This window comes from Melitaea cinxia, chromosome 4 (genome assembly GCF_905220565.1).
Source record: "Melitaea cinxia chromosome 4, ilMelCinx1.1, whole genome shotgun sequence".
Classification (NCBI taxonomy): domain Eukaryota; kingdom Metazoa; phylum Arthropoda; class Insecta; order Lepidoptera; family Nymphalidae; genus Melitaea; species Melitaea cinxia.
In genome coordinates, this window is record NC_059397.1 from 134,835 (window position 1) to 198,607 (window position 63,773).

The 63,773-nt window shown below is 40.0% G+C and overlaps 1 protein-coding gene and 2 long non-coding RNA genes across 3 annotated transcripts; 2 read left to right on the forward strand and 1 right to left on the reverse strand.

The window, feature by feature from the left end:
* Positions 1-21,342: 21,342 nt before the first annotated feature.
* On the forward strand, positions 21,343-41,707 carry LOC123669982. The gene is made up of 5 exons (XR_006745840.1): positions 21,343-22,408; positions 35,482-35,486; positions 40,865-40,876; positions 41,451-41,457; positions 41,696-41,707. It is a non-coding gene; the product is annotated as an uncharacterized LOC123669982 (long non-coding RNA).
* A 50-nt stretch (positions 41,708-41,757) lies between these two features.
* LOC123669981 lies at positions 41,758-42,922 on the forward strand. Its single transcript, XR_006745839.1, has 2 exons — positions 41,758-42,113; positions 42,723-42,922. It is a non-coding gene; the product is annotated as an uncharacterized LOC123669981 (long non-coding RNA).
* Positions 42,923-45,144: 2,222 nt separating this feature from the next.
* LOC123669980 (eukaryotic translation initiation factor 4 gamma 2) lies at positions 45,145-54,563 on the reverse strand. The gene is made up of 9 exons (XM_045603486.1): positions 54,470-54,563; positions 53,718-53,993; positions 52,803-53,622; positions 51,856-51,959; positions 51,237-51,434; positions 50,858-51,061; positions 49,045-49,600; positions 46,852-46,973; positions 45,145-46,223 (listed from the first exon to the last, which is right to left on the reverse strand). Exons 2-9 carry the CDS (start codon positions 53,841-53,843, stop codon positions 46,161-46,163), a joined length of 2,193 nt encoding a protein of 730 aa, XP_045459442.1. The 5' UTR covers positions 53,844-53,993; positions 54,470-54,563; the 3' UTR covers positions 45,145-46,160.
* Positions 54,564-63,773: the final 9,210 nt, after the last annotated feature.

Genomic DNA, 63,773 nt, shown 5'->3' on the forward strand with positions numbered 1-63,773 from the left:
TTTGTATCTCGTAATATTTGTATGTGTTTATAGTGAAACAGCTTCGTGTGCGAATCTAAAACATAAGGAGACTTCTGAAAATATTGATCGTAGAAAGATGATTGTCGATATAGATGGGGAAACACGACGTTATTTACATTGGCCAGCTGCCACACTGTGCCCTGTTTGCTACGTTAGTGACGTACCTGTGCTCACTCACACATACTCACGAGCAATGTACAGTTTGGCTGTGGGAAATGTTTCTGTTGATAAGAAAAATGGAGTACACGCGGAGTAGTTGCGGCTGTGGGGTTAATGATAGCTGATAACAGCCGGCTGCGGAGTACGGCCGCTACTCGACACTGCTCGCTTTCGCTACCAAACGTATTGGACGATAACTTATTACATTAAATGGAAAATTCATTTTAATAATACCAATGCTACGCGCTGATATAGTGAATAAAAAATAAATAAATACTGTCACACAAAGAATTTTGTCTGTTAGGAAAATTCATAAGAAATACATTAATTATAATTCTTACACGGTCATGTCTGACGGCTGTCACAAGTGTATTAAAACACTGACCCATGTATAAGTTTTTAAATTTTCGCCGCTTTCTTTTCATTTTGAGCTTAGAAAAATTAAATATGTTGCCATTTAAAGACATTTCCGAGACTATCCATGACATCAACGATAGCCAGTTAAGACTTACTGTAATAAATGTCACACTCGCGGCTTTCATTGACCGAATATATTACCTACCAGTGTTAAACATTAGTTAGCTAAAAAGCAAAAAACAAACAAAAAACCAGAAGTATTTGAGAAAGATTTCAGAAACTAGTGCCGTCAAGTACATGGTTTGATTAAAGTAGTCTTGTGATATAATTTTTATAAAAGTGTGTGAGTGTGTTTTTTTGTGACTTTTAGAACCGAGAGAGAAGTGGAAAGCTCGGGACAGGACGTCATCAGGTTCTCTTGATCATCAATATCAAGCTAGTAACTATAACATAACAATACACTTTATTGTACACCAAAACTGAAATAATATATATTATGGACTTAAACAGAGTATCATCAGGTACAAAGGGCGGCCTTATCGCTGAAAAGTGATCTCTTCCAGGCATATACGTACATACATACATACATACATATATGGATAAATACACATACATACACAAATACATACAAACATACATAGATACATACATATATATAATTTTATTCACTATTATTATTCTAAAAACTGTATTCATTTTCAACTTCTTACCATAAAAGCCATATATAACCATTAATAAAGATATTTCACTTTACGCACAAAACCATAAATACTCGTACATTCGATATAGGACGGCTCTCGTCCTGCGACGCTCGTGTAGTACGTTCTAGAATACATCCGTAAACGAACATTCTAAATTGTAAGAACAGGTCAATTACACGTTATTAAAAGTGTTCAAAGGTAATGTTTGCCGAGACGCGTGGCGACTGCGATGATAATAGTCAACTGACAAGTGTTGGGTAATGTCGCGGGAATCGAGGCCATTGTGGATCGAACACAGGGTACAACGTTGATATCTGAACCCGCGCGCCACGAGAAGGGTGCGTCCGTGGGGGTGTGCGAGGGTGGGGGCGACCTTGGCACTGCCGACGTTTTCTTACAATAAATCATGAATTTCAGGTCGCAGAAAGTGCGACGTCTTTTCGCTTCTGTCTAGTTGACCTGTAGTTCGTAGTCTCGTCGCCAGTGGTGTCACCATCAGTAGGTCAGTCGCCGGCTCCGCGACTGTCTGCACGCAGCATGCGGGGCGATGGTGTAGTTATCGCCAAGAAGTGGTCTATGCACGGTTTGCATGTTGTAAACAGTTTCTATAATCGGCCTACATTCGAACGGCATTGCGATAGATTGACGAAACTTGTTACAAGTAGACGCACGCGGCGCAGTTGGGCGCATGTCAACGCATGCTCTTGATCATAACTCTCATCAGAGACGTTAGTTTCATTTGGTCCACTCAGCAGAAGGCAGTAGACAGAAGCCGCAGTAAATACACTAACTGGGATGTTTTGAAGTCATCGCGGGTAGTCGGGCAACGCAAGCGGCACGGTGCGCTCTCACCGCTCGTCTTCGTTATGCGCGATGCGCTTTATGAATTTATCTGACTCGCAGATCTTAATAGCGAATATAACAATCACACCGAAAAAGCTTTCTCATACTAACGTTGTAACTTTCTTTCGGTTCAATTTGACGTTATAAACACAAAATATAGGGTTCGACAGGAGCCAGGTCGAGTAGCAGCAGGACGCGACGTGACACGGTGTGGCGTGCGGCGGGGGCGGGGGCGGGGCGAGAGGCGCGGGCGCGTATCGGGGCCGCGCGGTCCCGTTACAACTGTACCGAAGCGCGCGAACCTAGCTCGCGGTTCCACACCGGAATTATTCTCTTGTCTTAATCCAGTAAATCTCATATTTTCCAACTTGTATTTTATTTGAGGAGCGCCAATTAATTATGTTATAACTTATCAGCGACATTGAAGTAAATAATCAGGGCTTCGTTATTGTATTACAAAATGCAGTAGGTACAAGTATCACTATTATTATTATCTGGAATGATATTTAACGTGGCTGTTTCTCATCTCATTGCTTCCACCGATAAGCTTGTGTACCAACTCACATGTAAGCTATCAGTACGTCCAGACACATAGACGCGGCGCATCGTCGCCGGCAGTGAGAGCGGCTCCAGGCGTCTCGTGGCGAGGCGCGCAGTGCACTCCGCGTCCAGCGGCTAATTGCCTCAGAGGCTTGCTCAAGGCTAGGAGCGAGATGATAATTAAGATCGTAATGAGCTCCTCCCGCCTCTTTACGTAACGTAATGAAACTAATCAACTAAACAAGTGAGCGTGAAAAAAAATATTTGCTCACCGAATCTAATCAAAGTAACCTCGGCTTGCATAGACATTTTTATTGGATCTCAGAGTAAAATATCGTAAAAAACGATCACGAAACGAAAGCTCGAGCGTTTTGACTCGAGCGCAAAATAATATACCTACCTGCTGTTTGTTTAGACATGTGCTCAAGGAATCAAACTACGTCAACGTATTTCGAATACTTAAGAAACATTAGCACATATGTACGTACGTGTGTATATATATGATCTTTGTGCTAGCTTTATAACTTGACAAAACTGTAAGCGTCGCTAACAGCTCGTAGCTAAGTGACGGCGTGGTCGCAGCACGTCCTTATCTACCTACAAAACGTCAAGCAACGTCGTTTCCTCGCGACGGAGTGGCCAACCTCGTCGACGAAGGTTCCAAGAAGCGTCGCTACTAGGCCGCGCTCCCAACTACCTACTGTGCAGCGGCCGGTGTGCTGACTGCTGCCCGAGCGGCGCCGCTGCCGCATAACGACCGGCTCGCGTGCACTCTGCGACCTACTTGCTACTCATGCCTGTGGCTCACAACAGCGTCGCGCTGCACACTCCGACACGAGTGCGATGCACCGAAACACTTCTCGTACTCAAACTAAAATAAATTTTACTCAAACAGGCTACATACGCACTTTTGAACCGTCCCTGTAAGTCTGTCACGCCAGTTCTGCAGAAACTGTTCTAATTCAGTTAAATTGTGTTTTTACTAGAAAAGTTTTAAAGTATTTTCTGATTTCTTTCATTCTATACGTATTTAGGGGTGCTGAATTCTAATCTGAAGTTTTCGGATGAAATTTCGTGACGCAAAATTGAAAAAAATCACAAAAAAGAAAAATCTGCTTTTTTCGGTTTTTTACCTAAAACTCGAAAACTATTAAATTTTAGTAAGGTTTGTTTTACAGAAATTAAAGTACAATAATAATAATTCTCTACAAATTTCACTATTTAGTTTTTTTTTTTTAGAACAACCGTTCATTTTCAAATTCGAGTTGAAAATTGACAATTTTCAGCGGTCTCCGCAAAACCCAGTTTTCACATTACAAAACTTTATTTTTTATTAGAATGCTGTTATTTGACAAATTTCTCCTAGTTTACTGCACAAGTAATTAAAAATAAAAATAAAGGATCGAAATTATTAAAATTCATTATCTATCTATCAGTATTATAGTTACTCGGAGGTACGACACCAACAGTAGCTAGTGTTCTCGTAGTACAGCGAGTCGTTTTGATATCGGTATGCAATCGCGTGATTAACTTACATTTCACCGTAAATCAATCTTTGGTATTGTTATTTTTAACGTGGTATGTTGGTACGCTTTCGTACCACGTTTGTGGTGTTTGTTTAAAAATGTTAAAATAATAAATTAGCTTCATTTTGACAGAAAACTTTGTATAAAAGCAGGATTCTTACAAGCGGAGAGCACCGAGAATTTTCTGACATCAATTTGTAACCAATGACTAAGGCAAAGTGAAACTAGTTTTTTTTATTTCACACATGTGATGTAAGAAAACAAGTCGAATACCTAGTCTTTGTTAATCTCGAGATTACTCAGGCCTCAACAGTAAGATTAAAATAAGTATTTCAAGAAAAACTTTTTTCTTTGCTTAAAACGAGACTAGTTCGAAATTATTAAAAATTCGTAATTGAAACGTGAATGGAAGCCGCGAGTGTCGAAACACATTACGTTACGAGAGCCGCTTGCATGCGGAGATTGCAGCGACTCAGCCGTGAGCTCGTTTGAGCAACCGATGAGAAAGACGCCAGCGAAGAACGTGCTTCTCAGCAATTTGTTTACGATTTACGAACACAGAACAAGTCGCATGCCCTCAAAATGAGTCGGTTACGTATCAATGTATAACGTAGTCGCTTAGTCGTGAAATTATTTATTTATTTATTTATTTATATACTTTATTGCACTCAAAAAATTGATATAAAACATACAATAATAGAAAGGTTTATGGCAAAGGTGGACTTATCTCTGAAAGAGATTTCTTCCAGTCAACCCATGGTCATGAGTAAGTGTTTCATATAGCGAGGCAAACAGTGCAAGAAGTATTCATTCAGAAGAAAATAAAAAATAAATAATAAATATTAAAAAAAAAACACCAAAGAAAAAATAAATAAAATAAAAGAATAAAATTTATATATATATACAAAAATGTAACATACTACATATTAACAAATACATATAAAGATACATACCAACATACAAATATACTTATACATATACATACTCACTATAATATATAAGTAAATACATACATATTCTATAATATAAAGATGATTACACATTAGCTAGTGAAAGCAAGTGTTTCTTTAATTTATATTTAAAGGAAACAAGGGAAGGACTAGTTTGAATGACTCTTGGGAGTTTGTTCCATAGTATGGAGGCGCGTACTGAATAAGAATTTAACTTAAATTTTGTATTACATTTCGGTATGTCTAGCTTAGCTGTAATGCCAGGGCGCCTGGAACGAGTAGGAGAGGGCAGTAGGTGAAATCGGGATCGAAGATACGATGGAGCATTTGGATCGTGAAGGATGTTAAAGAGAGTGGAAAGGATGTGCATATCACGCCGAAGACGAATGGGGAGCCATTTTAACTGAGCACGAAATTGAGAGATGCGATCAAATTTTCGCAGGCCAAAAATGAATCTTATGGCAAGATTTTGGAGACGCTCTAACTTTGTAAGTAGCTCCTCAGTCACATCCAGATAGCATACATCAGCATAATCAAGGATAGGCAGTAGAAGGGTTTGCGCAAGCATAATTTTGGTTTGGAAAGGAAGAAAATATTGGAGACGCTTGAGAGAGTGAAATGTGTAGTGTATTCTTCTGCTGACCTCGCTGACATGAGCTGACCATGACAAATTGCAATCCATAATAAGCCCTAAATTCCTAACTTTATCACAGTAAGGAATTGGGACCCCAGAGTACGAGATTTTAGGAACCAATTCCCAGTCAAGTCTGCTTCTCAATCGACTACTTCCAATAATGATAGCTTGTGATTTAGCAGGATTGACCACCAGACCAAAAGACCTAGCCCAGTCCTGAACTGCGACAAGGTCACTATTTAAATTTTCAACAGCCTCATGCAACTCAGTCCACTGGAAGTGTCTGTATATTTGTAAGTCATCTGCATACAAATGGAAGGGAGAAGTGATAACACGAGAAACATTGTTAATGAACACAGAAAATAGCAATGGAGATAAGACGCCACCTTGTGGAACACCAGCAGTAAGCTCCATCCAATCTGACGTATTGCCGTTGAAAGTAACGCACTGCTGACGTCCAGAAAGATAGGAGTGAAACCAGTCAATAACTGCAGGTGAGATGTTAACTGCACGCAGAGTACTAAGAAGAATGTCGTAATCAACTGAGTTAAAAGCACTGCTAAAGTCTAGCAGGATCATGGCAGTGAGCTTGGTTTGATCCATTGCACACCGCACATCCTCTGCCACATTCAGCAGTGCTCCAACAGTGCTGTGGGAGGGACGGAAACCGGATTGATAAGGAGATATAAAATTGTAAGAGGAGAGATGAGTATAAATTTGACTATGAACAACGGATTCTAGGACTTTGGAGAGTATGGGAAGAATGGATATAGGTCGAAATTGAGAAGGGATAGTAGGATTAGAGGTTTTAGGTAAGGGTATGACAAGAGCTTTCTTCCATAGCGATGGAAAGACATTGCATGTAAGTGAAAAATTTATTATGTGAGTAATTACAGGTGCAATGTCCTCCAACACAGGAAGAATCATGTCGAGGCTGAGGCTATCGTTACCAATTGCTTTAGTTGATATAGAACGTACATGCTTCTTAATATCCTCCTGCGAGACTGCTTCAAATGAAAAACTAGGTAGGTCAGGTGAGACAAAAGTAGATAAAAAAGAAAGCGTTGCAGCCCTAGTATTAGAATCCACAGTTACAGGTGGAGTAATAAAATGTGTGTTCAGAGAATTTAGATTCACGGAACTTTGGCAGGTTATCGTGGATTTGCCCACCCCTAGCGACCTAAGGAATCTCCAAACTTGGGATTGGCAGAGACCCTGAATTGAAGAGTGGATGTAACGGCGCTTAGCGTCCCTACACATTCTATTGCAGATGTTACGTAGTTTTTTGTATATGTTTAAGTTTTCTTGGGTTGGATTTTGTTTGTTTTTTGTTTTAGCTTTGTCGCGCTTTGCCATTGTTCTTTTGATTACAGGTGTTAGCCAGGGAGCGGGAGCGTGTTTGATTCGCACAGGTTTTACAGGTGCGTGTGTATCATAAATTTTAATCACTTCAGCAGTAAATGAGACGACCATTTCATCGATGTTGTCCGCCGCGAGTACAGTTGACCAGTCTGTGTTTCTAATATCCTCTCTCAAGCGTTCTACGTCCATATGCTTAAAGTCACGCTGAAAAAGAACTTTACCCCTAACCCTAGGTGGACGTACTTTGTAAGCAAGAAAAATGAGGTCATGATGTGAAAATGGAGCTGTCATTTGCCCATGAGAGATCGCAAGGTTAGGGTTAGAGACAAAGATAAGGTCAATAAGTGAAGGTCTACAGTTGGGATCGATATTACTAACAAATATTTTTACGATTGAAATTTGTTAACTATTTCATGTCTACAGAACGATAATATCTGTATCGTTGCACATCATGTCGAAATGTTTGAGCGTGTTCAACAGTTGAAAGATAGGTTTCATTCGTCGAAATTCCTACACGATATGGTGCGGTACGGTGCGGTGCGGTGCGGTGCAGCAAGGCGCGGCGCGTGCGAGCAGGGAACAGTAAACGGGAGCGCTCGCGCGCAGAGGAAAGTGATCGGAACACGTCAACAATATGTGTGTCAATGAGATCGAGTTCGCGGCGTCACCGGCGTCGGCCGAGACCGGTCGGCCCGCCTCCGCGGTGACTGCCACTGACTGCGGCCGAGCGATTACATCCGACGACAACTGGTTCTGGCTCGTGTCAGGTGCCGTCATCTGATTTTGATTGTCCCATTCATCTTGACGATTAGAATTTGCGAGAAGACGAAACGTTGGAGCGACGCTTATTTTTAAACACAAGTTTGAGTTATTTTTGTTTTTCAAAAATACATGTAGAACATTGTCAAATATACTAAAATTTTGTGTGTTTAGACTTTATATAATTACGTAGTTCAATTATAAATGAGAATTACAGGAAATATATAAACACTAAGCGATGCTGTGCAATGCGGAAAACTTTAATAGTAAACAAGCTACACGAGATTATTTATTATAATGAAATATGCTCGTATTTTTTTTTTTCAAATCTTATAAATACATATTATCACCCATTGCAATAATATTTCATGATGTTATTCAATATGTCGTCGTCAGGTTAACTTCTAATACCTACCGGTGTAGTCTTGTAGCTAACCGACAGGAAAGTCACAGTTGCAAAGCGCTATCGATGCATCTAGAAGCATGATATTTCCGAGATACACGAGCTTACGAACCGTACGGTGAGAACTAAAAAGCAGATTAGATGTTCAGTTTAAATATAATGTTTGAAAACCTTGTCGTAACTTATTAATTACCACTGGGGAAATCCAACCCTACACACGGCTAGTGGTCGCTATTGCTCGTTACATAAATAACTTCAGTGCCTTACGTGACTTCACACGGACGTTTTTTCCATTAGACTATTGAAACAACGCATTGCGTTAAGCGACTAATGAAACACTGACGACACTTTTACCTTTACCCTCCGTTTGCTATGAAGTGATTGTGAAAATTTCAAGTCTTGTTTATTAAACGATACAACAATATAATTGTGTTTGCAGACAAACGAAAAAAAAACCGACTTCAATTACATCGACAAGTAATACAACGTAGATCGACGAAAAAATAGTCAAGTAAAACTACGCGTTATCAAAGATTACTCAAAAAGTAGTTATCAAATCTCGATAAAATTTAAATGTGATCACATGATAAACATCAGCTTTTGATTAAATTAAAAATTATCAAAATCGGTACACCCAGTAAAAAGTTATTGCGGATTTTCAAGAGTTTCCCTCGATTTCTCTGGGATCCCATCATCAGATCCTGGTTTCCTTATCATAGAACTAAACTAGGGATATCTCCTTTCCAACAAAAAAAGAATTATCAAAATCGGTACATCCAATAGAAAGTTATGTTGTATAATATAACGTAGGTCGACGAAAAAAGCGTCAAGTAAAAACGCATTATTAGATATAACTCGAAAAGTTGTTAGATCTCAAATAAATTTAAATGGGACCAATTGACACACACCACCTTTCGATTAAAAAAAAATTGTCGAAATCGGTCCACACGGTCAAAAGTTCTGATGTAACATACATAAAAAAAAAATACAGTCGAATTGAGAACCTCCTCCTTTTTTTTAAAATCGGTTAAAAAGTACAGTCGAATTGAGAACCTCCTCCTTTTTTGGAAGTCGGTTAACAAAGGAACGTGAGAACTTATTGCTGCGTCACGAAGAGCCGAGATTGAAAGTAGGTGCACGAGCGTACACTTGTTTTAGTTTTATAAATTAAAATATGGTACACGACTTAATTATTTAACATTTAGCTTGCGTTGATGACATCTATTTTCCTTGGTGATTGTAATATAAGCATTTTTTGGCGGTAGTCAGCGGTGGTAAGCAGCAGTGCCAGTTTCGAGGTAGTTCATATTCAACATTACTGAGCTTTGTGGCCGCAGTTAGGTTGTATACCGTTAGAGAGATTACTCCGTGCACTTCGCCACGCAAATCACACGTTCACTATTACTCGTTAAAACTGCTCGACGTCGTATGGTTTTTATTAGATTTCGTCTGCATCGCACCACTAAAACCATTCCTACGTAGTTCGAACCGATCGAGATCTTTAACTGCTCGAACCTATTGTTTCGAAAAGGCCAAATAAGAGAACTCACGCTACGAGCCCGCCAAGAAAGGCGACCGGGCCACCGCTGATGAGTCTGATCTTTCGGTGGCAGGAGTCGAAGAGCGAGAGGCGCGCGTGCGGCGGCGGCGGCAGGCCCACCATCCCGCCGTTGACAGCTGAGCGCAACATTCCGTCACATGCCACACGAGCCACAGAGCTTCAGCACTTTCCACACAACACTATCCTGGCGCGAGAGCGCGGTGTACGACGGATGCTGGCGCGTCCGGCTCAACGAGCATCGCAGCGCGTGTCACTCGGGCCGCGGTCTGCGCGGGACTGTCCCCGCCCGCGGAGCGCGCGCCCCCGCTTACCCCCCCACCCAACTCCACCTCGACCGCGCACCCCCACCCGGGACCCCACTCCCGAGTCCGACACTCGACGACGTGACTTTGAAAAAACAGTCATATTGATTAACTTTACATAAATTAATTACTTAACGTTAAACTATTGTAACTGTTATGATAAGTTGTTATCGATTTCATTTAGAAACTTCTATGAAAAAGAAATCTAGTCCTGATTATGTTATTCAGAAACGCCAAGTTCATTTTCTTCAAGAAGTATTGAGTTCTTTCTGTCTTAAAGGCGAAACAACCTTATCGCCACGCCGTCGCCATGTTACATTGTAAGTAGAGAACAGTTAGTGTGCACAATTTTTAAATAAAAAATAATTCCGCAAATCAGCAAAAGACCCACAGTAATCGATGGACATACACATATGGACTGCACCCACCGTATCTCAATTAGAAGAAGACGAGATGATCATCTCTATCGTATATCTTTTAAAAAATTGATATCTTAAAATTATTATTTATCGAAATTAATCAAAAGAAAAATATTATCCATTACAAAAAAAAAAACAGAATCAGTGAACAAGATAGAGAAAAATAATAAAAAAACATTTCCGTGTGAACTGAACCGACCGTGTCCAGCGATCCAGTTGACGGAGAAGCAGAGGTTGTATCACAACTGGCGTAAACACTCAGCGCTTGTAATATTTCCACGAAAGATTTTTTCATTAGCGGTTGCAAAATTAATTTCATAAGAAATTTTAAAGTAAGTAATTTCTCGCAAATCATTTAGCCGCGGTGTGCTCTAGACGTGGTGTCTACACTCCGCATCAGACGTGCCTATTGCACACGCTAAATAGTGGGTATACCTAATCAAACAACAATAATATTCATCACAAATCGACCTTCTCTTCAGATGATTAGCAACAGGTCCCTCGATAAGAAACCAGGTTGTTTGTTAATGTTAAATCCGGAATGAATCAACCCCAAGTGGACTAACAACCCTCACGTGGACAAATGTCCAGATACTCGCAGTAAACAAGCCCTAGTTTGTTAGATATACACGACAACCGATATACCATTACACACAAAAAATCAAACAATTTTTTATAATGACAGTCGTGACCGGATCCAAAACATTTAGACATTAGCGCTCAATCTGCTCGATTTCTTATACAACCAATCAACTGATTACAGTTCTTATTCTGAACTGATTGTTATTAGAAGTAGGGTCATAACCATCTTAAAATATTATTTTTTAATAGTTGCAAGAACACTAAGTGATAAGCAAGAAGGCTTTCTTAGTTTTCCTCACAACTTGTATTACTTACTCTGTTTAATTATCAAATTTTCTGACACAGAAGCTTAAACTGAGAAACTATTTTGCTTATTATAATTATTATAAATTTAAAATACCATAATACTTATGCCATTACTCTAAAACCCTAGTTTTATTATTATTACTATCCGTTTCCTGCTGTTTGCTACACTAGGTGACATTAATTATGCTTGATGCAGCAAATAATTTTATTTAATATTTTATTAATCGTGAGAACGTGATGTTTATAAAAGTGCTACAAATCATCAAACACCTTCGAAGCTAACCACCGGCTTCTTGGAAAATGTTACATGTATATAATGGAATTGAAACTAAATGATGCTGTACCAAACATTTAATTCATCTCAATATAAGAGACGTCATGTTTCTGGCTTCCTGTCACCTCTTGCGCTTTTCTCGTTCGTTACTGAGGACGACATGAACGATTGTACAAGACGTAGATAGAAAAGCAATACAAACTGAGTCCTAAAGAGCTGGTTGTTAACAGTATTTTAATATATTGCAGTTCCGCGTACCTTACGCTCCACTTATCAGTCTTCGGAGCGAGGCGCGCCGAGTGATCGTCATTTCAAACAGAATGATTTAGAACGACATTAAAGAATTAAGACAAATTATATGTCTCCAGGTTGTTCTGAGACAATAGTATTTCGCATGGCTAACTTTTAGAGCTGACTATGACATTGTAATTAGCTACAGACTCATATTAACCTAAAATGATAAGCCAGTCACACGACTCTTAAACACACAGTTACTAATCTTGTAATATGTGTATTTACCAGTGGGTACCAGTTCTGTGTAATTTTATACTTTACTACTCTATACTTACTTTTTATTAGCTTTGACACGGAAACGTTGTCTCAGCCATAATGTGTCAAATAAAACTACCGTGACAAGCCTACAAATAGCCTATTTTTTTAACGGATCAACTTTTTAATGATTATTAAACTCTGCAATCTGCAATGTAGTCAACACTCGTTAAGCTACAATGTATGTTTAAGTCCTAATATTTAGCTTTATTACTATTAATATAATCAATATCGTAATAACAAAAGAGTGGATACTAAGAACACTTTACCATCAAGCAATTAATTGTCTAATATTTCTACTGCTTATTTACATTTACCAAAATATTGAGGAATCATCATTACAGCCTATACAGTCCACTGCTGGACATAGGCCTCCACAATTTCGCGCCAAAAATGGTGTGAACTCGTGTGTGTTGCCCATAGTCAACACGCTGGGCAGGCGGGTAAGTGACCGCAGGGCTGACTTCGCACCGAAAACGCTGCTGGACGGTTATCCCGCCACCGGTCGGCTTTTTAAGTTCCAAGGTGGTAGTGGAACTGTGTTATCCCTTAGTCGCCTCTTACGACATCCACGAGAAGAGAGGGGGTAGCTATATTCTTTAGTACCGTAGCCACACAGTAATTATTGAGGAAATGATGACGTATTTCTAGCAAGAACATTTCCACAGAACGAGAAAGAATCAACGCGAAGTGTCCGGAGATTGGATTTAAAAACGGTTTGTGTATCATACTCATGCCTAGAGAGAAGATGAAGCACTTAGCTTTATCCAAACATCCACGAAGCGTATAAGAACAAAAATGTTATAACATATTAATTTTTTAGTTACTTTCAATGACCTAAATACTTAAACAATTCTCATACTAGAAGTGGCTATAACATAGTTCTCTACATCCCCTACAGAATTTTTTTAAATACAAATACGTCGGCAACGAAACGTAGGGCTCACATGATGGTAGAAAAACAATACTGCTTGAAAGCAGTATTTTTAACGGTACGGTTGTAGAGATTTCGGATTAGTCATTGAATGACAGTCGCCGTTCGCTTTTCCATACGAGTATAGGTATTCGACGTTGTTCTTGTTACATCGCTTATTTCTACGTAAAAGTTGACTAAACGATTTTTTGACCCGTAGTGTTTTTCCTACGCATCACATACCTAAGACAGCACTTCCTACATTGTTCATGACTTTTCCTTTTACCGATTCAATTTTATTTAATTTGTGATTTTTAATTAGTAGTTAAAAAAATAGGGTCGGCCTTCAGATCGCGTAAAAATTCTGATGTCGCAATAACATAAAGTTCTCCAATAAGTACCATGTTTTTTTTTTTTAATCAGAGTAAAGTACCTAACTTTAATAAAAACCTACCCGCAGATATAGTAAATGTTTATGCCGCTGAGGGGTGAGTGCAGCACCATAGGGTAGCAAGCCCTTTGAAAACATATTATTATTTAATCTTTAGTTACTAACTTCCACATTTCAAATTTATATACCATATAAGTCGTTCATCCCTAAAATTTTAGGTTCAAAATTCCCTCAAAGCCGCAAGAGGTGGGCATCAAGGGACGGGTACTTCGGACGACCCGGTGAGCTCGCCGGCCGTGCCGAGGCTTCTCGGAATGATTCAATGCATTTATCAATCACGGCCCACGGCATTGTGCCCTATATTGTGCACTTATGCAGGCAAACCCACATCTTTATATTCATTCACTGTCATTGATGAGTAGGAGTAATAAGCGTGTCGAGTGTTGCGGCGGACACTTTCAAGTCAGGTGAGGGACAAATGACGCAATTTTAAAATGCCTGTAAGCTTGTATTATTTTAATTGTTAACGTTTAGTTTAAAAAAAAAAACACTTTTTTATTCTACTTTAGAGTCGTACCTTTAATTGTAAGTTTTCAATCACTTCCAATCACATTAGACGGATAAAATTACTCTTTTTGGGACGTCGGTTACACAAAAACATCAATTTAAAGTTTAACTGTTTCATACATACGAGGCAACCCTAAGTTGATATTTCATAAGCTTGAAATTTGGATTGAAGCAAAAACAATTATTTTAGATATTTTGTCTGTTAATATGTTTGTTTCAGCATCCCAAAAACTAAATGCTCCTACTGCTTCTACTAAATTCTCGGACTTTATTTATAATTAGCGACCCGCCCCGGCTTCGCACGGGTGCAATGATGATACTAAATATACTACAGAATGTCTTTATTTATGGTGTGAAGCTAGCTTATAGCATGGTTATTAACATAATAACAACAACATTCAAATATGCGTCGTTAGATTACAGACACGACTCGTTGTTACAGAATGCGTTGAAGAAATAAAGGTTCACTGCTCGTTCCCCGTAAGTGATAGCGTGATAATATGTAGCCTATATGTTGACCCGACTTCTTAATAATATTCGTGCCAAATTAGAAGTAAATCCATGCAGTACTTTTTAAGTTTATCCCGGACATACATACAGGCAAACCGACAAAAATTCTAAAAACTATATTTTTGGCTTCGGTATCGATTGTAGATCACACCCCAAGTATTCTTTTAAAAATATATTCAATGTACAGTTTTGACTTTCCTACCATTTTATTATATGTATAGATCTCGTGGAAAATACACAGGATGGAAGTAGAGCTATCGCTTTATAAAAATGGTAGCCAAATCGCAAAATGTAGATGATCATGGCGCGTGTATCAGCTGGTTAATAATAAGATTAATATTTGTTTCCATTCAGTTTTGTCATCGTTTAATAGTTATTTATAAGTTTATAATATTGGTTCAGTACTATTTAGAATAAATATTCTTGTTCCTCAATTATATGTAAGACCGTGTGAATAAATCTACATTATTAAGATATTTAATATAAGTAGCCGTCCTCCGCTCTTGCTGAGCAAACAAACTGAATCGTCAATGAGTTTTGACTATTTTTCAAGTTAAGCGAATATCACGGTATCTTTAAACGCATAAGTACAGGTACTACTCTCGTACTCGTGGGTATTCATGTCCGACATCTCACGTCAAACCCATGATACTGTTGCTACGATTGTTGTCACTTTCCATACACATCGATAGTACTATCGAAACTACGAGAAAAAAACGCACGTATGATTTTTTTTCCTAATAATAACAATCCCCAATAATAATAACCAGCCGGGATGTCTGGCGCGAACTTGGGGAACTATGTCCAGCTGTGGACTGCAACAGGCTGAACTGACTGAATAACAATCCGAGAAATATAACGTTTCTCTTAGTCTTACGCCGAGTTGTACGAAAATAAATTAAAATTTAAGTAGTCATTAAACTAATTTAATCGCGAGATTTGTTTGAAATTCATGTGATTTAATTAGTTTAATCTCTACTTAAATTTTAATTTTGTTTCGTGCAACTCGGCGTTAGTCTCATAGAATAAAGACAAACCAGAGAAATAAGAAATAATTTAGAATGGCTAGTGACGGTGCAAGTTGACAAATGGAAGGGACGCTCTCATTGAGGTGGCAGCTCCAGCGAGCCCGCAGCAGTAGCCAGCAACCAACAGTTGCACAAGGGCATGACGTAAGATGTGTAACGCGCTCAAGCCCGTTGTTTACACCCAGTGTGCTCGCTGAGCTTACGCTAAAGACAGGAGTTGCGTGTGGAACGTGTTTGATACGTGATCATTAGTAAATAGGTTTAGCTACTCTAGTCGCATTCGAGCTGTGTACATGATTACCTAACGTATAAGCAATAATTATGTTATAAATTTTATTGACACTTGATGTTTTGTTCTTTTTTGTTAATTAAAAAGAGTTCATTTTCATTTTCATGTCAATTTTTGTAAATGCCTTTACAGGTAGAGCACCAAGGCTTAGTTTGTATATGTGCAAAGCAAATGCAATTATTAAATGCGGATGATGAGCCTTGGTTTGAATAATATGTATAAAGATATATTTTTCTCATTGAAACAATAACAAAAACATTTTGAAGAATCCCTTTCCTAAAGATAAATAGAATATACCTAAGTTAAACATTTTCCAATCAAATTATTAATCGTCGAGCTATATCAATCGCGAGATGTGCGCGTTGTCCGCCGGAGTCACCGACTGCGAGGCCGCCGGCGGCCTCATACGATCACCGAGTGATTTAGGAACACACGATTGCATCAATAGCCATAAACGCTAAGTAAACGTTCACTATCTGTTACGATGATGACATCAGATATCGCACTGAAGCGGCGTGAATATAATTATGATTTAAACGTCCACCCACTGCTTTGACAAACATCGTACCAAATGTTTCGGAACTGACGTAAATATCTCAAGGAAAAAAGAAAACAAAACTAAGTATGTAAATGGCGAGTGCTCTATGCGAGGTGTTCGGACTTACCAGAGGCAGTCCAGCATGTTCGGACATGCACGTGGCGCCCGCGGGCCGCACTCACCTGCAACAACCAACAACATGTTTTGAGCCACCGTCATGCAGGGCGCCAGCTCCTAACTTGCGGTCTGCGAGACAGTCAGACAGCTAGCTCTGCACACCGGCGACTTTACATACACGATATATACCGTTTCATCTTTCGTAGATCGTGAAATAAACTAACGTGAGACACGAGTGCCACGTCCGGTCGGAACGAGCCAAAGGCAACACAACAAAAATACCTATATTAAAAATAATAAACAAAAATCAAGTACAATAATTAATCACAGATGGTTAAATGCGAGAGATTATTAAACGAACTCATATTTCTCTACCTCTGTAAGCTTCCACCGTTAAATTTAGTCTGTTAGAGTATATAATCGCCGACTAAATTTTATACACCGTGTAAGCACAGTTAATAGTTTTTCAACACTACAGACACCTTCACCGGTTAGCCACTACCTCTATGACGAAAGAATTATGTCCTTCCAAGAAAAAAGAAGGTCCAGGCCGTGAGAACGATTTAGACGGAGCGTGGCGGTGCGCGGATAACGCGTCACGGACGCCGAGAGCGGCAGGAGGCGGAACTGGGGCAGCACACTCCGCTACCTTCCGCCTATTGCTCAATTCGGAAGAAAAACATTAAGCTTACACATTACAGAGACTGGTCACAATTGAAACATATTTCAAGTTGTTAACGGAGATTATCGTTAAAATAATAAATACTAATACGAGATCACAAGGAGAAAATACCGCCGTAATTATCAAAACTAATGTCTGGTCTACAAATAAATATTATCGGTCAGACCAAATAAATAACACAACGGAACGCTCATAATTCATTTTGAAGCCAAAAAACCCGGGATACGAGAAAACTTGTTAATTTCCCTAAAAGCTATAATTATTAAACAACATTGAGTATTCTTTTAATTTCAAAACTATCAAACAATATATTTTATAGTAAAGTTGGAAGAAGAAGCTCGCGGTTTACTATTTTTTTTCGGTTCAAAATAAATGCCTTAACCTTGGTAGCATTGAATGACGTGGAAAAGGAAATTTTTCGGTAGGCCTGGGATAATAAAAGGAAGGGTCGAGCGACACACTCATCGTTGTCGTTGTCGGACGGTAGAACCCAGGCGTCGCAATATATTATTTTATAACAATATTACGTATATTTCACAAGACTATTGATTGTTTTGATATAAATAGTAATAATCGCAGTGTATGCGCAAAAAACGTCTCCTCTCTGGGTTGTATTCGCATTTATAATAAAGTCCCACAGACGATTTTACAACTGTCTCAACATAAATTTAAAGAGTTTTAAAAATAATTTAATTGACAAAGCGTATTTTATTCAGTGCAGGATTACATAGATGATAAAGATGTGTGAACTATCTCATTGGCCTTACTCCGTTTATTGCATACGATTTAGACAGTGTCAGACAGACACTGTGTCGCCTAGGTCACTCTTCAGGAAAACGCAGAGTTTCCTAAGCACTGCGCCACCCTCTCGACCTCACTGGCTAGGCCCACGGGAACGACGAGTCGATACGTGTGGAGCCGGTTCGGCTGGAGGAGTCTTTCGCATTTTAGAGCTATGCCACGAACGCTTGACGGAGACCCCATACCGGGTTTCAAATGAAGTTGTCCTTCTTCAGGACCCTGATGATTTTGGGCCAGGTTTATCCCTCAGTCGCCTTTTACGACCCCCACGGAAAGAAAGGGGGTGGTGCTATTCTACTCAGCCGACACCACACGGCATGCATTTGTGAACTAAGTGACGCTGTATTTCATGCAAGATATTACTAATTTTGTACTAAAACACAATTTATATATTATTTTTAAAACAGTAACTGCGGAGTGTCTTGCCGATTCTTCTCCGCAGAATCTACATTACGAATCAGTGGTAGCTAAACTTAATCACTTTTAAAATGTAATTTGTAAAATGACGATACGAAAGTGCTTTTTAAACTTATTTAAAAAAAGTTATTTTGTTTTAATTTGCGTCTGACTGTCCTTGTGGCTAACTGAAACTGTTTGCTACCCGTTGCTTTATCAGGTACACAAATTTCATATTTAATATACATATAATTAGCGCTGTGTTTTGATATACGAGTACACTGGCATGGATGATGTTATATGAAGTTTATACATGAACGATAAATGACATAATGAGTTTACGTTTGCGATTTCAGCCTATTCGCTGTTTTAATAGCATTCCCAGTTCGCGGACAAGCGTCGGGAATAAAGATCCTTCAAGGCGTTTCAAAATGGGGCAGCCGTAACCTCGTCAAGTTCAAACACTCGAACGAAACAAGTCCTCTATGATGTAGATTCGACATTTCACAACGTTTTCTAAAACGACACAAAATTATTGGATTCCATAGCGTATCATCGTATGTTAGTAACGAGATATAAACTGGAATCATCTATACTCTATACAAATAAAATAATAATTAAAAAAAAAAAAACAAAAAACCCGCCTGCGTGAAGAACAACTGAGACTGACAAAGAGAGAATGATTTGACTTATCCTTCAATTTCATGCCTCCGACTGCATATTATCTACGACGTTGCATAAAGTTTCGAAGGACTACCGTATTAATTTTTAAATGTACAGCACAAAATGTTTGATATTGTTTCTATTTATTTCGCTGACTTTGTGTGCATATTGAATTTTTATCTTATTCCAGCTTTTTCAGTTGATTTTCTATTAGTTGTTCTTCACGCAGGCGGGTTTTTTGTTTTTTTTTTTTAATTATTATTTTATTTATGTCTTTTTAGTCAGACAAATTACGTAATTGGTTCAATTCATTAAAACTGTTTACATCATGTGGTTGATTAAGTAATTTTTTAGGGTCAAGAGAACTGATAGCAAGCCCGGAGAAAGATCTCACTCTGCTCAAAGCAACGTAAGCCTGACCTTTAGCAAATAGGTGACTGCTTAATTCAACAACTATTAGTTTTAATATAATGAAATTATTATTAAAATTATTTGTTTGTATTTGGTATTATGTATTTGTTATTGATTTTATTAATGTAATTGTAAATTAGTGTGACATTTATTAATTTTATTTGTAATTTTAATTGTATGTTTTTAACCGACTTCCAAAAAAGGAGGAGGTTCTCAATTCGACTGTATTTTTTTTTTTTTTTTTTTTTTTTTTTTTTTTTTTTTTTTTTTTTTTTTTATGTATGTTACATCAGAACTTTTGACCGGGTAGACCGATTTCGACAAATTTTATTTTAATCGAAAGGTGGTGTGTGCCAATTGGTCCCATTTAAATTGATTTGAGATCTAACAACTACTTTTCGAGTTATATCTAATAATGCGTTTTTACTTGACGCTTTTGTCGTCGGCCTACGGTGTATTATACCGCATAACTTTCTACTGGATGTACCGATTTTGGTCATTCTTTTTTTGTTGGAAAGAAGATATCCCTAGTTTATTACTATGATAAGGAAACCAGGATCTGATGATGGGATCCCAGAGAAATCGAGGGAAACTCTTGAAAATCCGCAATAACTTTTTACTGGGTGTACCGATTTTAATAATTTTTAATTTAATCGAAAGCTGATGTTTGTCATGTGGTCACATATAAATTTTATTGAGATCTGATAACTACTTTTTGAGTAATCTTTGATAACGCTTAGTTACTTTACTATTTTTTCGTCGATCTACGTTGTATTACTCGTCGATGTAATTGAAGTCGGTTTTTTTTTTCGTTTGCGTGCAAACACAATTATTTTTTAACCATTGTATTTTATTAGAAAGGCTACACCCCGAAGATGATCGTCGCCTAGGCGAGTTTTGCATGGCATAGGCGTGGGAAAGAGCAAAGTCCACATTTTTTAAACTTTAATATTGTATTTCTTTATTAGTATTACGGTAATAATAATCATGATATACCTTTTTAAAATCCTTGTATTGTGCCCTTCAATTTGATACCCATATTGTAGTATTCGAGAACAATTTTTTTTTTTCATTAACTACAATGGCTTCGCGCCGCCGCCATGTTTGATTTTTTTTAATGTCACCTATCTAACAAGGAAAGTCTTTCCGCTGACCCCCTTCGATTTCAATTAAATTGAAATATGTTATTCTACATCAAAATCTAAGAGACACGTATTTTTTTTTATCGGCGGAAAAACGTTTCTAAGGGGTGAAAATATCCCCTAAAGTTGAGACCTCCGAGGGTAGTTTTCAGGTTTCGCCTATTTTCACTCGAGATAAGCGAATGCACCCAAATGGATAATCAACTTAATGATAAACGATGGAAAATGCAACTGGTTTCATATCGGGGGGTTGCACAGGAAAAAAGTTATAGGGGTTGAAATTCACAAAACCGTTATAACAAAAAAACTATAGCACCTATCTCGATGGTTTCAATTGCATTTTGAAGAGGGCAAAAAAGTAGTAGATACGGGTTTTTGCGTTTTTACCGCAAATGAAGTTAAGGGGGTGAACTACCCCTATATATGTTTACAGTAAATCTCAATAAAACGGCAGTATTTCTTTGTTTTCTTATTTCTTCTCCTTGTGATACGTGTTTTCTTTCAATTTTCAACGTCTACATCTAGAATTGTCTTTTGATGGATTATGATATTGATTTGCATTTGAGAAACAATATCATAAAGCTGCAGTCACTCGTGCATAACCAACTGTCGTCACCGCGTTATATCGATCTTTTTAAATATTCTTGGTACAAAAGTGGTTACATAGAAGAAAAATCAGCGAATTTTGAAAATCCTGTAGATTTTGCATTTGGAGATTCCTGCAACTCACATTGTGAAGTTCCAGGATGTGAAAATGTTGCTATTATTCGCTGCTCCTGGTGTAAAAAGTCGCTATGTTTTAAACATTTTTTTGATGACTATCATTACTGCAGTACTTACAACGGCTAGAATAGCCTGCGATTATATATTCGCTTCTATCTATCGCTACAGTGATTATTTTGTTAGACTGTTTACCTATCATCAATAAAAGATAAAAGCATGTTGCACGTTTTCGTTTTTTTTCGTTGACTACACAGTTTTTCTATGTGACATCCCGAAACTTTGTCTATCTACCGAAACAAATATGTGTAAGCGCTTATCGTACGCCTATATAATCTCATTGCCAAATATAAATCAATCGGAATTATCGATAAGCCATATATGTATACTTTTTCATCGAAAAATCGATCTATAAATAAGTTGGCTTCTAGATAAAACCGTTCATTTCATGATATATATGTGGCACGGTTGTTGTAAATTTGAAGAAAACACGTATCACGAGGAGAAGAAATAAGAAAACAAAGAAATACTGCCGTTTTATTGAGATTTACTGTAGACATATACAGGGGTAGTTCACCCCCTTAACTTCATTTGCGGTAAAAACGCAAAAACCCGTATCTACTACTTTTTTGCCCTCTTCAAAATGCAATTGAAACCATCGAGATAGGTGCTATAGTTTTTTTGTTATAACGATTTTGTGAATTTCAACCCCTATAACTTTTTTCCTGTGCAACCCCCCGATATGAAACCAGTTGCATTTTCCATCGTTTATCATTAAGTTGATTATCTATTTGGGTGCATTCGCTTATCTCGAGTGAAAATAGGCGAAACCTGAAAACTACCCTCGGAGGTCTCAACTTTAGGGGATATTTTCACCCCTTAGAAACGTTTTTCCGCCGATAAAAAAAAATACGTGTCTCTTAGATTTTGATGTAGAATAACATATTTCAATTTAATTGAAATCGAAGGGGGTCAGCGGAAAGACTTTCCTTGTAAGAACACTTGGGCAGCTAAGACGAACCTAACGATACCTCAATTATGTAAATCCGTTCAGTGGTTCTGGAAATATGAGGTAGTAAAGAATATTACATACAAACATAGATACATACATACATACAAGATACGCGCGAAAAACATAACCCTTCCTTGGCAGTCGGCTAATAAATAAAATTGGAGTGTCTGTAATATTAAAATAACCGCTTTTTACTAAATGCGTATGGCTGTATACACGGTACATATACCAAATTAACATTTTTTACACTTTTTGTCTGTCTGTATGTTCCGGCTATTCTATGAAATGGCTAGACCAATTTTGAGGGGGGCTTACACTGGCAGATAACTGATGTAATAGGGAGTAACATAGGCTACTTTTATTTTAGAAATTTATTTTATAACTCTGCGACCTGAACATTAACTTTTTTGAGATTCCACGCGGACAAAATCGCGGGCACAGCTAGTTTGTAAAATAAAACCGAATTGACTTTGATTGATTTATTTAACACAAACAAAGAAAGTTCCTACTTGACATCAGGCTTCTTGAAACCAAAGCAGGTCAATCCCAATTACTTCTATCTTTTGATTAATTGCAACGCCTGACCGTTCGAATAATAATCGACGACGGTAAAATACTACTACGTTTCATAGAATTTTTTTACCGACTTCAATAAAGGAGGAGGTTACTCAATTCGACCGTGTGTGTATATATATATATATATATATATGTTGGGGTATAACTTCGTCATATCTATCCTTGGTGTGGAACAAATAGTCAAGTAACTACGCGTTATTAAAGATTACTTAAAAAGTAGTTATCAGATCTCAATAAAATTTATATGTGACCACATGACAAACATCAGCTTTCGATTAAATTAAAAATTATCAAAATCGGTACACCCAGTAAAAAGTTATTGCGGATTTTCAAGAGTTTCCCTCGATTTCTCTGGGATCCCATCATCAGATCCTGGTTTCCTTATCAAGATACTAAACTTGGGATATCTCCTTTCCAACAAAAAAAAAATTATCAAAATCGGTACATCCAGTAGAAAGTAATGCGGTATAATACAACGTAGGTCGACGAAAAAAGCGTCAAGTAAAAACGCATTATTAGATATAACTCGAAAAGTAGTTATTAGATCTCAAATAAATTTAAATGGGACCAATTGACACACACCACCTTTCGATTACAAGAAAATTTGTCGAAATCGCTCCACCCAGTCAAAAGTTGTGATGTAAGATACATAAAAAAAAAAATACAGTCGAATTGAGAACCTCCTCCTTTTTTGGAAGTCGGTTAAAAAAATAATAATAATAAATACAGTCGAATTGAGAACCTCCTCCTTTTTGGAAGTCGGTTAAAAAATATACAAATTTCTGCATTCACATAAGAAAGATATTGTTTGTGATAGCATTATTAATTTATTCATCATCATCATCATCATCACTTCAGCCTTATACAGTCCACTGCTGGACATAAGCCTCCACAAGTTCGCGCCAAAAATGGAGTGAACTCATGTGTTTTGCCAATAGTCACCACGCTGGGCAGGCAGGTTGGTGACCGATTAATTTATTAGCATCTATTAATTACGTGAGAGAACTTTCGCGAATACCCCCCCCCCCCTCCCCCAGATAAGATGGCGTGAGATTTTGCTCGACCCAAACACCTAACATAATTAAAGGATCCTCTCTTAAATATTGCTAAATATTTATAACATATAATTAATTATTAATAATGACTCAAATGTGCTGTGTGGCTACGGCACTAAATAATTATGTTTGCTCGCAAACGAAAAAAAAACCGACTTCAATTACATCGACAAGTAATACAACGTAGATCGACGAAAAAATAGTCAAGCAACTACGCGTTATCAAAGATTACTCAAAAAGTAGTTATCAGATCTCGATAAAATTTATATGTGACCACATGATAAACATCAGCTTTCGATTAAATTAAAAATTATCAAAATCGGTACACCCAGTAAAAAGTTATTACGGATTTTCGAGAGTTTCCCTCGATTTCTCTGGGATCTCATCATCAGATCCTGGTTTTCTTATCACGGTACCAAACTAGAGATATCCCCTTTCCGACAAAAAAAGAATTATCAAAATCGGTACATTCAGTAGAAAGTTATGCGGTATAATACAACGTAGGTCGACGAAAAAAGCGTCAAGTAAAAACGCATTATTAGATATAACTCGAAAAGTAGTTGTTAGATCTCAAATAAATTTAAATGGGACCAATTGGCACACACCACCTTTCGATTAAAACAAAATTTGTTGAAATCGATCTACACGGTCAAAAGTTCTGAGGTAACATACATAAAAAAAAAAAAAAAAAAAAAAAAAAATACAGTCGAATTGAGAACCTCCTCCTTTTTTGGAAGTCGGTTAAGAATTTAGCCACCCCCTCTCTTCCCGTGGGTGTCGTAAGAGGCGACTAAGGGATTACAAGGTTCCACGACCACCTTGGAACTTAAGAAGCCGACCGATGGCGGCATAACCATCCAACTGCTGGCTTTGAAATACACAGGCCGAAGACGGGCAGCAGCGTCTTCGGTGCGACAAAGCCAGTACTGCGGTCACCAACCCGCCTAACCAGCGTGGTGACTATTGGCAAAACACATAAGTTCACGTTATTTTTGGCGTAAACTTGTGGAGGCCTATGTCCAGCAGTGGACTGTAATGATGATGATAATGATGTAATGATGAATGACTCAAATATTTAAATGCATTTTTTATATTAGAAACAAAAATGGCCAATCTTTAATATTTTTAAAACATTTAAATTTTATAACAATATACAATAATTTGTAGTGTTGTCCACCTATGTTCATCACTCGAAGCGCTCGTTACGTTCACAACCTTGTGACTTGTAAACAAACAGACGTCACTCGGTGTGAGAGTCTAATTTGACTTCATTTGTTGGTTCTAATCGCTTCGTTTATATTATTCTTTTACAAAGTATTCTTTATTTTAAAACTGCGTCAATACTTCAATACAAATACAATCTTTCATGTGTTAAGATTAGAGACTTCGAACGATTTGAAAAGTTGGTTTTGTTATTTAAATAGCTACACCATCGAGTTATTACTAAAAATTACTACACAGTTAACACCGGCTAATTATTTCAAGTGCTGCTCTGTTTAATAAAGTACATAATATACATACACCATTGATTATAAACACAACGAACGTTCTTATTGATTCGTACAGTAAGAGGTAATAAATGGTAAAAGATGCGCAGTTTTTCAAAGCTACAGGGTTCATCACGAGGAGTGAGCTACCTCGATGCATCTTTATCGGTTCGGGTTCGAATATAAAGTAGCTCTACTAAATATTCGGGCACATTAGACGTTAAAATTCATCTTCTAATCCACGGTGTATTTCTCAAGAGAATAAAGTACGAGCAAAAAACTAAGCCCCCACAAAGTACAATATAATATTCATCTATGAAAACACGCGCATTATTTTGAAGTCGTGCCTCCAACTGTATAAACATTTAGAAGCACGTCTGTGGGCGGTATCGTAACGTTACCATCGAAAATATCTTGATTCAATTTAATGAGTCCAGTGTACTAACTATTAGTGAGGTATATACCGCATCTCCAGACCCCGAGTTCTCGATCAGATTCGCATTGATAGCACACACTCACTTATATACCTAACAACCAAAGTCACCCTAGAATTCTCAGAAGGCAGAAAAATTGATGCTAATACAAAAAAAGCACTATAGTCAAAGAGGAATCTTCCAACATTAACCGGTAACATTTGACCACTTAACACAATAAGAAGACAATATCAACGAAAACTGAACATTTACGTAACTTGCAACCAAGTTAGCAAATTTTAAACTGACAAAAGCACGATTCGTGCTCATCGAAAAGATTCGTAAGGTTGATTTATTTTAAGAACTGTATAAATTTGCTTATCGTTCAAAAGTCAAGAAATAAACAAAAGTTTATATGGAGCAGACGTGTCACGCGCTCATGCGACGTCGACGACGGTGGTCTCACAAGGTACCGAGGGTGACAATGGCTCGTGTGTCGTGTCGCAACATCAAGCGCAGTGCACCGGGCACAGAGCAACGAGCGCCGAACGCCGAGCACCGCGAGCCGGTGTACCCATTGACTCAGCGACTTATAAATACTTCTTTTAATAAATATTGTTTTAATAAAATCAATATCGAACTCGTGATTAGACGCAGCTGTTCTAAAACTCACAGAATAGATTTAGATTTTACCTCTCTGCAAGTAACGTGGCTCCTAGACTATACTCTGTGTATTGCCAAAATACAATAGGCTGAAATGAGGTGAAGTGTATTTATTTGGCTTTGACACTCAAAATTAATTCAAACGTATTTGAGTTTTAATATAGAAATGTAATCGTACTATATTCGCCATATATCTAATTATGATAAATAATCGACAGCTGTTATTTCATTAAATCAAATCAACTACTCTATTCCTCAATGTCCTTAAATAAAATTGTAAGACATAAATATTCAAACTTAACGTAGTCAAGCAGCGGCAAGCATTATTAAGTATACCGAGTGCTACAACTGTCAACTGCACAGCTGCAGTCACGGGCCGGCTCCCGCGCGGCGGCGGTTTCGGGGGTCTGCTGTCGCTTCCGTGCATCACGCAGCTTCTGCGGAAAACTAATATTCGACGCGTGCAGTGAAAACTCTGTGAGCATGCTCTACCATAACCGAGTGCATGCACACGCGGACCTAATAGCATCGACCACAGTCGTCCTCCACGAAATAAGCGAGGTTTCGTCGTATGGGTCGCTACTGTCGACTAATTCTCTATGGCTAATTTCTACAAGTTACACTCGTGCGACAGATAATACAATACGATGAAACGAACATGGACGTTCCGAGCCTGAGCTACCGATCAGATGTAATACCGTGGGCGCGAGCGTGGGCGAGTGCGAGGGATGACCGCCGCGGGGAACTTCGAGCAGATTACTGCGGGTAAGCCAATAATATGAAGTACTTATGTCTCATTAATGACAGCCGGCTGAACGCACTCATCAAGGATGCGAGCGGAGCGGCATTGACGTCACGAGCACGGCTCGTGTCCGCTAGCAGCCCTGACGACGAACAGCTATGAAATATACTGCCTATCGCTTGCGGGAAAAGGGACCACGAACAAATTATAAGCGGGTTGAGTTTTGAGACCAGAACCGAATCGTAAACAAACTAAAGGTCGCTTAAAAGCAAACAGAGAAACACGCACGTACGCTAATCCGACGCACCTCGGCCGCGACAGGTGAAGGATGTTTATACGAGTATCATTTTAATGTCAAAGTACAAGTAACATAGATGTTTCGTAACGATATCATTTTCATTTTCTGTCACATTATAATTACTAGAGCGATACGTACACCTACCCACTGTACGATTAAAACAACGAAACGACGGCGAATAGTGAATTAGAGGACGAATTTATTTCATAAATAATTGTGTTTGCTCGCAAACGAAAAAAAAAAAAAAGACTTAAATTACATCGACGAGTAATACAACGTAGATCGACAAAAAAATAATCAAGTAACTACGCGTTATCAAAGATTACTCAAAAAGTAGTTATTAGATCTCAATAAAATTTATATGTGACCACATGAAAAACATCAGCTTTCGATTAAATTAAAAATTATTAAAATCGGTACACCCAGTAAAAAGTTATTGCGAATTTTCAAGAAGTTCCCTCGATTTCTCTGGGATCCCATCATCAGATCCTGGTTTCCTTATCATGGTACTAAACTTGGGATATCTCCTTTCCAACAAAAAAAAGAATTATCAAAATCGGTACATCCAGTAGAAAGTTATGCGGTATAATACAACGTAGGTCGACGAAAAAAGCGTCAAGTAAAAACGCATTATTAGATATAGCTCGAAAAGTAGTAAATTTAAATGGGGCCAATTGACACATATCACCTTTCGATGAAAAAATATTTGCCGAAATCGGTCCACACGGTCAAAAGTTCTGATGTAACATATGTACATTAAAAAAAAATACAGTCGAATTAAGAACTTCCTCCTTTTTTGGAAGTCGGTTAACAAATTAATGCTTAGGTCGTTTACTTTAAAATCGAACGAACCATTCTTAGTCTTGTCCATACAACCATACAACCATATTTGTCATTCGCACCGAATCTATTAATTCTCAGCTACATTTAAGTCTCAGATTAAAATACGTGAAGTGAAAAACTTATCAGTAACTTATCATCGGGTCGGTTTGCATCAGCTCATTCTTGACGCATCGTCCGCCAGCTCCCGACACTTCTTTAGTCACTTCACTGGTGTCATTAATCTAATAAGCGGATATAACGAGCTGGTACGGGTCTCGTGTCGCGTGTCGCTGCACTTCCGAGTGTTTGCCGCGCGGAGGGCCCGCAGACAGGTGGCAGTGTGAGTGGCGCAGTGCGCTCGCGGTGGAGCCGGCCGTGGAGCGGCGCGGGTCAAGGCCGAGCGACCGAAAGCTTCTCACTTGGCACACGTTTTCGACACTGCTTGAGACAGCGAGTGCTATTTCGTAACGACTAAAAAGCTGAAGCTACAACAAATATTGCTCTAAACGTTCCATAAATTATTAACCTTACTATTGCGCATAACATTTTACATGGTCTTCGATCTATATAGACAGCCCACAACAACAGTCTGTGTATGTACACACAACATGGTGTTCTTCCTGAGATTTTTCTTTTCATTAAAATAATACATCAAATATTAAAACGACATTCATAAGCAGTAAATAGTCCATAAGGTTCTGAAAAGTTCGTTAGTACAAGTATTGTTTTATAATGATGATATATTTGTGATTCTGCAGTCATCGCAAATTGGGAATACGCTATCGATAAACCCAGTTTGGTGATTTATAAACCAATGCAATAACGAATCGATATGAATATCGATCGTCATCAAGTGTAACTGATTGGGAGAACAGCAAGTCAAGAGGTCGCAATGTTCAATTGTCTTATAAACTTCTATATTTAACGATCTCTTGATCTCCTCAAATGTTTTCACAAATCTTCAAATATAGTGGTGACAGTTTCACACAGCTCACAAGTAGGAGCTCAAAACAAGTACTTTCAGATCTGGCCGTGACTGCCGAGCCCGCATCGATTTCAAGCGTACTTCATTTATTAGCCGCCTCAGTCGCTAGATCGTCTCCTACAATAACATGTGAAAACATATTCCGCAATCTCCGTCCTCATTCATCTCGTAACTACGTTTGACAAAGATTGCCTTGAGAAATTGCATTGTGCATGCAATTTCAAAACATACGTTATGCGATCCGAAGCAGCGATTTTGGTTGAAATCATACTTTAGTGTCAAATTATTAAACATTATGAGGTAACTTAATGATATCCTCGTAGAGATTTTAACCTAAGTTTGGGTATCAACACTACATCTGCCGCTATTCGACTAAGCGCGTTCAGAAGAATCGATCGTCTTTCTTTACCAGCCGCGAATTCTCTCAAATAAAATTGTTATATTTTTAAGTTACATTGTTGTTTTTTTACTTATCAAAACAGACTGACAAGCTTAAGATCATTTTAATAGTTCAACCCCCCCCCCCCCCCCGGCTCTATCACGGCAAACTACAATATCTTATGACATGAAGCTTTACGCTACGACTCTGAGCAGTAGGCAACTGATCAACCGATGTGATGACACGTTATAACGATACTAGGCGGTCGCAAGAGTTAATCCGGATCCAGGTTCGAACGCAAAACTTATCGAAATAATTCTCATACTGAACAACTAAAGGTCGTAAGGACCTTTAGAACGCTTTTTAATAGTTTCGAGTCATGTGTAAAGGCTAGCCTACTGTGGAGCAGCGCGGCTGATCAAGCACAAAGCCCTTTCCTATTCATAGGAAAAGAGGCCTTTGCCTTATATATGAATAGGTAACGTATTGTGATGGTGGTAAACGCAAACCGCAGCATTGGAAAGCGAGGGCAGGTAAGTGTAACAGGGCACTACTGAAGTGCCGTCGTAGTCGCCACTCAGTAGGTGAAACATGCCAGCCCTTCAGTCCTCGCAATAACGACGCGTAGATTTTCCTAGCGGTGACGTAAACTACAGATCACCATCGAATCTTATTTACAGGAGGATGTGACGTCCGCCGACCCGCCCCCGGCTAGCATGAGGTCATTCTGTACTAGTTAAATGTTACTCCTATTTATTTAATAACAATAAAGCTTTAAAGAATAGTTCGTTGCAATACCAGCACGGACAGCCGAGATATTTAATAACGGTTTAGGATTAAACGTACGGCCTCGCGAACGCGTCAGCGCGCCGCTACTCCGCCGGCGACGAGTGAGGCTTCGTGAGAAACATTGCCACGACTTACTCACTGGGTCATTCCTGTACGAACAACGAACCGAACCGACCAACGGACATTTAATTTTTTTTCCAAATGTATTCTATATACAGGTTGTACGACTCCTAACTATCGTTCCTTCAAATGGGCGCCTAGAGCCTTCCTAGCTGACGAGTCAAACGCTTAAGATATATAATTTTTTTTTCTGTCTGTATGTTACCGTTAGTAGTGCGTCACGTAGAAACTAACGAATAAATACGCTTGAAATTTTATTTGAGTTCATAGGCAGGACATTAGATACTTTTTATCCTAAAACTCTGTACTGTTGTCTTAAGAGAAGGACTGATAGACAAAATATGTGCTCACTGACTACTACTATTTATTCCTCTTCTCTATAGCTCCACAATCTAGCTCTAAGATTTCTCTCTAGCTTAAAATTTCATCTTAAACAATTAGCGTCGTCAGTCGCAGCGGTCACGGAATCTTTCCATGGAAATGTTTGCGACGAGTTGACAACAAAGCGAAATCCGCCTGAAATCCTTATCTGAGAATCCTTTTTAAAATACGCTTCATATTATTAATATCATTTCTATATCATTGTGTTTTGAAACAAATATCAATTTTTATCGAAAATTAAAATGTTAAATTGTTTGTGTTGAACTTACGCCATATTTAATAATGGAGACATAATTACATCATCGCCGTTAATCATAAATCTAACACATAAGTGTATTTCCGTCAAGGACAGGCGTGTTCGAGCGACAATAACGTGCGATAAACAATCACCTATTAGATTACAATTTAAGGAGTACGAATTTTACTTCTTCGTCTAGATATCACTACTTGTTGGGTTAGTTATAAAGGTTACGTTGTGATTAAATTCAACTTTAAGTACGTTTAGGGTTCACGCAAGCGGTCGGTCGTCGACACGAGCCCGAGACATCGACACGAAGCCTAGCCTGTTTACATGTTACATGAACAATGCGAGTAGATGACCAAAGCGTGAGTAAGAAAGCGCGTTATTCGAGTCCCGTGCGTCATCCATCACCGGCGCATGCAACACACGTTACAGAGTTACAAAGACTTCACCACGGCAGCGGCGGCGCGGCTACATGCTGCGTGCTACGGCGGCGCGCGGCGACTCACCTGCAACAACGTAACACTCGTCAGCTGGCTCACACCATCCCTTGGACTAGCTTGTATGTATACGTAAGAGGCCGTCCATAAATTACGTCACACTAATTTCACAATATTTTCACCCCTCTCCTGTCCTTGTCACACATGGTCACATTCATGAGACTCCCCATACCAAGTTTGACGTCACATATTTTGCATTTTTAAACATCAGTTTCGACATTACTTTTATTTAAATTTTAATTTATTTCATTTCGCCAACAAAACAACTTGAGCTTTTATTATATTTTGAAATGTGAAGTCACCCTTGTCACAAAATGTTGTCAACCCCCCCTGTAACGTGTGACGTAATTTATGGATGGCCCCAAATCAACGACCAATCTAATATAATAACTCTAATATATAAACAATACAATAACAATGGCAAGAAATAGTAAAAGAAACAGTTCGAAATGTTTACCATCATAAAACAAGCGAGATTAGGCGGTGTCTGTTTGAACATTTAATTAGTACACATGAGATATCAAAGCAGTCAGATCGGCCGGGTGAGTCGCGTCGTCGTCGGAGGTGCGAGGAGCGCGAGCACTGGCCGTGTCGTCCTGAAGTCGACGTGACTCACCGCAATAATAAACTAAATATACGTCGTTCAGCTACAAAATATTCCATCAAATAAAGGTAACAAGGTAAGTAAAACGGCTGATGTCTGTACATGAGATAGGGAAAACGAATTGTGGGTGTCCTCATGGATCCTGCGAGTAAAAAGAGAGGTTGAAACATTTTTGTTCGTCCGCCTGTCTGCAGGTTTATTACGGTATCATCAACAAACCTATAAAACACTAGATGCAGTTGTAATCCTAAAGCTGTAACTTAAAACATGGCGAGGGCTCATTTTCATACATCGTCAATAAATTATTTCTTTAAAAAAAATGTTGCACAATCGTAACGAAGTTTCTTTTGCGCGTATTATTCCGGTTTTGGTATAACCTTTTTACCGTTATTATAGAATAAATAGCACAAGTTCAAGCTGGGTCTTTGAAAATAAAACCGCAGACAAGTGAGGATTACCTTTCAAACCACTACTGGTCACAATACACATACGACTCGCCCACGGACACGAACAGTTGAAAACAAAATATTAATAAACACACTGACTACACGTTCAAACGAGAATACAAATTGCCCTGGAGGGTAACGACACCGGCAACGGTCAGATTACCTGAAAACAGGTCACGAGCTCGATCATCGTGTTACCTAATTAATAACTGTGACGTCCATCTGTCGTCCTAATGGCAACACAAACAGAACGCACAACAGAATTGAATTTTCTAATGAGTTTAAATTGTAAAAAATAACCAGGCAATTTAACTGTAAAAAATTTCATTAATGTAGAAGATTTCGTGAGTGTACGCCTCATAGTCAACGGCCGCTACTATAAGATTACGCGATATATGCCTGTGCCCGGAAACACACACAATACACAAGCACATCCGGCCAGGCCACGTCCAACACCTGTGCGGCGCGGCGTAAGGTAAAGGGTTACCATGAACGGAGGTCGAGCTGCCAGCGCGACCGCTTAACCTACACTCCTGTAACAACAAGTCCACTGCACCGAGCACATCAACAGCACCGAGCTAAACGAGAGTAGAAACTGCTGCTACTGCTCTAAGTGTACCAAAATATATACAGCGGGATAAGTTGTTTGTTTGCCTGTTTTTACTCACACGTATTGATTCAGCTCTCACACCCCACTGCTGGCCTGCTGGGCATAGGCGTCGTTCTCCGTGTAAGACTATGATCGGAGTCTAAAGCTAAAGACTATTAGACAGTCGCTAAGCAACTATTGCGCAATACCAATTGTAAATATATCCCTACTTCTATACTAATATTATAAAGAGGTAAAGTTTATAACTTTCTTTGTATGTAGGGGGTAATCTTCGCAAATACTGATCCTATCATGAAAATTCTTTCTCTAACAGAAAGCTACACGATTCAGGAGTGACATAGGCTATATTTTATTGAAATCGAACAAAAAATTCAGTAAATAAGAAAAAGATTAAAATATAATATCAAAATGGTAAATAAACTAGCGCCATCTATCGCTATTAGAAAACAATTTATTAGTCTTTCGACGTTATTAATTTAGTCTTATTTTAGTCTATCGACGACGTTTTCTCGATTTTTGATAGATGGCGTTGGAGCAACATATTATTTATTTAAGTGCTATAAAATTTGTTCTTTAAAGTATGTTATTTGGTTATATAAAGAGGTAAAGTTTATAACTTTGTTGGTATGTAGGGGGTAATCTTCGCAAATACTGATCCGATCATGAAAATTCTTTCTTTAACAGAAAGCTACACTATTCAGGAGTGACATAGGCTATATTTTATTGTAATTGAACAAAAAATTCAGTAATCGTAGTGGGGCGCCACAGGAGTAATGACCACGTTGGTCCCAGCTCAAGCTGTACTACACTTGCTACTTTAATCTACAAGAAGGGAAGGAGTAAAATACCCAACAATTCTTATTCGTTTACATTACAGTGTGACGCTTTATAGCCTGTATCTCAGTAAGCTTTAAAGGCTTTACACGAAAAATATTTATTTCAAATCAAATTTCTTGATTCCGTAAACAGTGCTTTCAAATAGCTTTTCAGCTTTACTACGTTAGTATTGATACCGACGGAAATGAACTACGATTACAGCACGTAATACTACCTACCCACACTAATATGAATTGAGGTATAAATAAAATATTAAAAAAAAAAAAATACTAGACATCCGCAACCTTCGTCCGGCGGGCGGCGGCGGCGGCGGCGCGGCGATCTAGTGCTCGCTCGAAAGACGCGTGTGGTGGCGAACGGCCGCGTGCACACAGAGACATATTAGCGTCACACATGTCTCTCCGCTTTGAGACTATTGCAATATATAGGAAAATAATAAATTGGTCAATTAGACACTAATCTGTCGTAATACTAGATAACTTCAATTCGTTTTGTCACCTTTCTTTCTGTTATGAATTACACATGGATAGAAACCAAACGTTTACGTATTACTCGTGATTTCTGAATATTTTATTTTGACCCTTCGTCAAGTAATGTAGGCTCAAAATATCAACGAGCTCATGTAGTGTTCCAGTAGGGAAAGAGTTTTCGATGCTATCGGTTGGGACCAAGTAGATTAATGTGTCTGTAATATTAGTACAGTTAAACAAGTTTTTATAACCCTTTACACCCGACTTGATATGATAGTGAGACTTGATTTCCAAAAATTCTGGCGCGTACGCAAATTGATTTTTCGAGACGCAGTCGGCCTCGATAGATCGTGAGACTATCCTTTTCTTAGAAAAAACTCGCGCGGGCTTCTTGTGATCATATTTGAACCTGATAATCGCCCGTAACCACAGTAAAGGATGGCTGCCTTTATTGGCGCGCGAACTCACCCAGGTAAGTAATTTATTTTCTATAAAATTATTCCAATTTTTATAGTTTTGTGTGTGTGATTTACTTAAATAAGTGTTGTTTTATACTTATATGTATCTAATTTGCACCTAGCACGCTTATTTAGGCATATATAGTGACTCAAAATCATAGACGCACGATCGTGTAGGTTAGGTGTTATGTACTAAATGGATATTCATAATTTTTTTTGTACCTTATCAGGATTTTCCTGTATTTATGATCGTTTGACAAGGGTTTTATCTTAATTTTTAGGGATACCCCTAAGGGATGACCAAGTAGCGCAAATATTAGCAGATGGAAATGACTCGGAAATTGAGGAATTTGCTGATGATGAGGATGGATATTATGGCGGGAGTCTAAGACTATCTAGAAGAGAGTGTTTCTGGGTCTGGCGATGAGTCCTCTTAAGTGGATGAGGCACCACCACTTATACCAACAATACCCAGAAGCAGGGGATCTTCTAGAGGCAAATCAGGTAGAAAAATATATAGATGACTGGCTAGTGCAAGAGATAGAGGGCAGATTACGGGAAGAAGACAGGCTAGAGGAAGAGGACAGGCTAAAGGAAGAAGAGAGACAGGTGAGAGAGTGTGTGTAGAAACTGTCTATACAGATAAAGCTCACGATTACACTCCGCTTATGATAAATCAAGTTCGCTCTCCGATAGATTATTTCCGTGACTACTTTGATGATTCATTCCTGGAAGAAGTTGCTAGGTGCACGAATCTATCTATACCATTTGCGCAAATCCTGCATCGAATTCAAAACTACCAGACTGGAAATAGTGAAACTCTTTGTTCTTCAACTAATCATGGGTTGTATTTCATATCTAAAACTATCTATGTACTGGAAAACTGGAATTAAACTGGCATTGGTCAGCGACACCATGACGAGAGACAGGTTTCTAACTCTACGTAATGCACTTCACGCTTTCGACAGCGACACGCCAACAGAAGCTGAAAAAGGCAATGCTTTGTGGAAGGTACAACCCACCCTAAAAAAGGTCAAAGAAACGTGTAACCGATTGGAGCCCCAGCTACTCCTTAATAGATGAGCAAATGATACCTTTTACTGGACGATGCAAACTTCGCCAAGTAGTAAAAAATAAACCAAGGCCAATATTGTTGGAAAACTATGTTTTAACAACCAGTTTTTATAAGTTTTATACCAAAAAAGATCAATAACCTAAGCAAGGAAGAAATATTTTAGTTTTCTAATAAGATTGTTGTTTGTTTTTTCAAAAACATTAAACCAAATGTATAAAAAATACTCATTATTAATATCGTCAATAAATGATTGTAAAGACTGATCAATTAATTTAATTTTCATTTAGATAATATTAAAATATATCCAAAAACTAGACAAAACTCACATCTCGAGCTATCTCCTAAGCCCCACGTTCGTGAGGGTAAGTTTTCAGGAAACCAGAGACTTCAGGATTTTTTAAAATATTTTTTACATAATACTTAGACGCCCATGAAATAGTCATGTGAATTTCAAAAATAGCTGAGTAAATTTTTTTTTCGGTTGTAAAGGGATAAATCAGTTCTAGAATAGGTCAATTCTGTATGTCATTTAAATATTTTCTAAGCAACATACAGTCGGCTGTATGACTGATGTTCAAACATCGTCCGGGACGGTGGCAGTAAATTGGAGCATAGAGGCGCGTGCGAGCGCGACGAGCGGCATCATAATTACTGGCCAGCGGAGTCAAGTGGAGGCAATCAATCGGAGCGCGGCTCTCTGCACGCGCCCGTGCCGGCTCCTCGGTTACAATCCGAGGCGACTCTGCGCGATCGAAGACTAGAGAAACACGAACTAGCATATCGCGAATACAAGCAAGTTAGACGCGATCGATCGAGGCATGTCTTTTACATACAGCCTTGCACGAATTCGTATGTAGGTTAATACGATAGGTATTAATTATAAGACGGCTAACGATGCACGAGTAGGCCGAAACTATCGATTAAAAATATTTTGAATTTTGCGTGGAAAAATATATAAAATTAAAACTGCGATTAACTCAAAACGAGCAAAGTGTTCTTTGAGACGAGAGGGATCGCGAGCGGAGACACGTACGTGGCAACAGTAGATATTGAAACTAGAGCCGGTCGGTAATTTAATCACTTTTATGTTCCAACGCAGTGAAACAATAGTTCGTGAAAACAATAGAGTGGCGCGGCGCGTGACGTCACCAGGTGGGAGCTCCGAGCTGATAACGGCGATAGCGCGATAACGACGAGCAGCGCTTGCAACACGACACCGTGGCGGCGCTGCGGCGTGATTCACCTAGCACGACCCGCTCACTAAATACACGTAATGCTCAAATATGACAAAAACTTCGTAGCGACTGGCGACCTTCGACTGCAACTTCAGCTTTACGAAACAACAACATGTAAATAAACATCCGCACACCGAGACGTACACCTCTAGCGACCTCGCCGGAGGAGAAATGCTGTCGGTCACCTGGCAAGGAAACGTATCGCATCAAGTTTCACACCTGCAGAAGCACGAGACGGTGTCGTCGATGTCGAGCGGCAGCGCGGAGGGCGAAGGTGGGACGCTGCGGTACTTGACGTGAAGCACGTGGCGGGCCGCGCGCGCGCCGCTGCGCCGCAGGATACCCACGGGCCAGCGGCGCGGGCTCGTCTCCTCCGCCATGAGCGGCGGCGGGGCGGGGCGGGCGCTGGCGAGGGGTCGCGGGGGAGGGGCGGACGGCGCGGAAGACGGCGCTCGCGGGTGCGCGCCGCGAGCGACTGACGGCGGCGGCTGCGGCGGGAGCACGCGCCGCCGCCTCTCTGACATCACGCGTTATCAGCGACCACCTGACCACCTGGCCGCGACGCCGCGATACCGCGACAACGCGGACAAGCACCTAGCAACCTCACTACTACCTCACTGACTTACGGGATGTATAACACTGTATGTGTAAAGACGAGGAGGCATTCAAATGTCAGCAGACGAAACAGAAAATATATGTAAACAAAAATTTACATATCTCTTTTTGTTATTAAATTGACCATTTGAACAAGTTCAACAACATATTTGAGTAAATATCACATCTCATCAGATATGATAAAATTGTTGTATATTATCACAGTGAAGGTATTACAACATTGTTCTGTTGCACATTTGGGACAAACAAAATAAATAAAAAATATAAATAAATAATTAAATCTTTATAAAATTAATAACAAACGGTCAGTTTCCACAGCAGAAACAAAGCATTTATAGTAACTAGTGAGACAGTATATAAAACAATACGAGGAGGTACTCAAAACCTAGTCGATGTAAAAGCTAAACTTATAAATTATAAAAAACTTTGTGATAGTTGTAGGTAAACAATAGACGAATGATTTACATGAAAGATGTTTGTTATACTGGTCTACGAGTACTTGCTCCCGTTTAACAAAAGTTCTCATTTGAAATTAACATGTAATGAGTAATCTAACTGTATTATGATAGTAAACAATAAGCAACTATGATCATTTTACATAATTAAAATAAACAAACAGTGTTTACAATCCATTTTTATCTTTAATGTTTGAATCTCTTCTTGTAAACTTTTTTTTGTTTTTTAGTCTGACCCTGATTGATGTTAGAAATAACCACAAAGCTGAAGAAAGTTCTATTGTTATTGATATTACTGCAGTGGCATGTGAAATTGAAACTAGATAAATATTAAAACAGATTCAAACATCACATGAGAAACAAATTTTATTTATTTTTATTACAACCCTGTCCAGGGCATCGTGCAAGAGGAGCAGGCAGAGAAGGAGCGGACGACACTCACCCCATGAACCAGTCGACGGTGTCGCGCAGGTACTCCGGGAGTCGCTCCAGCTTGACGGTTTCCCTTCTAGCTCACAATGAACAAAACAATATCACCGCGATTAGATCTACTCCGACAGCGATCTAGCCACACGAACACACCGACTGTCCCATCACTTTATCTAGTTATAAGAGTTGAGCTATAAGATAACTGTTCACTTAAAATCTTGTTAACTAGAGCGTGTCGCAGTCACCGAAGACGAAAATTTATAGAAGCAGCTGAGGCAAACTCGCCATGTTGCGCAACTTTGGCTTAAATTACTTAAAATTAAAAGTTCATTTTATAGCCTTCCTTTGAAAAGATGCCCAGCTAAGCTGCATCATATGTCACTTTAAATATTATATATCGTTTAAATACATAACTTAGTATTTTTGTTGCAAATAAGCTCAAGAATAGTATCGTAACCAGAACGAAATATAAATATCATGTTGGTAGTACTAGACAGCTCAGCTGGCAAGAATTTTCCTAATCTGTCAAATTTTGATTTCGTAGCTTTTTTTAAATTGTTATGTATTACTAATTTACTATACTAATGAATAATACAACAAAAAAAAAATAATAATTAAATTGTATTCATTTGACTTTAAATTGATAACATTAATTTAGAAGCAAATATCCTTTGTTATGCACGTAAAGATAAAATTCCAAGTAGACATTATTTTCTTACTCATCCCATTTTCTTTTATTACTCTTTATTTAAAAACAGTTTTTTACGTTTATTTACTTAAGAAAGATTTCTGGGGTACCAAGATATGTTATAGATATAAAAGACAATTACTACAGGGATTTATTTTGTTTTATTTATTTATTTTTTCTATTTTTCTTATTCTTTGATATACTAGTACCATAGTATGTGATAATGTTAGGGCGTACCCTGCAGGCGATGCGTAGACGCAGAGTAAGAAATGAACAAGGGTTGCTGCACCAGGGACTCCAGAGAGGATGGGAAAAGGAATGGCGTTGGTATAGTGTTAGATAAAGAGCAATAGAACAAGGTAATGGATGTGAAAAGAGTAAATGATAGAGTCATTGTAGTAAAACTTTTGATGGAAGACTCGGTTTTAAATGTATTATGTAGTCAGTGTATGTGTATACGCCGCAAACTGGATGCGATGACAGTATGAAAGAAAAGTTTTTTTATTTATTTACGTAAGTGATATGTCCTCAGGCTTATAATACCCGCAAATACTGCTTTTGTTATTCCATATTAAAAAAAAAAATAACATATATCGGTCTTCACTTCACTACACTTCCACAACTTTAGAAAACTTAATAACTAGCCTTATAGTCTCTAAAAATCGACGCAAGTCCACTGACCAAGACTATTAGAAAGAAAAGTTTTGGGAAGGTTATAATGCGGTAATAATACCAGAAGGTGAGGAAATATACATTGGGGGGAACTTTAGTGGACATGTGGGAAGGATGAATGACGGGTATGAGGGAGTGCATGGGGGCCGAGGTCACGGAGTCAGGAACCGAGACAGCGAAGCTCTACTGGAAGCAACCTTGGCCTTTGATTTAGCCATAGCAAACAAATTCTATCAAACTCACTTTTATTTGCACTCCGCCAACTTTGTGAAAAATACCGACTTGCAAAAAAAGACACATATGGTACTCATTGATCCAGAAAAGGCATACGATAGGGTCCTCCGTGAGGTTCTGTGGTAAGCTATGAAAGCGAAAGGTGTGCCAGAGTAAGTATGTACGACTTGTTCAGGCGATGTATGATAGAGCTAGTAACCGCGTCCAGTTCGAAGCCGGAGTAACTGGCAAGTTCAATGTGGCTGTAGGTTTGCACCAGAGGTCGGTTTTAAGCCTGTATTTGTTCCTTCTAGTTATAGTTGTTCTAACATCAGACATACATGAGGAAGCACCCTAGTGTATGCTGTTTGCCGATGACGTTGTTCTTATCGGAGATAATGTTCTTGAGGCTTAAAGCAGACTGGGAAAATGGCAGGGCAGACTAGTGAACGCGGGGTTGAGAATAAGTAGAACTAAAACCAAGCATTTATTTTGCGATATCAGTGGTTTGTCCCGTTTTTCCAATATTGCCTTGGATGGCGTATCCAGTCCTTTTCATTCCCTTCGATTTCCTGTACCTTGGGCTATTAATACAAAGTGACGGCAATGTAGACCGTGACCTGAAAAATAGAATAAATGCGAAATGGATGAAATCGACAAGGAAACGACAGGTCTCTGGAAAAGCTTGTGACCCACGAATGCCCATTAAACTTAAGGAGAAAATCTACAAACGATCATAAGACCTGTTGTAATATATGGATCAGAATGTTGGTGAACGAAAGTGACGGGTGAAAAAGAGTGCATGCAGCCGAGATGAGAATGCTGAGATGGATGTGGGGAGTGACTAGGAAAGATCAGATTAAAAATTAGTGTGTAAAGTCTTATTGTCGTTTTAATATTCTAAAATCAATCATAATTGTCATAATACTATTATATTTTGAATAAACATAACTTTTTTAATTCTAATAGAGAATAATTTAGATCCTCATCATAAAACTTTGTTAGTTAGAAGTACCTAATAGTGTTTATGATTGATTTTTGCTTCAAACAAGAATACAATTTGACATTATGCTGTATTTCTGTGGTTTCATGGGAAAAGAAATGTAAAAACATTATTTCAAGGATTTTACAGATGAACCAACACATCATAGAGTAAGGAGTAAAGTGGTATTAGACATTATTGTAGACAACTTGACATAGAGTAAAGAATAAATATAAACAATCCTAGGTATATAATTAGGTACCTACAGAACTACAGGAAAAGGTTATTTCGTATAAAAAAAGTAATAGACGAGTTTTCTTATTCAAAATGTTCCGCTTACCACTTGGCGAAAGGGTTGATCCCTTAGAAGAAAAACGTCAAGCAAGGGAAAATACAATCAACAGCGTTCTGACATTTTGTGTGCTTTGTGCTGCTATAAGACTCGGTGAGTTCATTTGTTAAGGTTATGTTTTGTAGAGAAAAGGCTTTGTGATTAATAACTATGCGAGATTTTTCCCCACAAATGCTTCAATTACAATATAAGCAATAATACATATTAAGCAATATGGAAACCTTAGCAATACAGAAGGTATTAAATAAAAATGTGTTCTAATGAACCCAAAGTAGTACTTGGTAGTTATAGTAATGGTTTCCTGACATATAAGATATAAATAATAGCGCCAAGTATCTTTTCCATTAATATTTACAATAAACTAATTTTAAAAGCAAGTTACTTCTTCAGTTACACAAGCTAAGAAAACCGCAATTTTTATATCAAAACTAGCTGACCCGGCAAACGTTAGTTTTATTAACCCCCTGAACCCCCTCCCCTTATAACTTAGGAGTATGAAAAATAGATGTTGGCCGATTTTCGAGCTATCCAATATGCACACAAAATTTCATAAAAATCAGTCCAGCTGTTTCTAAGGAGTTTCACAACAAACACCATGACACGAGAATTTTATATATTAGATATTAACTAAATCAAATTTGTAGATAGTTGTAGCTATAGTTCTATCTAATGTATTTAATATATGTTGTATCTTAATTTCAGCGCCAGTTATCATCGAATATAGTGGATTTTAGTTTAAGAAGAACTGCCGTGTAGTGTAATACTAATTTATTGTTTTTAATTATAAAATGTCATCTGCTGGTTGTTTAGTTGCAAACTTCAGAATGTGAAAGTGCTTATGAGAACTTCAAGAATAAAATGAATGCTAACTGAAAATGTAAATAAATAATTTCTATTGTAAATGTAGTTTAACTTTGAATTATAGTTATATAGTATGGATCTTGAGCGCTGACCTTCAATCTCGCAAAAAAAAATAATGAGTCCCTTTGATGTTAAGAAATGGCCAGTTCTTATTAGCCAGCCTTAACATTTGGATGAGTGTCTGTAGGAATGGAAAAAAAGAAAAAAATAATAATTAAAAGCAAATGCTTTCTAAGGGACAATATTAGTTTTCAAAAATACATACAAGTATAGTTTCTAAAAATTAGGAAAAAATATTTAATTCCTAAGAATATCTTCTTTATTTATAAATAAGTTGTTACGAAACTAATCGGAATTTTTATTTTTGTACAAAATGAAGAACATTAGTTTTGTATAGTATCAAGGAAGACTGCACTATTTCAATTAAAAAACAATCTGCTGCAAAATAAAAAAGAAAAATTGGTTGTCGTCTGTCACTACTTGTTATTTATAATTCGTCACTAGCAGACGGTTGTTCTTTACTGGATTTTCTGTATAGATTACAACGCTCGCCGTCTGGCACTGCTCCTGAACACTGCCACCTTACACAATAACGTTAACATATGTAAAATAGTCCCCCGCCGGGTCTGTCAGTCTGTTCATGATAAACACAAAACTACTGAGATTTTTATGTTGTTTTTACCAATAGACAGTCATTCCCAGGAAAGTTTTTCGTGTATAATTCATAAAGATTTTCTGTAACTTAGTTGAAATATGATGATAATTGGTAAAGTGTGAGTAAATTAATGTATAAATGTCTGTCGTGAGCGGTTATCGAGCCGGCGACCGCCATAGCAACAGCCAGTATTGTGACCGCTGCGCCAACACGTCGTCACGGAGAAAAATCCCTGTTCCTGGTGCTTTTTCTAAAAACAGATGTTATGTGTATCACTGTTTACCACAGTCTAATAATAGTGTACTGACGTTTTGCTTTCCGACGTAACAATAAATACTACTTCAAAGAAAGAAACGTAAGACTGTTTTTTTCTATATTATCACAAAATATGGAGAAGATATCGTAGACTAACCGTTACATATATGCTCTAAAAGCACCTTCAAGTCGTTAGCTAGTTCGTATATTTTATAATTTGTTAGATTTAACAGTTGTTGACCAATGACCCATGCATTATTGTGTAAAATTATCAGTTAAATAAAACAAGAGCTACGGGAGAACAATTTGGTAACACGGTCTTAACAATAAAAAAAAAAAAAAGAAAAATTCTGGAACAGATATCAGAGAGACGCATGGTCAAGTCAAAAGGTACCAATGCATTCGTTAGGATGTGTTTTTTTGAGTTTCCCAACCGAGCCTCGGAAAGCATGTTGAGCTGTTGATCCCGGTTGTTATCAAATACATCTATCAAATCATAGCAATCGTTACCATAGTATGGAATATATCCGCCAACCCACAGTGGAGCAGCGTAACACACGCAGACTGTGTGGTTGCGGCAGTATAGGATGTAGCCACCCCCTCTCTTCCCGCGGGTGTCGTATAAGGGATAACACAGTTCCACTACTACCTCGGAACTTAAAAAGCCGACCGATGGCGGGATAATCATCAAACTGCTGGCTTTGAAATACACAGACCGAAGACGAGCAGCAGCGTCTTCGGTGCGACAAAGCCAGCCCTGTGGTCACTAACCCGCCTGCCCAGCGTGGTGACTATGGGCAAAACACATTCACGCCATTTTTGGCACGAACTTGTGGAGGCGTTTGTCCGGCAGTGGACTGCGATAGGCTGATGATAATGTGTGTGTTTTTTAAGGAATAAGATTTTGATTTCAATAAATGAATACACATACTACAAGCATATAACTAATAGTTTTAATATTCATTTTCATGACTAGGAAACTGCAATAAATATAATGAGACAAATTTTTCACGGCTGCGGTTTGGCATTTCTCGAGTTAAGCCACCTGGGAGCTTTGATCGAAAACGTTGTCTAAGCAAGCTCTACGAGATGTAACAAAAAAAATGTTTTGGACCGATGGATACAGTTTCAATCATTATCAAATTAAATGTTAGTTAATTCAAACTTCTCATATACTGTAAATTAATAGTGGATTTAAATTGTTTTTGTTAGAATGGAATGTCCGTCTACATTCAGCTTTGTATAGTGGTTACAGTAAAGAAAATGAATGAACTCATATTTATGTGTAAAAATATTTTTAGAAGTCTGTGTACCTATATATAAAAAAAAAAAATAAGATAAAATAAAAAAAAATTAAAAAATATAGGTTGTTTATTGAGTAAGAATATATTGCGACAAATATATAGTATCTAATATATACATGTGTATGTTTCAATTATAACAGAGATCATGATCTCTGATAAATTATAATATTAACTTTTGCAATCTGTCTAACATAAACAAAAATTCAGTCAAAATAAAATAATATAATATATGCACAGCAGTGTTCTGAAGATTTATTATTATTATTATTGAATTATATATTTATATATTTTCGAGTCTATCCCCGGACGGGTTATAACGTTGAAAACTTATATACATAATGTTTTATTTGTTTATTAATTTAAAAACCCGACTTAGTTGCGGGTCGTCGTTTTTTGAGAAAAATAAAAAGCAACCGTTGTAATAAATTACACTGAAGTTTATTCTCATTCTGAATACATATTGACCATTGTACTTAGTTTAACCATTGCATCACTTCACAACTTTTTATTACAAATCACTCAATCAACATACATATCTTATGTCTGAGGAAACTTTTTTTTTACTTTTCTATATATTTCGTTATAAAATTCTAAAATCTGATAATACAATGAAATTTAAGCATTCTTACAGTTTATCCACTACATTCATTTAGTATTGGAAATAAATGATCATGATAATAATAATAAAATTGATTTAAGTTCTCGATAGATATATTTTACAATTTCAACTAAAATACGCTCATTGTCGAGGGGCGGGTCGAAGTGCAATCATACGTTCAAACGAACACTATTATACATATTGTATACGTTTTGTAAAAGTATCAAAATCGAGTAAAAGGCCTACAAAAAATTATCTCGAGACACTAACATTCGTTACGTTAGTACATAGTATAACCTAAAATTGACCTATTTAACACTGGAGTCGGCGGCGCGGCGAGTCGAGCGTTAAAGGGTAACGAGGGTAGGTATTTAAACTATTTGGCTTAATTATATTTATATGAGATGAGCGCAAATAAAAGGTGCAGTGTCGGGTGTCGAGTGTCGCTGTCGGCTGTCGGCGGCCGGCTAGTCCTCCGCCTCCTCGTCCTCGGACTCCTGCTGTTGCAGCCACGTCAGCCACGTGTTCACCTGTTGACGTGAGCCGTTGTTGATATCAGCAACAAATTCATGACAATTATTTAAGACATCTAAACATACTAAACATCAATATCATCATCATCATCACTTCAGCCTATCGCAGTCCACTGCTGGACATAGGGCCCCACAAGTTCGCGTCAAAAATGGCGTGAACCCATGTGTGTTGCCCATAGACACTAAGCTGAGCAGGCGGGTTGGTGACCGCAGGGCTGGCTTTGTCGCACCGAAGACGTTGCTGCCCGTCTTCGACCTGCTTGCTTCAAAGCCAGCAGTTGCATTGTTATCCCGCCATCGGTCGGCTCTTTTAAGTTCCAAGGAGATAGTGGAACTGTGTTATCCCTTTGTCGCCTCTTACGACACCCACGGGAAAATGGGGGCTGGCTATATTCTTTATTGCTGTAACTACACAGCTAACATATAACTAAACATATAAGATAGGCAATATAGCCTGTAAAGCATCACGCGATGATTCATAGAAACGAACATAACCACTTGAGCTCATAGCTTGGGCTCATGACTATCGCATTACGAGTAGTCGGTAAGTGGTAAGTTGCGCGCGTCACACACATGCAAACACATAACGCACAAATATACACACGCACACACGTCACCCTCGTACCTGGAACAGCGCCTCGCCCTTGCCGGGGTAGGCGTCCGTGACATCCTCGCGCCAGCGCAGGAATGCCTCTTCCTCGCACACCTCCAGGTTGTACAGATACATGAACCATCGCAGCAGCATGCCTGCACGCACGATCAACAAAACATAATGGTTAGTGGGACTGAGCGACAACTGAAATAGTTATCATGTGAGAGTGATGAACTCAATACAAAATTTAGGTAGAGCAAGTAACTACTAAACGGAATGTTGAGACCTATATTCTATTTTTTTGGAATAGTATTAAATAGTAAAAAAATTTGGCGTACTTCCGACCACAGACAATAGAGTAATATTGTAAGTATAGTAAAGTGACACAAAGAGCAAATGAATGAACAATATTAATAAGCCATAGACGAATATGAAATTCATTTTATGTTCAAATATTAACGCTAACATATCGCTAAAATTATTTCAAAACCCAATAATATATTGAATATTTTTGCTAAGAATTAGTAGAGGTTAAAGAATTACGAAAAAAAAAAAAAAATATTAATCGAGCATCGAGCATAAAAGGCAACAAATTTATATTTCGTTTATGTGAAATGGTCAGTAAAAAAGACATCAAAAATAAAATTTACAACAAAATAGGGCCGCTGTGTCTAAAAAAAAAGTCGACCCTATTAATATTATTGTCACATTATTTGTATTAACTATGAATAAAAAACCTTGCGCCGGCGGCACACTCTCTCTAACGTCTATAAAAAAAGGCCTAATAACATTGTTCTCCACGAAGCTCTTGTTGGGCAATCCTAGGTCTCATCCTAAAGTCTCAAAAATGTTTCCTGTGAACTACAGTAAACTTTTATGCCATTGCTATGTGGTATACTTTAATATGGGGTAGCGTTAAAAATGTTCAGGGTAAAATTGATATTCAGAAATATTCATAATATAAAATAATTGTTTGCTCGCAAACGAAAAAAAAAACTGACTTCAATTACATCGACGAGTAATCAATGTAGATCGACGAAAAAAAGTAACTACGCGTAAAATTGCAATATTTTGTAAGCATTTTTTTGCGCTCGATATAAAAAAAAAAAAAAAACAATAACAAATCGCTTTACGGTAACAATATTTAACAAATCGCTTTACGGTAACATTATTAAAATATAGGTAAAGAACATTGCCTATTTTATCACTCATGCTGTTCATTCACTTAAACTCATTCACCTCAAAAATATTATGACCACATCCCTATTGGCCTTTTAATAATATTAGTTATCTGTACTCTCAGAATTCGTATTTTAGTCGTTTTTATGTGTTTAAAATGATAAATTGATATTTGTTTTTAGTGAAACAAATAGTAAATGGAGTTTTACAAGTGTCCGTAAGCTAATGTGTTGTGAAAGTGAGTGATAAATGCGGAAAAAACGTGAATTACGATTGACAGGGGTTTGTTTACCAAATAGGACTTCCAAAAGAAACGGAATATAGCTAAAACTCTTTGAAACAAGGTCTAACTCAGCATGATATATGTAGATACTCCTGGAGCTATAATTAATTTATACAAGATAGGACTAAAATTAATTCTATTCTCTCACGTGATGACGCCGCGTTGGCGCAACGGTCACAGCCATGGATTTTATCTGTTGCGCTGGCGGTTGTGGGTTCGATCCCCGCACATGACAAACATTTGTATTGGCCATACAGGTGTTTGCCGTGGTCTAGGTGTTTGTGCAGTCGTTGTGGGTCTCTCAACCGTGCCTCGGAGAGCACGTTAAGCCGTCGGTCCCGGTTGTTATCACGTACACCTGATAGCGATCGTTACTCATAGTAGGGAATATATCCGCCAACCCCCATTGGAGCAGCGTGATGGATTAAGCTCTGATCCTTCTCCTACATGGGGAAAGAGGCCTTTGCCCAGTAGTGGGATATTACAGGCTGAAGCGTCGTCGACGTGATGTAGACACTTGTATGTTTAATTAATACAGACGTTTGTCTCTGTCTCGAAGTTTGATAGTTTCTGGGTGCTCGACATTGAGTTGAACTGTTTATATAACATTTATTTATTTACATTTGTACGAAGCAAGAATTATTACGATTCAAAAATAGAAAACTACGACGATTCTTAAGTAATTTAAAAGGAACTGAACTCGAAACGGCTCTGTCATGTCAATGTAGATAATTTTTGTACGGTAGTCGTAAGAGGCCGGGCACCTTTCGGGTATCGGTGTCGGTGCGCGTGCAGCTGCACGGCGTACACGGCGGCCAGCTGCAGGTCGGGCCGGCCCTCCAGCAGCGCCGTGAGCAGCGGCGCGTAGGCCTCCGCCAGCGCCTTCTCGCGCTCCAGCGCCGCCTTGTCGGGCGCCGCGCCCGCGCCCGCCTCCGCCGTCACGTGCTCCGCCACCAGCGCCACGAGCGCCGACACGAAGGCGCCGTCGTGGCGCACGGCGGGCTCCACGTTGGCCTTGATCCAGCGGTAGAGCGCGGGCGGCGCGGGCTCGGCGGCCAGCTGGCGCGCCAGCGCGGCCTGCACGCGCAGCTGCGGCGCCAGCGCGCCCAGCCCGCGCGCCTCCAGCGCGGCCAGCGCGCGCGCCGCGCCGCCCTCGCGCTCGGCCACGTAGGCGCACAGGTTGAGCTTGCTCTCGCCGCACAGCGCCGCCAGCCGCGCCGCGCCCGCCGCCGCGCCCAGCGCCTGCAGCACCTCCAGCAGCAGCGGGTGGTGCTGCCCGCCCTCGCACCACGCGCCCACCTCCGACAGCGTGATCAGCTTCTGTGGGCCGAGCGCGGCGAGTGAACGGCGAGCGGTGTCCGACTCGCAAATATGATATGAAAAAATAGAGTGAACTCATGTGTCTTGCCCATAGTCACCACGCTGGGCAGACAGGTTGGTGACCGCAGGGCTGGCTTTGTCGCATCGAAGACGCTACAGTCCCTTATCGGCCTATGTATTTCAAAGCCAGCAGTTGGATGGTTATTCCGCCATCGGTCGACTTTTTAAGTTAAGGTGGTAGTGGAACTGTGTTATCCCTTAGTCGCCTCTTACGTCACCCACTAGGTCAATAGATACCTGCGTACTTGGAAGGCAGCCTGTATGATACGAGTTCTATTCTCTTCGGTGCCGCTCTGGCAATGGATCGCGTTGTCGGAGCTAAAACCCAGGAGCCTGTGTGCTACTCATAAGAGTAGCGACATCGGTATCGTTCAGGTCGAGCAACACAAAGATAAGGATTGTACACTTCGTTAGAATGGCCTTCAACAGGCCAGACACCAGCCTCGACCAGCCCGACATATGAAAGACTAACGGCCTGAAGCAGAGAATCGCAGTATGGAGAAAGCGCATTCACAGGTATTTCGAGAGAGTTAAACGCTTCCGAAAAAACGCTTCTTCGTGGGTGATTAAAAAACTTCTATAGAAATGTGTAGAGTCCAATACCGTGCTCAGTTTCCCAAAAACCGAGAACGGTTTATCTCGTCTGCTTCTGGTGCAACATATGGTCAAGGAAGGTGGAGCATGAGGGCGCTCCTCATGCTAGGATTCTTTGACTCCAAGGCAAACAACTGATAGGCGCGGATGACCAAAGCGGGATACGGAAGGGTATTCTCTAGGATCCTTGTCTGAGCCTACTATGGTTTTGCTTATCTTTTAACCCTCTAAATATTGGAGCCTGTCTACTAGAGCGTAAGGCTTTCAGTTTCGGAGAGGTAGTACTAAAGTCTCCCATATTCCTAATTCTGCACGCTTGCAGGAACTGCTAAAAGTCACCACGGAGTTCAGCAGTTCCATTAGGATGCAGCTTGGAGCAGATTAGTGTGCAGACCTGTATACAGACAGGGGTTAGGTGACTCAATCGTCGCAGCTTAGTTTTGAATTAATATCTTTCAAAACCTTTTAAGCTGGATTTTATTGGTATTTGGGTATGTTGTGTGCATTGTGATGCATAGGGGTAAAAATATTTATTTCAGATCCGGTTGTCGGTCCTCGTGGGTCCCGGTCGGTGTCACATAGTGCGGGGCGCGCGCGGCTCACCTCGCGCACGGCGTGCGCCAGCAGCGCGGGCAGGCGCGCGCGCGGCCCGTGCGCCAGCAGCGCGCGCAGCGGCTCGGCCAGCGGCGCGCGCTTCACGGCGCGCACCACGCGGCACGCGGCCGACGCCAGCGCGCGCTCGTCCGCGCCCTCCGCCGCGCCCGCCAGCGCGTGCTCCAGCACGGCGGCGATCACGCGCCGCAGCACCTGCGGCCCGGTTACGATGTTTATAGTTAACGTGGCCAACGCGACCTCGTACGCTTAATTACTTTCACTAAATTATCTACTAAAAACGAACGAACGACGTAGCTCGGTCGAGCTAATGTTTATTCCGATGCCTTTTTATCGTTAAGGCATTCATAGATATTAAAAGAAGAATCACCTTGTCGGGAAGCTGCAACTCACGCAGGCGGCGCAGCGCCGGTTCGTCGTCGTCCCCGTCGGCCGCGTCGGTGGAGTCTGTGGAGTCGGGCGAGTCGGGCGAGTCGCGCGGCTCGGGCGAGGGCGGGCGCTCGCCGCCCGCCGCCAGCGCGTTCACCGCCTCGATGGCGAGCCGGCACGCCTCCTCCTTGTTCAGGCCCTGCGGAGGCGAGAGAAACTTATCACGCTCTTTTAGCCAACGACATTTGTTCGATCTATTGCGAATCCAGCTGGAAGGACCGGAACATCGGGTGTGTCTATTTTTTTATGATGATATAACTAATGTTTGAAATATAAAGCTAATGAAATAAAAAGTAAGTTGAAATAAAAAGTAAGTATTGCACTAGAATATAAATCGGCGGAGTTGTTTGGCTTTACTGGACAACTTTTTTATTAATCGTTAACCAATCATCGTAGAAGTATCCAAGCATAAGACGGAAATAGCAATTATTGAAAAAAATAAGTTCAACCAACGGAGCGCTCGAGGCGCTAGACGGTCCACGCGTCGACGGTTCGCCACGTGACACAGGTTTGCGTGTCGCGGTTCAAATTCACAGACGAAACCGCGATGCTTAACTCACCTTGTCTTTTTTTGGTTTATCCTTTTTGTCTGGGGCCGGTTTGATAGCGATCGCGGGCTCCTTCATCAGCGGCGGCGCGCTGGCGAAGGAGGGCGTGAGAACATCTGAAAAATATTTGAATACTTTTTAGTTATTTCGAAGTTCAGAAGATCTAAAAGGATGCAACGGTGTCACGGAATGACACGTTCGTCGATATAATGCTCATTCAGAAGTAAAAAATATGTATTAAGTCTCTTAAACTGCGGGCACAGCAGGAATTTCCTGCTTAAAATATGGAGCAACCCGACTGGGGTAGTACCTCGACCTTACAGAAGAGTATCATCATCATTGGCCTTAGTCCGTCTATTGCAGACAATTTAGATAGTGTCAGACACTGTGTCGCCTAGGACACTCTTTAGGAAAACGCAGAATTGTCTAAGCTCTGCGCCACCCTCTCGACCTTACTGGCTAGGCCCACTGGAACGACGAGTCGATACGTGTGGAGCCAGTTCCGCTACAGGAGTCTTTCGCATTTTAGAGCTATGCCACGAATGCTTGATGGAGACCACATTCTGGGTTTCAAATGAAGTTTTCTTTCTCTAGGACCCTGATGATTTTGAGCCAGGTTTATCCCTCGGTCGCCTTTTACGACCCCCACGGGAAGAAAGGGGGTGCTATTCTACTCGACCGACACCACACGGCACACAGGTAAATAATATTGTTTTCAAGAAGTATTGTGTTCCTGTCGGTGAGTAAGGTGATCAGAGCTCCCGGGGGATTGGGATTGGGTCGGCAACGCACATGCGATGCTTCTGTGTTGCGGGCGTCTATAAGCTACGGTAATCGCTAACCATCGGGTGAGCCGTACGCTTGTTTGTCGACCTCGCTTAATACTGAAGACACTAAAGGCCGGTACATTCCGCACACGAAACGAAGTACGGAAACGAAGGAGAGAGAAGGGCGCTCACTCTGCGGCGCCAGCGGCAGCGGCGCGGGCGGCGGGCGCGACAGGCGGTTGGCCGTGAACATGAGCGAGTTGGCGGCCGGGCGCATCTGCACGTCCTGCAGCGCGCCCGCCGCCACGGGCACGCGCGCCTTGCTGCGCGCCGCGTCCTTGGCGCGCGCGTCGGCGTGCGCGTGCTTGTAGTGCGAGCGCGCGTAGTAGCCGGGCGCCGAGCGCTGGCGGAAGGCGTCGCGCGGCGCGAACCCGTTGCCGAACAGCTTGTCGGGCGGCGGCACGAGCGCGGCGCCGGGCTGCAGGCTGAGGCCCGCCAGCACGTCGTCCAGCGGCCGCGCGCGCAGCCCGCCGCGGAACAGCGAGTCGCGCTCGCGCTCGCGCCGGCCGGGCGGCTCGTCGTCGGCGCGCAGCTGGTGGATGGGCACGGGCCCCTCGGCCGACACGGCGGTGCGCGGCACCCAGCCGCTGCGCCGCAGCTCCACCACGTCGCGCAGCATGAAGCGGATGCGCGGCGCCAGCTCGCGCGACGCCGACAGCGTCTCGATGCGCGCGAAGTACTGGTCCATGAGCCCGCGGCCGCGCTCCGAGTCCAGCACGCGGCCGCACGTGCGCACCAGCTGCGCCAGGCACTCCAGGTCCTCGTGGTGCTCGGCGGCCGCGCGCCGCGCCAGCAGGTTCTGGATGCAGCGGTGCAGGATAGACTCGGCCAGGATCTCGAGCTTGCCGAGTTCGCCGATAAATTTTATGTTGCCGAGCATTTTGCATTTCGCTAGATGTCGTTTTTCTTCTTCGTCTGGTGTTAGTATTTTGTCTTCGAAAGCCGCGAACGCCTTTAATGAGACAAAATTCGAACGTTTCGATATTAAATTCCAAAAAAAATATGCAATTAATTAAAAGTATTTCAGTGACAGGATTCGACGCGTACCTGAGCACGGTTCTCGAACTCGGCGCGACATTTATTAAGTAGAAGTAGTTTGAAGGTGCAAGGCTGCCCGGGCGGCTCGAAGTTAGGAGCCTCTTCGCTAAGCCGCTTGCACAGTTGCGCGTACATAGACGAGTACTTGGGCTCGTCCAATGCCTTCTCGAATATAAGCAGGATCACTCCCCTCAGCACCTTCTCCGACTCCAGTTCCAATCCGAGCAGATCATCGCTCAACTTTTGAAACTTCTCCGGGGTGAGTTTGTTGAGTATGCCGCGCACCTGTGAACGGACGGGCAAGTGTCAGCGAGCGGCGGGTATGTCCGGCAGTGAACTGCGGTAAGCTGAAGTGAGTACCTACTGGTCACGCAGTGCGGGAGCTTTCGGATAATAAGCTGAAAAAGCCAGCTACCAAACTTTAATTTTCGCCTGTAGGCCGAGGAGCGATATTTTGGTATCGACGCGACTGGGGGAGGTCATTAGACGCGAGAGAACTGGCCAGCACGATTTAGAAAAATATCTTGAGTTGTACAGCGACATCTAGGGAATTATATCTGAACTAGAACAATAATAATAGTAGAATCACGCCGTATGTCGTAAGCTTGGGTCCTCATTGAACGACCAAGGCCGGGTTAGCCAGTCTTGGTCCAAGGTTGGGTGATCATTGGCATGGCCGAGGCTAGGTTAAATAGCCTGGCTCCTTTGTCAACTCTGGGGATTACTGCATAGGAGGGCGGGAGGTCGGCTAGCAGACTCACTTTTCTATGTATGATGTCGTGTTTGGCGTCGCCGTCGGGCACATCGTGGTGCCGCAGCGAAGATGGCGGGACCCAGCGCCGCCTCGGGGGGACAGGCGTCCGCCCCGCGGCGCGCAGCACGGGCCCCGGCTGCCGCGCGCTGTCCGTCTTGCGGCCGGTGTCGCCTCACGCGCACTGGCGCCGCCGACCTCGCCTCTCTCCGCGACCGCGACTGCCCACACCGATCGCCTCCGCTTGCACTCTGCAGACGATCGTACATTAGAAGCGTACTCACACTCGACGCAGCCCTTAGCGACCCCACATCTTATAGTACTTGTTAATTTTAATAGCTCATTTCAATGTTACCACTGAAGGAAATAAAATTTATTGTAGAATTTAACGCTACTCCCAAAATCAATAAATTAAAATAAAGGATAGTTACAAGTTCCTGAGAATGATTGGGGGTAGGGTCGGCAACGCGCTTGCGATGCTTCTGTTGTTGCAGGTGTCTATAGACAATGCTGGGGCGAGGTGGCGAATGCTAGCGCTCGCCCCACTCAGGCGGACGACTGCTCACACGTGGTGGTTTTTAGTCAGTAGGAGTCTGACATAACCCTCTGGCGCCCCCGCGCAGGAGGGTATTCATGATGGATTTTCCCCACGTAAAAAAAAGGTGTCTATAGACTACGGTAATCGGTTACCATCAGGTGAGTCGTACGCTTGTTTGCCCACCTTGTTTAATATTTAAAAAAAAGTTTTTCATTTTTGCGTTGTATAGTAGTTAGCCGCAAACACGTGAATTATGTCCAACCGTAATGGTTAAAGCAGTGAACCTCAAATCGATAAAATAGAATACATATTGTATTATATTATTTATAGACCGTGGAAGAAAACTAGAAAGCAAATAAATACAGCAAATATTCGAAATAAACAGATATTAATTCGTAATGAATGCGTAACGCTGCACCCAGCATTTGCATTTAGGTGTTTCGAAGGAATACCTATAACTAATTTCAAACTTATGGCTACGCGGGCTACGATCGGGGTGGCCCAAAACTAAATTACCTATAAATTGTTTGTGACAAAAACTGCATTTATAATTAAGAATCTAATATTCAAGGATTATAAATGTTCAAATAAAATAAAACGCAAGTTTTATTGTTCACATTTTATTATATTTATAAAAAAGCTCATATTTTAATTATTAAAAACAATATTGATCAAATTAATTTTAACTTTAAGCTAAAGTAAAATTCGTTAACATCTCAATGAATATTTTACAAAAAAAAGCATAGTAATGTTGATAATTTTTTATTTCTCAAATCACACAATTTATCACGTATCGTCCTTATAGAAAGAGTTAAGGGGGTGATAGACGTGGGAGTAAGTTTGAGAACTTGTGGCTCGAGGACTCGCTCACTCCGCTCGTGCGTGTGGCAGCACTGCGAGCCGCGAGCCGCAAATTTTAACCGACTTCCAAAAAAGGGGGAGGTTCTTAATTCGATTCAGAACCTTAGAACTTTTGACTGGGTGGACCGATTTCCATGATTTTTGTTTTAATCAAAAGGTAGTGTGTGTCGTGTGTTCCCATTTAAATTTGATTGCGATCAAATAAGTAGTTTTTGGGTTATATCTAATAATGCGTATTTAAGTGACTGTTATTTTGTCTACCTACGATGTGTTACTTGTCGATGTGATTGAAGTCGGTTTTTTTTTTGTTTGCGAGCAAACACAATTATGTTTCGCCAGTCCGTGGACGCGCAACGCTTGTAGTGTAGGTATTTGTAATTTTTGTTACTTTTGATTGAGAAATTACTCAAAATGAATTATTTCAGAACTTCGTCTTTTTTAGTTTTTAAAATGTAATACGATACAATTCGTGAATAACACAAAGCTTCTGTCGACGACATCGCAATACAGAATGAGTAAGCTTCACGTGTGTCACCGACGTCAAGCCGAGTAAGGCACGATATTAAAAACCGCGTACTTTAAGCTCGCACGTCTATCACCCTCCTTAGCAAATTACAATCATCGTAAAGGTTCATTGTTGTGGGAAAACGTTTGTTGTTGTGCGTGGACAACTGGCAACTAATAGTAGACATTGTATCGATTAGCATCGTCATATGAGGATGTGATGAGGATACCGTCTAACATTACCATATTTAAAAAAATAAAAAAATAAAAATCACCGTTCTAAGATCGTGGGGGGTGTATAACACCACACCTCACACCCCTGAAGGTTAAACAGATTACAAGAGCGTGAAGATTTATTGAAGGTTTTAGAATTAAATTTGAGGTCGGGCGCAAATCTAAAGTAAAAAGAAATATCTTTGACTGACTATGGAATATTGACTGGAAGCACCTCCGCCTTACAGAAGGTCACAGCTAAATAATACTGCTCTCCATTACTCACACCCTGTGGTGAATAAGATGCCAGGCTTCCAGGGGAGAGCCAGGGCTAGGGTCGGTAACGGTGTCCATAGGGTACGGTATCTGCTAACCATCAGTTGAAGCGTAAGCTTTGAAATAAAATGTGAAGATGAAATGTGTTCTCAAAAACATATTTTTGATTTAAAAAAACCGACTTTTAAAAAACGTAAAAGTTATATAAAATTACAAGGTAAAAAAATATCTATCGGTATTTATTAATAAATCTATAGAAGTTGACCGTCGTCGTGTAATGGTGCGTGTGTCGTGTCGGTTGGATTACCGCTCGGAGTGGATATTTGTGTTTATATAAATATTTATTTCCGGTCTGGTTGTTAGTCCTTGTGGGTCTACCCACTGTGCCTCGGAGAGCACGTTAAGCTTTCGGTTCGGTTGTTATCATGTACACCTTATAGCGACCTTTACTCATAGTATATATATCTGAAAAGTTCTGGGGTAACATACATAAAAAAAATACAATCGAATTTAGAACCTGCACCTTTTTTGAAAGTAGGTTAAAAATAAGATAAAGGCAGTCATATGGAAACATACACTTTTTATCCCATAATTCACACGGGATCATAATCACGCGGTTAAAAAAAATTATGAGTATTCAGAAAAGAGTACAGCTAGTCTATATAAATAAAAATGAATGTTGCTAAGCGCATAACTCGAGAATGACTCGACCGACTCGGCTAGTTTATTTTTTGTATGTTCCTTAGGGTCCACGGAAGGTTTTAATAAAAAAATAAATTACTATTAACTTTTTACAGAATGAAGTCTGTCCGGTCAGCTAGTAAATAATAGATATGCAAATTATATACGAGGAGAATGTGTTCAATTATTAGCTTAAGTAGAGATTCACTTCTATAATTATTCTACTTGGTGATTACGATAATACCATAATAATTTCGTACAACATTTTAAACTACAACTAGATTATTTTTATTTTCTATTAAATTGTAATATTATTGTGACTATTTTTTGTATATATATTGTTCGTTAATTTATGTGCAAACAAGACATAGTCAAATAACATCGTCTCGAGGCAAGAGATAAACGATGCAATTTTCAAACAGCTACCGAGTAATGTTGTCGTTCGCGGACGTAAGGACGTTTTCATCGACTAATCGAACAAAACATATGTACTAACAAAACATATGTACTAACAAAACATATGTACTAACAATAATCTGACAAACACGGACAAGGATCGGTAGCGACTATCGGTAATATCGGTAGACGACTAGTCGGTAGATACTGCAGTCACGGCCAACACTAGTGGAGCGTCAGAGCACGTGCCGCAGATGTTGACACGCCAGAGGTGACCGCTGACCGTCCCGACACCATCTGGCTGTCGAAAGCGTATCACGTTGACGTCGCATCAATAATTTGACTAACGATGCTATCATCACGTTTGCGACTCTTGTTTACAAGTCACACACCGGTTCTCCAAGTGAGATTTACGAATGAAGGAACTAATGGACGATGGAAGGACGTATTTAATATTCGTAGTGCACGTTTGTATCGTGTTGTTACTCTTAATAACGCCACGAACTTATTCTAATAAAAATATCTCTATCTATGTATACTGTGTAATAAAGTTAACCTGTGTCATTTACAACTTGTTCTTTAAACTGCAGCTAAACTATACTCGAGTAGAGTTGCAGCCCGCCAGTCCACCACGAGTAGGCTCGCCGGCCGACGTCCTTTGTTAGAGGTACACGAAATGTGATCGAAGTTAAGGGACATTGATTAACTAATGCGTTAACTTGGGGGCACCGGCGAGCTCGCTCGACAACGCGGGGTCGCCGCACTCGCCGCTCGCGGGGTCTCGGCGCTGTCGCGGCAAGGTCGCGCGCTCCGCGAAGACCGCTGTTTAACGAGACACCCTAATCGATTTAAACTTAAACGTTCAAGGCGAGAATACGAGCGGCATGGATCCGACAAGCTCACCCCGCTGTCAGCTAGGGGTTCGTCCCGAGATAACTTTTAGCGCATACCATACGACATACACGTGTAATTGTATATAGCGTGGTCGGGATCGCAAGGAGCCCGCGGCGCGGCGAGGCGGCCGGCAGCGGTGCAGCGCGCGGAGGGTCACTGCGCGGCGCGGTGTCAGTGACCCGAGCGCGCTGCATCCCCCAGGTGCGGCGGCTAGAGCTGGGCGCGCGCCGCTCCACGCGCGCCTCCCGCGCGGTCGACGACCCCGCGCCCGCCCCGCGCCGCCCGCACCGCGCCGGCCTCCCGCACACACACACGCAGACGAGAGCGACCGATGCAAATTTACACAAAAATATGTGCGAAAACTGTAAACTCCGTATATCTTATGATCTCTATCAGAGTCCGTAGGACGAGACAGTACATTGTAAGTCGCAATATTTCATTTCAAAACATTAATTTGAACGATTACGAATAACAATATTAAATCTAATTATAATATTATCATTCAAATGTATATAAAGACGACTTATTTAATTGAGATCGTGTGGTGCGATAGTTAATCGGCGATATTATGTGTGGGCTGTCACCGTCGGTTAATCGGTCAAGCAGGCCGCGCAATAACGTGTCGTGTCGCCAGTCGCCGTGACGCGAGGGTTGGTGGACTTAACGAAAATGAACAACGAAAATCAATAGAACGTCGACACGTGTATAATGAACGAGCGCGTGACCTCTCGTTGCAATTTACCTGACGGTCATTGTTAACATCAAAATCTGACAAATGAACTGCACTCGAGTAGTCCCTGTGAGACCACATCTGACTCGTCAGTTTATGTTCAGTATTTTACAATTAAATAAAAGCTACCGCCGTCTAGGAATGTAGACATCGCCGGGAAGAGACGGCCAAGTGATATACATACATACTCTTTTCGCGTTCAGACCACATTAATCAACTTGTATGAAATTCAAAGGACACTAAACTCGAGCCTAATGTGAATGAGTTTATTCGGGCAGGTATTAGATGTCTGACGATATTCGATGTTCCTGTTTGCTCTGGGACACACAATTTTTAGAATGTTTTCATTGATATACACAGACAATAAAATTGTAAAAGGTGGGACTTTATACATTAGGGACATCAGTAAAGCTTATATTAATATAAGAAATCGCTCTTTAGCGATAATATCATCTTTGTACATCTTGTATTGAACATTTCTTTACATGTGTCTGTATTTCGGTGTACATTAAGAATCAATAAATAAATAATAATTTTTTAAAACGAAAACAATTAAATATAATTTTTGTCTGTCTTTATGCATCACGTGGTTGCTAATTCCTAAAATCTGGTGTAAATTTCATCGCGATACAGACCACTAGAAATTGAGCTATGACTCAAAAAAAAAAAAAACAATTTTTATAAAATTTATCATCAATTTGTTTTGCAAGAGAAAGTGATTATCAATTATAATGTTGAACACGGTGTGCTTGTTTACATCAGCGAGGAAAATATAAAAAACAACGATGGGTACAAAGTTGCGGGTAAAGCTATTACGATAACACAGATATACTTTAATTTTGTAGTGACGTAAATTGCGTGCGTCTAAAAACGACAAAAACTTATTTTCCATTTGGTCTTACAAATACATATTTTTAAGTATTTCGTTCAGGTCAAAACTGCGACGACTATTCGGGAGATAATCGAGTATTGAACCAGTGTTCGACACAAAATAATTAATATACAAAAAACAAAGAAATTTATTAAGAAGTTTTGTTATTGAGGAACATATTACGTTTCTCGTTTTGTAGATAACGCGATTTGTTACATTGTATCGAAAAGATCAGTGGGAAGTGAACGATCGTTTAGTAATTATCTTCTATAAAAGACAAAATTCGAAACGGGTCTGAATAAAACTGATTAAATATGTAAGTGTTTGATTAATAAACACGACAGGAGTCACAAGGTAGTGATTGACGATACAGAAATATGAACTGTTACGGAAGGTCAGGCATGGTCTCTTACCAAAGGAATGAGTTTCTTGTCATATTTTAATTTACTACAAACCAGTAATCATTCATCAGAATTAAAAAGAAATTATAAGCTAAAAGCTTATTATTCGGCGCTGACTTATATAGATTATAAAAATGTGTGGACTTTGTGACGCTGTATTTTAATCACAAATTAATCTTAGCCTTTTCCGTATCACGTAAAATATATATTTTTTTTGGTTTAAAAACGGTTTGGGGCTAAATCTAGCTCAGTACTAGTGTAGTAGTGGCCTGATTAAAGGGAATATTCGTTATTATATTTAAACTAAAATGATAAAAATACTAATGAACCATTTAAATTTATTTCGGCTGGAAATATACAAGCGAGTGAAAAAAGAACATAAAATTAAATTAATCGAAATATGATCCGAGTGAGCAAAATCTAATTTTTCGGACGTTTGCAATACATTGGATTAGTATGTCTATGTTTTTTATTACTTACAGACAAACACTCAGGCGTTAGTAGGTATAATTAATAAACTGCGCCCGCTGGGCGTCTGCAACGGTATCATTCAGTTATAAATATGGGGTTCGATTATTTTTTGCCTATTATAAACTTCTTTCTGATTCTCGCATCATTCGCGGAGCGAGCGGGTCGAAGGGCCGGCTTAGGTCGGTTCGCACAGATGAGGAGGTCGTGACGTCGAGTGCAAGTCTCGTGTCGTCACGAAGGCGCGCGCCAATAAAGAATAACCGCTACCGAAGAGCTCGACTCAGCGAGGCTATTTTATTGAAACGTGTGTTTTTATCTCGTTTTTCTCGAAAATAACGAAACGTATTTTACAATGTTTTGTCAACGAATAAAAACAAACAGTGCGAATATAATTTTCTCTGCTTATCTTATTCGATTCTATTTGTCATTCCGAGCGAGGTCGTTAGCCGCACGTACCTAACCTAGCCAAGGTCAAGATCTACGTAGTCCCGCCGAATGTCGTCGGCGCGCCGCCTCGGCCGCGGATCATCGCTCTGCGTTCTGCTCGCCCTCGCACGCCAACCGCGTATGATGATGTTCCCCGCGGTGGAGCGTCGCTGTAGCGGAGGGTTTATGCCGCAATTCGTAGGGGTCGATGTTTTCTCGTGTGTCCCGGCCTGAGTGAACGAGATGTCGGTCGGTATCGTCGCCAGTAGGGCCGGGCGCTAGGGCCGGAGGCGGCAGGTAGGACGATCCATAATAATCGCGTAGCTATAAAAGCGCAATAAACGGGGGTCGCGGCGCACGCGATACGGGGCGCGCGGGGCGGGGCGCATGGTCGACCCAGTTGCACGGCCGTGGCGCACCGCTCCGCTACCATTGACCCAGATCGGCCCGCGCCCGCTACCTCGCCTCCTATGCACCGCGCCAGCGGACCCTCAGCCTGCCTGACCTACTAACCAGGCCTGCCCAACTCAATATGCGTCATATTGCCATTTAGCAGTTTTTGAACTACAAATGTTGCTCTAGAAACCTACTTTGAATAACATTTTTCGTTTTAAAGATTTTCGTTGCCATTATTTTTGATGGGTAACCTAAATTATTTAATGGCTCTCATGTGAATTGTGTTCATGAAGGTGTTGTTACAAATTTATTAAATTATCTTTTTTCGTTTCAAAATTGTGTGATAAGAAATACATAATCCAAATACATGTATGTACATGTATATGATTTTAACTTAACTTTTTAAAGATATCTTATAGAAAAGACGCAGGTACAATTAGTGCCGATAACCGACACTGAAAACTATAAAGTTGATGTGAACAATTATTTATGACGGATAGGCTGAAAGCTTACTGCTTGTCTGTATTGAGTCTTAGAAAGAACTACTAACTTGAACAAGGTGAAACAAATTTATTTTGATTAATGTATGTATATCTTGAGCTACCACTAACTATGATCTAAAATGTGCACTTATTTATCTATTATCTTATTAGTAATGTTATCTGTACAATTATAGCTGTAAGGACTTCTCCACAAAAGTGTTAGTCATGTTACAATTTCACTTGAAGCTTCCCACAAATATTGTGAAATATTGTGCTTCTTTTGTTATCGAGCTACAATTCTACGAGATATCAACACTACCTATTTCTAATAAGAAGGTGCTCATTAATCTTGATAAACCTATTTTGTTTTAATGTTTTGAAATGCACAAAATAAAACTGAAATAAATCTCTAATAACTTTTGTTTGGGCTTACTTTGTCTTACACTTGTAATCTTTGTTTTTCGGTCTGAACTATCATTTATATTTTTAAGATAATTTCTAAACGTAGATGAAGAATAATTAATGAACATAATATTATAAATCGACATAACCTATAGTAAGAAATAAAATTATCCGTCCCTCCAAATTAACTTTTACATATGCACTTGTATCGCATATAATCCGCGGAGCACCGACACAGGACAGTAAAAGTACAAAATTTTGCACAAACACACAAGGAGACAAGCAGCCAGCTAGCGCCACTCGCAAACTACAACTTCCTAGTTGGCCGCCGTGAGAGGAGGTTAGAATGAACCTTACCCTTGCTATACTACCGATTCCTCTGCGATTTAGTCGTCCCGTGTGTTAGAACGAGAGTTAGTTACGGATAATACACGAGATTCATACAGATTTTAGAATAACAGAAACTTGTAAAATGGCTCACAAAGGTGACGCATCGACACGAACCGATCGAATATTCTTGGCTGATCCTGAGCATTCCCCTGACAAATTGCTCTTTTTTCGATATATTAACGGTGACAGACAGCCTTCAGAAGCCACTAAATACACTATAATATATAAAATTCACAAACTTACGAGGCGATGAAAGTCAATTGTGGAAAGCACAAGCACCGCAACGCGACAAGCGAGTTCTTTTGAACGCACACTACTGCCAAAAATTGTGACACTACGGTTAAATGTTTCACACATACGAGTTTTTCACTCACACACTAGC

Bases quoted from the DNA above. Each gene is read 5' to 3' on its own strand.
- LOC123669980 (XM_045603486.1), bottom strand. From the start codon at position 53,843: ATGTACGCGCAACTGTGCAAGCGGCTTAGCGAAGAGGCTCCTAACTTC. The intron at 51,435-51,855 runs GTGAGTTAAGCA...TCGCCTCCGCAG, and splicing joins ATAAACCAAAAAAAGACAAG to GGCCTGAACAAGGAGGAGGC. The intron at 49,601-50,857 runs GTGAGCCGCGCG...CTCGGCCCACAG, and splicing joins TGGCGCACGCCGTGCGCGAG to AAGCTGATCACGCTGTCGGA.